Below are 72,089 nucleotides of genomic sequence, written 5' to 3' on the forward strand. Positions count from 1 at the left end.
ATTCTAATTGTTTCAAATCAGTGAGATCATACAATGGATATTTTTTCATGTCTGGCCTATTTCACTCAAAATGATGTCTTCAAGTTTCATCCATGTTGTCACATGTATCAGGGCTTTGTTTCTTTTCAGAGCTGAATAATATTCCATTGTACATTGGTACATATGAACATGGTATATATGAATATTGTACATATGAACATTGGGCTGCAAATATCTGTTTGCATCCCTGCTTTCAATACTTTTGGGTATATACCTAGTGGTGGAATTGCCAGGTACTCTGGTAATTCTATATTTAGCTTTCTGAGGAACTGCCAAACTGTCTTCTACAAGAGTTGCACTATTTTACATTGCCACCAAAAATGAATGAGTGCCTCCTATTTCTCCACATCCTCTCTAACACTTGTTATTTTCAATTTTTTTTAATAGCAGCCATTCAAAATGGGTGTGAAATTGCATCTCATTGTGGTTATTTTTTGGTTAAGTTTTTATTTCATAATCATAAACTTAACTCTGCAGTCTGGCTAGACTTGGAAGGGGTGGCTAGTGTACAACCTAAAGAACTGCAGTGAGAGCACAATAATTGAATGCTGAGCCAGACTAGGATACAAGAAAATTTATTAAATTTTTCCACAGTTGGCAATGGTTATCTTCTGGTTGCCTTTGCCATTCCTGGATGCAAAGTGTTCCATGGTGGGCGGTGGCATCTGCCTCATTGTGGTTTTGACTTGCATTTCCCTGATGGATATCAATGTTGATCATCTTGTGCTTTCTGGCCATTTGGAGAGATGTCGATTCACATCTTTTGCCTATATTTAAATTGGGTTGTCTATCCTTTTGTGGTTGTTGAAGGATTTCTTTATATATTCTTAACATTGTGGAAGAACTTGGTTGCAAGATATTTTGATATTATTGGCAAGAAAACGGTTGAAATGGAGTATCTTGATATCTAGGCTAAAAGGAAAAAGAACAGAAAACATAAAGATGCTATTTGGAATTAATGAACTGGAGATATCAATGACTAAGAGTTCATGTTATGATGGTAAGTGAACTGGAACTATGAAAGAATGAGAAATAGTGGGTATTACGTTGATTCATCCAAACGAACTTTTGATTTTGGTGATACAGATTAGAAGACTGAACAAGCTGTTGAAGTCATCCTCTATATGGTCAGTTCACATCCTACTTCATTGTTAGGAAGAACATTGGACCTGCCATTAGGTCATTCAGTTTAGCTACTAGCTACTGGCATCTCCATGAATGGTACTTCAATTCTATAAGTGTCACACTCCTTACTTTAAAGTGAAAAAGTTGATAAATCCAATTTCTGATATCATCATGTTCTAATTGTTTACATTATTTACACTTAACATCTCTTCCAGTATTCTCTGAACTTTAATCTCAGTCACTTTCTTACTGCTTTTTAATCCCCCATTATTTCTATCATGAGCTTTAATAGATTCTTTGGTTTGATTATTTTTCTTATATTCTTAATAGATTTTCCTTATAAGCATTTAATAGCTTTGTAATGGGTAATTTTCTCAGGAGAGCTGTACTAAAGGTAGAAAGAGGGATTGAAACATTTGATTGTTTACTTATTAAGCACTTTACATATACTATCTCATTTAAACCTTAAATGAAACCTATGGACCATTATTGTCACCTTTATTTATTTATTTTCTTTTTAAAATTTTATTTTACTTTTTCTTTTTTCTGCTTATATTTTTATTGAGAAATCGTCACACACACACAGTCCATATACAGTGCACAATCAATGGCTGACACCATCATCACATAGCTGTGCATCCAGCACATGATCATCTCTAAAATACCTGCACTGCTCCAGAAAAAGAAACAAAAAGAAAAAAGAAAAAAACATACACCTCATGCCCCATGACCGACCACCAGTACCCAATTTTTTACCACTCATCCACCCCTTCATTATCAATCCTTTCCCTGTCCCTACTTTTCCATCATCCGTCCAACTCTGAACAAAAGAAGCACCGGACACAAGGTTCCCACAATCACACAGCCACACTGCAAAAGCTATACAATCATCTTTAAGAATCAAGGCCACCAGAACACAGCTCAACAGTTCCAGGTACTTCTATCCAACCACTCCAATACACCACAAACTAAAAAGGGCTATCTATATAAAGCATAAGAATAAACTCCAGGATAATCTCAACTCTGTTCAAAATCTATCAGTCACCGAAATTTTATTTTGTTTCATTTCTCTCTTCCCCCTTTTAGTCAAAAAGGCCTCCTCAATCCCATTATGCCAGATCCCAGCTCATCCCAGGAGTCCTGTCATACATTGCCAGGGAGAATTACACCCCTGAGAGTCATGCACCTGCCAAGTTGGCTTCGAGAAAGAGAGGCCGCATCTGAGCAACAAATGAAGTTCCCTTCAGGTGACTCTTAGGCATAATTATAAGTAAACTTAGCCTATCCTTTGTGGAATAAGTTTCATAGGGGTGAACCCCAAGATCAAAGGCTCACCCTATTGATTTGTTTGTCCCCAGTGCTTGTGAGAATACCATGAGTTCCCCAGATAGTAAGGTTGAATAGTTCTTCCCTTCTCCCCAGGACTGCAAGGGGATGCAAATACTTTTTTATTCTCTGCCCAAATTACTTTGGGATACATCAGGGCATCACACTAACATGTACATACTAACAAGATCTCATACCCTATTCAATATTCCATATACCTATGGTGTTCAAATAAACTGACCATACAAGATAAATTAGATAATGTGCAAAATATAAATATTGTACCAAGTAAACATCTTTCCTTTAGGTCTCACACAGCACAAAAGTTGAAGTTTTAAAATATGGACCATATCATGCTTTACCCTGTATTCTTATTTACCTTAGTCCTATTCAGATCAGCTTCATTCATATCTCTAATCAATGTCTAACCACTTTTTCAACTTTTTAAAGTTGCTATATGGGATAATGCGGAGTCATTGCTTCAGAGCTCTAATTCTGAATCTCAGGCTTCATATGAATACAAAGTTTCTAGGAATGACCAGGTTATAAACAAACAGCTCAGTATCTCAGAATTTAGAAATCACAGTTACAACTCTGACTGCTATAAGAGCTTACAGTCTAGTACCCTTTACAATATGCCCCAACCTGATAACCATGCTCTCAACTTCAATTCACTGAGTTTGTACATTATAGTAGTCCATATGAGTGAGGCATGATAATATATATTGTTTTGTTTCTGACATTTCATTCAACATGCTGGAATCAAGATTCATTAACTTAGTTGCATGCCTCACAACTTCATTGCTTCTTGCAGCCACTCAGTAATCCGTTATATATATATATATACACCACAGTTCCCCCTTTCATTTCTCAGTGGTTGTATCCTCAGGCCACCTCCATCCATTGTAAACTGCAAACACTGCTGCCAAAAATACCAGTGTGCAAACGTTTACTCACGTCGCCACTCTCAGTTCCACCTAGCAATGGAGTTCCAGGATTGTATGGTAACCTCACCCCTAGCCACCTATGGAACCACCACATTGCTTTCCAGAGGGGCACACCTCTCAGCTTCCCTACCAACAGTGAATAGGTACATCTCTTTCTCCATATTTTCACCAGCACTAGTTTCTCTCTGTTCATTTTTATTTGCACAACATAGAATCCAACCTAAGTAAATAGACATGCCTGCACCACCATAATTTATATGAAGAATTTCCTTTTCTTCTGCAGAAAACCCATATCCCTCCCCACCTCACCTATGGACATTTAGCTTTGGCATAATGCCTTTGCTACTTTCAGTGGAAGCATACATTACAATTTTACTGTTGACCATTACTTCTTAGCTTGTATTGATTGTACTTTTTACTGTGTATCATCCATTTTCAACACCTTGAAATAATGACATTCATTTATCCTCCCTCATGCAAAAATATTTTTATATTGTGTGTTTAATCACCATCATTGTCTACTCTAGGAATTCCTAAGTTATACCATCTCAGTCTTTATCCTCTTTCTTTTTGATTTTATACTTGCCCCCAGCCCTTCTCCCTCAACCACACTCACATTCAACTTCATTCAGTGTACTTATATTATTGAACTACAATCAGGTACTATTGTGCTATCCATTTCTGAATTTTTACAGTCAGTCTTGTTACATAATTGATATTCCTTCAACACCAAATGCCCAATCTCTTCGTTATTTCTATCTCCTGATAACTGGTGTCCTTAACATTAACTCTCAAAGTTCACTCATTAATGTTAGTTCATATTAGTGAGACCATACATTATTTGTCATTTTGTTTCTGGCTAATTTTACTCAGCATAATGTCTTCAGGGTTTATCCACATTGTTACATGCTTCATGATATTATTCTGTCTTAAAGCTGTGTAATATTCCATTGTATGTATATACTACAGCTCGTTTAGTCACTCATCCATTGCTGTGCATTTAGGCCATTCCCATTTCTTGGTAATCATAAATAATGCTGCTACAAACATTGGTGTGCAAATGTCCATTTCTGTCCTTGTCTTCAATTCCTCTGAATATAAGCCTAGTAATGAGATTTCTGGATCATAATGCAATTCTATATTTAGCTTCCTGAAGAACCACCACACTGCCTTCCAGGGCAGTGGTCCCATTTTACATTCCCCCCAACTGTGGATATGTATGCCTCATTCTCCATATCCTCTCCAGCACTTGTTGTTTTCTGTTTTGTTTTGATAATGGCCATTCTAGTGGGTGTGAGATGATGCCTCATTGTGGTTTTGATTTGAATTTTCCTAATACCCATGTCACCTTTATTTTACAGATAAGTATATTGAGGTCTAGCAGTTAAATAGAATTTGATGGAGTCCCTATTGAAAGACTGATTTGTTTGCATCCAAAGCCAATTTTTAATCACTTCACAATCCTGGCTCAAAACACGGGCAAAGATACCTTCATAGGTCACCAAAGTATACTATCTTGGCCTGTCTCCCACAAATATTCCATATAAGGCTATGATTTGCATCTAAATTTCTTAAGTCTCTGATAAAATGAAATAACTATTCATTTTTATCCTGATGAATGTTACATTCAAAAGACTTTAAGAGAAACTTATTTTTTTAATAAACAATATTGAACACTTATTATGTGGCACAAACTGAGCATTATGTGCTCACAAAATAATGATAGGCTATGGCACCTACTCTCAAGGAATTACCATTTTATTTATTTTAGTCAGGTAAGTAAGTTTTAGAAGATATTACAGATTGTAATTTTGGGATATCTGTCCTGCTTAAAGTGTTGCCCATTTTTTTTCCTGAGAATTTTTCTTTACATGCAAGTCTTGAGCCCTGACACTCACGTGACTCTGCCCTCTTAGTGAAAATTTTGGTTCTGGAGTGGACCTGATTCTAGCTGGTTTAAACATTCTCCTTCCACATGGAATGGAGATCTGAATGCTAATGGGTCTCTGCATGTGGCTAGACTGTACAGGTAAAATATGAGAGCTGTGTGGCAACCATATTCTAGTATATGGAGAGAGAAAGAAATCAGGCTGGTTTTAAAAAAAATAGCAAAAAATAAAGTAGAAAAGAAAAGAAGACAAGATGAGAGACTGAGAAAAAGACACTCCCCTCTCTTTTTTTTCAGTTTCGGTTCTTTGCTGAGGCTTGGCTGCATTTGTGCCTTCTTTCTTATTGTAGCTACCCTTTAAATTGTTCAGTAGAGTCTCAGTAATACATATTATGATAAGCTCCTCTCTAGATATAGAGGATGGCAAAAGGGATATTATTGTCAATTTTTAACATGGTAGAGGGCTAAGGGACTGGCAATATTTCATTGATGAGGTAAAACCTCAGCTGAGTTTTGAAAGGTGAGTGATGTTTTTCAGTCAGACAGTCTGGGGAGCTGGGAAGAGCATTCTAAAGACATTTATTTGGATAGAAAAGCAAAGATCCAGAGCTTGATGTAATGATTTGGGAACTCTATACTCTTCCATCTGCTGATCCTTAGTATCCTTAACCAGAATTATATTCTTGCATTTGTAAAGAAGCATTAAAATACTGTTTTCAAAAGAAAAATGCTCCAGCCATTAATTATATGGGAGGTCTGGCTCTGAACCTAAATAATGGGGGGCTGGTGAGGCACAATATAGAATAAAGAGAGCAAACAATTTTGGTGAATGTAAAGCTGAGTGCCTCTTATACCTACAGAAATGAAAACCCCCCATAGAGGTGCTATCCATTCTTGCCCTCTGTAGACCTAATATTCAAGCTTTGAAATATCTTGTTTCCTTTCAGGCCCTGTAAGAAAACACACATTTAAAAACAAAATAACATTTCATTTTTACCCCACTACTGTCTTAACTGTTGGAGCCTGAAGTTATTCTACTGGGGTCATTTGCCACAAAGAATGAGCACTGTGACTTTCTTGAACATGATCCTCTGCTGTATCCTTGGCTGACTTTCTATCTATTACATCTACTGTGCTATTGCTCCCAGATGGAAAGGCATTGTAGCAAAGCAACAATCAGCAGTAATGTAGCTTCTAGAATGACCAAGCCTTTGACCTTCCAGGGATGCCAGTGGAATTCCAGAATTTTATTTTGTCTCTACTTGGTCAATATCAGACTCAGTTGAATATGATCGATTAACCTGCCCAGGGTCCACATGATGACTATAAATATAGAGAATATATTTAAATGTAAGACTATATATAAAGAGCTGAAATATATTAAACCAGCCAGAGAACAATAGGATTAATAGGTCTCTAATATATTTTATTGTATTCCACAGAGTATGATATGACAAGACAGAGTTTACTCTCACTTCTCCTACTTTTCTACCCCATATTCATTCCTTATGCAAGGAGCATCCTTGGAAAAAATACAAAGAATCTTTAGAAGAATAATGCAACTGAATTATGTTCTGAAAGGCAGTCAACAGGGAAAAAAATTATGTCTTACAAATGCTTCTCTCAAGATTCTGAAGACCCCAAAATCCCATCCAATGATTCACTGAGTGGTTTCAGGAGCGGAGCCCAGAATGTAAAGGACTTGAAGTAAATCCCTCAAGATTGAGCCTGGAGTCGCACAATCAAGGAAGGGTGGTAGGAGAGACTCAAGGAGTCTTAAGTAAGGAGAGAAGAGAGAAAAAGATTGGTGAGAAATAGTCAAAACAGTATGGTGTTTGTACGTACTGAAGATGACATCTGCATTTTTTTATAACCTTGTATGTTTCATGATTATCTAATAGCAAAGGTGCTTGCCCTTTTGGTTAAGTTTGACACTGAAGGTCTTTCTAGACTCTTTGGGATTGAAAAGAGACTATACCTCTCTTCTTCCATTACATAAGCTCATTCCTATCTGTTTCCAATTTGTGTTTTATTCCTTTCCTCTAGGAATGTTCATGCTCTGTTTAGGCTGATTTACTGATTTTTCTTAGATAGATCAGCTTTGAAGTTAAATAATTCCTTATGTAAAAAAATCCACTTTAGAAATTCACAATGTGTACTTATGTATGACAAGTAAGAGTTCAACATTTTGATAAGATACTGGCAAATTTCCCTTCAAATAAGTAGTAACAATTGAAATTAAATTAAATTTAAATTGAATTTAGCACTGAGTATCCATGAGTATTGCCATTTTTAAGTTATGCAATACCAAACTTCTAATTGTGTGTCTATCAAATAGTAAATAACTTTAATTTGCATTTCTTTAATGTCATGAGGTTGAAAATCTTTTCAAGTGTTTATATGCCATTGTGTTTTTCTCTGTTTCCCTTTTGTGGTTAAATTTCATATTCTTTATAAAAATTCCTATTACAATTGTTAAAATCATTTGTAAGAGCTTTTTATGTGTGAAGAAACTAATCTCTTCTTCTGTCTTATTTGTTACCCAAATATTTTTCCTTTTAGGTTGCTTTGTCTTTTTATTTATTATGGATGTATACCCTAGTAAAATCTACTAAGATTAGTGTGAGATGATGGTAAGTTAATTGAATAAAAAAAGAACATTAAAAATTCATTTGGTTTTATCTATATTGGGAACAATTTGCTTGAATTGAAAATGAAAAAATAAAATAGTAATGAAATTTACAGAATATTTTGGAATAAATATAACCAGAAAGTCCTGTATCTCAAAACAGAAATCTATATATTGTATTATGGGATATAATGTAAGATATGAACAAATATCAATTAGTACCATATTCAGAATGTGACAAATTAACCTCTTTTATTCCAAGTTAAAACATACTTTTAATAAAATGGCACTGCACTTTTAAAAAAAAAGCAGGACACTAAATTTAAAAATCAAACCAACAAATAAATGCTAAAGAACAACTCCTAAAACTGTGAAACAAGCAAACAGTTATAGAGTTCTTGGCTTATCAAATATTAAAGTTGATTAAAAGTTATTATACTATAAAGTTTGATAATAGCAAAATAATAGACAAATGATCAGTAAAAAAGAACAATACAGGTAATATATATGATCTCACTGATGTCTATATATTTGTCTTTGCATGGGCAGGCACCAGGAATCGAACCCAGGTCTCCAGCATGGCAGAACTTTCCTGTCACCATGGCCCACCCAATACAAATAATATCTAGAAATGCACCTAGTATATATTGCAATATAATATGTGGCATTACATCACAGTGAAATTTCAGTTCAGTTAGGAAGTGAGCCATATCTCCCATCAAGAACTGTTCAGATCTTAATCCACATGCCTGTGGGTGTGAACCCATTCATAAACAGACCTTGTGAATATGCCATTATTTGTGAGTAGGATCTTTGGGGTAGCTTATTTAGATGAGGCCAAACTGAATCAGGGTGGGCCTTAATCCGTGACTGGGATGCTTATAAGGCAGAGGAAATTTGGATGCAGTTAGTCAGAAGAAGCCAGAAGTCAGAGAAGGACAGAGGGGAAGACCAAAGAAACAGATTGTCCTGTTTTCAAGGTAGAGATGCAGGCTGTACTGTTTGAAAGGATGTATGTACCCTAGAAAAGCCACAGTTTAATCAAAATCCCATTTCATAAAGGTAGAATAATCCCTATTCAATACCGTATGTTTGAATCTGTAATCAGATCATCTTCCTGGAGATGTGATTTAATCAAGAGTGGTTGTTAAGCTGGATTAGGTAACGACACGTCTCCACCCATTTAGGTGGGTCTTGATAAGTTTCTAGAGTCCTATAAAAGGGGAAGCATTTTGGAGAATGAAAGAGATTCAGAGAGAGCAGAGCAGAACGACATAGCCATGAGAAGCAGAGTCCACCAGCCAGTGACCTTTGGAGATGAAGAAGGATAATGTCTCCTGGGGAGCTTCATGAAACCGGAAGCCAAGAGAAGAAACTAGCAGATGACACATTGTTTGCCATGTGCCCGTCCAGATGAGAGAGGAACCCTGAGCGTATTCACCATGTGCCTTTCCAGATGAAAGAGAAACTCTGACTGCGTTCGCCACATGCCCTTCCACTTGAGAGAGAAACCCTGAACTTCATCAGTCTTCTTGAATCAAGGTATCTTTCCCTGGATGCCTTTCTCTAGATACTTTTCTCTAGACTTGTTTAATTGGGACATTTTCTCGGACTTAGAACTGTAAACTAGCAACATTAAATTACTCTTTTTAAAAGCCATTCTGTTTCTGGTATATTGCATCCTGACAGCTGGTAAACTAGAACACAGGCCAAGGAACCCCAAGCCTTGTGGTAAAACAGCATGAAAAAGCTAAAGCCTCCAGGTAAAACCATGATTTTGGACTTCTAGCTTCCAAAACTATGAGACAATAAATTCCTGTTGTTAAAACCAGCCCATTATGTGGGATTTGTCATAGCAGCTGGGCAAACTAGGGCACATGTCTATCGTAAAATGAGTTTGATATATAGTTACTAACCTGAAGAGATGCCCATACATGTTTTTGGATAACAGAAGCAAGTAAAAGAGAATGAGTATCATGTGATCTTATCATGGTTAAAACAAAAAATAAAAATAAAACTACATGTGGTTGGAGATGGGGCATTGGAGGGTAGAGATAGGAAAAATAATTTAGCCAGATGGAAAAAAAGGTACAATATTAAGTGAAAATTTTATCTATGGTGTTATTCCCTGTGTGCATATGGACAAAGACGAGAAGTTATAAACTGAGCAAATAGAGAAAGTAAATCAGTATGTGTAAAGCTCTGGGCTTTTTCGTACATTTAGAATTCCAAATTAACTTGATTTAAACACAACAGTTCTCAAAATTATTTGATCATAGCACTTTAAAATTTTTTAAAACAATTTTTATTGTGAAAAATAAAATACACAAAAAGCAATACATTTCAAAGCACAATGCAACAATTAGTTATAGAACAGATTTCAGAATTTGTATAGGTTACAATTCCACATTTTAGATTTTTACTTCTAACTGTTCCAAGACACTGGAGACTAAAAGAAATATCAATGCAATCATTTAGCAGCCATACTTATTTGTTAAATCCTGTCTTCTCTGTTATAACTTCAACTTCTCTTTTGATCTTTCTCCCAATCTTTAGAGGTATTTGGACTATGCCCATTCTAAATTTTGCATGTCGGAAAGGGCTGTTAGTAATATGGGATGGGGGTGGAACTAGTTGATGTTTTGGAGAGAGTTGTCCTCTGGGTTTCAGGACTTACCTGGCCTAGAAACTCCTCTGGGGGTTGTAGGTATCAGAAAAGTAACAACAGTGCATGGAACCTTTGTAGAATCTCAGTTAGAGCCGTAGGTGTTCTTTAGCATTGGCAGGAATGGTTTTGGTTAAGGTTTGGCAAACAGCAGTACTTAGCTAAAGCTTGCTTAAGAGTAGCTGCCAGAATAGCCTCTCGGCTCTATATGAACTCTCTCAGCCGCTATACCTTATTTTGTTATAAGTCTTTTCACCTTTTCGGTCAGGAAAGCATTGCCAATCCCATGGTGCCAGGACCAGGCTCATCCCTGGTAGTCATATCCTGCATTGCCAGGAAGACGTTCACCCTTGGATGTCATGTCCCACATAGGGGGTAGCGGGAGATAATGATATTACTTTCAGATTTAGGCTTAGAGAGAGTGAGGCCACATCTGAGCAATAAAAGAGGTCCTCTGGAAGTAACTCTTAGGCATAACTATAGATAGGCTTAGCTTCTACACTACATACATAAGCTTCACAAGAGCAAGCATCCAGATCAAGGGCTTGGCCTATCAATTTGGGTGTCCTTAATGTTTGAGACAGTATCAAGGGTTTTCCTGGTGGTAAGGTTTAATAGTTCCATATTTTTTCCCTATCCTTCAAGGGACTTTGCCAATGTCTTTTATGTTGTTTTGTTTTTAAATATTTTTATTGAAATCTCTTCACACACATACAATCCATTGAAAGTATACAATCAATGGCTCACAGTATCATTAAATAGTTGTGTATTCATCACCATGATCATTTTTAGAACATTTGCATCACTCCAGAAAAAGAAATAAAAAGAAAAACTCATACATCTCATACCCCATAACCCCCCCATTGACTATAGTATTTCATTCTACCCATTTTTTTTACCCCTCACCCCCCATGTTATTTATTTATTTTTCAAACTTATTTTTTTATTCATCTGTCTATACCCTGGATAAAAGAAGCATCAGACAAGGTTTTCACAATCACATAATCACATTGTAAAAGCTATATAGTTATACAATCATCTTCAAAAATCAAGGCTACTAGGATACAGTTCAATAATCTCAGGTACATCCCTCTAGTCACTCCAATATGCCACAAACTAAAAAAGGATATCTAGATGAAGCATATGAATAAAACTCCAGCATAACCTCCTGACTCTATTTGGAATCTCTCAGCCACAGAAACTTTGTCTCATTCTCTCTTTGCCCTTTTGGTCAAGAAGGCTTTCTCAATCCCATGATGCTGGGTTTGGCTCATCCCTGGAGTCCTGTCCCACATTGCCAGGGAGATTTACACTCCTTTGAAATCATGTATGGGGAAGGGCAGTGAGTTCACCTGCTGAGTTGCTGAGAGAGAGTCTGCTGATACTTTTAGATCTTCTGCTTAACATACTCTGGGATGTATCTGGGCATTACATTAAGCTATATAGAATCACAAGCCCTCTTTCTCATTCTGGGCTGCATGTGCTTGGGTTTTTAAAATATTCTATCCAGATGGGTTTAGTTAAATTATGTTTTGGATACAATTAACCTCTCTTCCTTTGGTTTTATAGGACTTTCATAGGTGAAGTTCTAAAATACAATGTCCTCCTTATCCCTGTATTCTCATTTATCTTAGTCCTGACCTGATCGGCTTCGATCTTATCTCTAATTTAAGCTTGATGTCTTTTTCAGTTTCTTTATTCCAAATGCGACCATACAATATTTGCACTTTTGTTTCTGGATTATTTTGTATCTCATAATGTCACCTAAGTTCATTCACATCTTTGCGTGCCTCACAATTTTGCTCCTTTCTGTAGCAGCACACTATTTGAACCTACGTATATACCCCAGTTCGCCATTTTACTTCTCAGTCAGTGTATACTTTAGCCACCTCCATCCATTGGGCATCATGCATAATGTCCAAAGTCAACAATCCATGTCTCACATTATCATCCCTTAGTAGGATAATCATCAACACTCTCAATTTTAGACAATTTTCATTGATCCAAAGAGAAAAGTAACTGATAAACACACCTTCACCAAAAAGAAAATCCAAACTTCCCCTCAATTCTTATCTTCCCTCTGCAATTGTTTACCCATGGTAGTGCTGTGGTGCTATTGATGTCTTCCTGTTAAACACAGCCCACAGCAAGCAAAAGTAGTTTCCCCCATACCCTGATTTTATTTACTCTTTGTACAAGATTCATACCTTTGAAACAGTGCATGCAAGAACTTATTTATATTTGTAGTGTTAATTGGTGAGATATTTGGCTGTATATACCCCTTTCCATCATGTTCACCTTCAATATGGCAAAAACATTTGTGTTCATTTGCAAGCTGCCAGAATGCAGTATACCAGAAATGGAGTGGCTTTTATAAAGTGGAATTTAATAGAGCACAAGTTTACTGTTCTAAGGAAATGAAAGTGTTCAAATTAAGACCTCAAGAAGAGGTTATCTTCATTCAAGAAAGGCTGATGGGTCAGGAAAACCTCCATCAGCTGGGTAGTCACATGGCTGGCATCTGTTGATCCCTTGCTCCTAGGTTCCATTGCTTTCAGCCTCTGTTTCTGAACTTTACATCTCCAGGGCTGGCCTTCATCTGTTGGCTTCCCTTGGCTCTCTTCAAGTTCTGGTTTGCTTAACATCTCATGGCAATGTCTGCTGGGCTCCAAGCATCTCCAAACATCCATGTCTCTTCTCTACATGTCCATGTTTGTGTCAGCTCTGTTGTGAAATTTTTGTCAGCTCTGAGGCTTCTATCATTTCTGACTCTCTCCAAATTATTTCCTCCTTTAAAGGATTCCAGTAATCTAATCAAAACCCACCTGGAATGGGTGGAGTCACATCTCCATCTAATCAAAAGATCACACCCACAATTGGGCTTGCCTCATCTTCATGGAGATAATTTAATAAAAGTTCCTACCATATAATATTGAATTGGGATTAAAATAAATGGCTGCTACCACAAGACTGACTCAAGATTAAAACAAGCCTTTTCTGGAGGTACACAATAGATTCAAAATTCAAAATGGCATGATACTTATAAACTCACTAATGAACTGCCTTCACTTCAATCCATTTCCTGACATTTAAGTTCAATCTTCTTAGCTAACTGTTCACACATTCCTAGCTTCTGGGTATCTCTAGATCCCCTACATTTTGTATTATAAGCCTCTGAGTTTACCTTTACCAAGGTCATAAACACGAGATTATACAATATCTATCCTTTCATGCCTGGCTTATTTCACTCAGTATTATATCCTCAGGGTTCATCCATTTTGTCATATGCTTCAGGACCTCATTTCATCTTACTGCAGGAAAATACCCCATCATATGTATATACCACATTGTGTTTATCCACTCATATGTTGATGGGTGCTTAAATTGTTTCCATCTGTTGGCAATTGTGAACAATGCTGCTATGAACATTGGTGTGCAAATGTCTGTTTGTGTCACTGCTTTCAACTCTTCTGGGTATATACTGAGTAGCGGTATTGCCGGGCCATAGGGCAACTCAATATTTAGTTTTCAAAGGAACCACCAAACTTTCATCCATACCAGCTGTACCTTTATACATCCCACCAGTAGTCCATAAGTGTCTCAATTTCTCCAGATTCTTTCCAACATTTGTAGTTTCCTGTTCGTAGGTGTGAGATGATATCTCATTGTAGTCTTGGTCTGCATTCCCTTATAACTAATGAAAATGAGCCTCTCTTCATGTGTTTTTTAGCCATTTGTATTTCCTCTTCAGAAAAATATCTATTCATATCTTTTGCCCATTTTATAATTAGGTTGTTTGTTCTTTTGTGGTTGAGTTTTATGATTTCTTTATGTACACAGGATATCAAACCTTTATCAAATAAATAATTTCCAAATATTTTCTCCCATTGAGTTGGCTGCCTCTTCATCTTTTCGACAAAGTCTTTTCAGACTTTGATTTTGAGGAATTCCCATTAATTTTATCTTTCATTGCTTGTGTTTTGGGTGTAAAGTTTAGTAAGCTACCTCCTATTACTAGGTCTTGAAGATGTTTCCCTATATTTTCTTCCAGGAGTTTTATGGTACTGGCTTTTATATTTAGGTCTTTGATCCACTTTGAGTTAATTTTTGTATTAGGGTTAATATAGCATTTTAAAAAAATCAGGTAATAATAATTACTATCCATATCCAGTTGAAAAGTGTGCTATTTGAAACACTGCTCTGAAAATTGGTGACTGTGTGATGTTTCCCCATTTGCTTAAACCTAGGAGAAAACCTCAAACTACCACATATTCATTAATGTTCCACAACTAATAAACTTATATATGCCTTTTAACCTCAGAGTGGCTCCCAATCCTAAAACAGGTCACAAAACACTCATTAGCAGCAAAGGTCATGCAGCATTGTGTTTAAAAAGAGTGGCTTTAGTTAGTCATCCTATCTAAACTTAGTTTCTTTATCTATAAAATGGATAATGCTTTGACTTTATTATAAGGATGCAACAAAGTAATATATATAATTCACCTGATACATAGCAAATGGTCAGAATAATATCAATTATTACTGAGACATGGTTCTTTTATCCCCTCCTTATATTTTCTATAATTTCTTGGAGGAAGATTCAGGGAAAGCCATCATCAGTGGTCCTTCAGCTCCCTTCTCTACGATACCAGTTTTAATTGTTAGGGTACTAAGTGAAAGAGGAAGAATAAGCTGAATAGCTGGCTGAGAAACCCAATGAGGTGAAATCACTGACTTTTTTTTTTTTTGCATAGACAGGTACCAGGAATCGAACCTGGGTCACTAGCATGGTGACTGTACTTTTTTGATGATTTCTTGAGGAAGAGACTGCTATTTGCTTCCCAATATCCATTATTCCCTGCTCCTTAGTAAAATAATTCTAATTTTATTCTGAGTGGCATTGTGCCCAACTAAATGGCCACACCATTCATCTTCTCTTGCAGCATAGTAACCTTGAACCTATTGATAAATGCTGTAACTTCCTTGAAGGCTACCTTTATAAAGGGTAGTTGACTCATTAGCTGACTCATCTGGCTTTCTCTTTCTAAGTAATAAAAATACTTATGCAACTGCTGGAACTCTAACAACCATTTTGTACTATGGGATGATTTTACAAATAAAAGCCACCTGTCAGGGTGGTATAACAGAAAACTGAAGGACCCAACACTCATTACTATAAAGCAGCCTACCAGCTCTGAGACGTTTATCTCTAAATGTCTTTATATGAACAAGAAATAATCTTCTGTATTAGTTAGGCCACACTTATCTTGAGGTACACTTTCTATGCAACCATATCTAATTAATATATCACTACTCCCAGGATGCTGGAGAAATCATGGACATACTTAGTGGCCATCTCCCAACCCTCACCTACACCCTGTTTTCCCCCTCTTGATTGTTTGTGTGCAGGTGTTTATGTTTCCACTCTTGTTTGTTTGTGTACAAGAGTTTGCCATGTTTCTACTCTTGCTTGTTTGTGTGTGTTTTGGTCTGCCAAAGCTGCTGGAATACAATACATCAGAAAAGGATTGGCTTTTATAAAGTGGATTTATTAAGTATAAATTACAATTCTAAGGCTGTAAAAACATTTAAATTAAGGCACCAACAAGAGGATACCTTCTTGCAAGAAAGGCTGATCAGTTCTAGGTTTTCTCTGACACATGGGATGGCGCATGGCAACATTTACTGGCCCTTTGCTCCTGGGTTTCATTGCTTTCAGCTTTTGGTTCCAGTGGCCTCCCCTCTGAGCTTTGGGGGCCCTCACTTATGTTCTCTGGGGCAAACTCTGGATTTCGTCTTTTAGTTTAGCATCTCTAAACATCTGTGTCTTGGTTTCATTTCTCTGCTCTTCATTTCAGTTCTCTCAACTCCTGTGAGTCCTTCCTAATACCTCCCAGGGAATTTCTGTCTTCTCCAATCATCTGTGTCTGTCTGCTCTCTGTGGCAGCTCTGAGTTCTTTCTCTCCCTGTAAGCTCTTTTAAGGACTTCAGTAAATGAATTAAATGGATTAGTACCTTGAATGGACGAGGTCATAACTCCATGGAAATAATCTAATTAAAAGGTCGCACCCACAATTGGGTGGGTCACATCTGCATGGAAACAACTTAATCAAAAGATCCTACCCTACAATAGGTCTGCACCTACAAGACTGGATTAGGATTAAAAGAGCATGGCTTTTCTGGGGTACGTAACAGTTTCAAAACAGCACAGTATGAAAGTATTTGCTATGCATCCATTTGTGCTTATTTGCATCCAGGTTTGGTATGATTGCATTTTGCAAGAGACTGCATACAGCTAGAGCAGATATTGAATTTTAACCAGCCCCAGCTGCTTGCCGGGGCAAAAGGTTGCTCACTGGCAGAGCCCCCTGCCCTGGAGGGTAGAAAAGCACAGCACTCAGACAATGCAGATATCCTTCATCTCCAATGTGATGAGAGGCATGCAAAACTCCTGAGCGGTTGGTCTTCCCAGGACGATCAGCTGCAATTGATTCCTCATCTCAACCCCAGGGGTTTGACCAAGGTAGGATCCCTTCCTCTGCTCTTTTGAACCCTCTGTGCTGGGTAAGTAATGAAGTGATTATTTTCTGGAAGGATCTGTTTGCCTGAGCCTGTGTTCCCATGTTGCAACATGTTGTACAGCAACTTGCTCCTTAAAAGGCTTGTCAGAAATTAGGAAGGGGTTTAAAGAAATTGTATTTAAGTTTTCTAGATATTATATGAGAAGTATAAAACAAGTTTTAAAAATTGATATCAATCTCAATAACTCATGGAACAGCTTTGATAAAACTGATGGCTGTACTAAGGTTGTCAGTGGGTTAGGGACTGGATCACTTTTATTAGGAAATTCCCCAGAAATTTCTAATTTCAGGTCAAGACCATGAAGCCAACTACAAAGGTAAAGCAGCACAGATTATGGAAGAGACATATGCCTAGACCTTAAGGGCTGATATCTATGATGTTAACTAAAGTTCACAGGACCTTTGGGGTGTGAAAGGAAAGTGAAAAGGACGTAAGAAAGAATGTGAAAGTTTGTGGAGGGTGAGTTAGCCTAATTAAATAATTACTGATTTCCTCCTAGCAGAGTCTGAGAACAGTTACAACTCATAAATGGAAACTTGGAGCTTAGAAGTCAATTGAATTAAACTAAATTTCATTTACATAAGTGGTTAATACTGCACATCAGATACTCGGGGTAAGAGTTCAGGACTACAGATTCTTGTGGTCCAAGCCAGGTCTATTAACTAGAATCTCTAATCATATTTATGAATCTCAATTTTAAAATTTTCTAGAAAATTCTGATGCATAGTGTGCTGGTTTGAATTTGTGGACCCCAGAAAAGCCATGTCCTTTAATTCAGTATTGCTGTCTGGGAGCTTTTTGATTGTTCCCATGGAGATGTGACCCACCCAATTGTGGGTAGTAACTTTTGATTATATGGCTTCTGGGGAGCTGTGACTCCACCCATTCCACATGGGTCTTGATCAGTTTACTGGAGTCCTTTAAAAGAGGAAATATTTTGGAGAGAATCGCTTTTAGAGCTGCGAGAACCACAGAGTCCACCAGCCAGCGACTTTTGGAGATGGAGAAGGAATATATCCCTGAGAGAGCTTCAAGAAACAAGAAGCCTGGAGAGAAAGGAGCAGACATTGCCAGGTTCACCATGTGCCATTCCAGTTGAGATAGAAACCTGGAACTTCATTGGCCTTTCTTGAATGAAGATAACCACTTATTGGTGCACTAATTTGGACATTTTTAAAGACTTGCTTTAATTGGGACATATTCTCAGCCTTAGAACTATAAACTAGCAACTTATTAAATTCCCCTTTTTAAAAAGCCATTCCATTTCTGGTATATTGCATTCCAGCAGCTAGTGACCAGAACATATAGTCAGATAGGGAAGTACTTATTTAATGCATAATTTGTGCCTGACACTTTAATTTTCTTTTTTAAACCTTACAAATACTGCATGAGTCTGGCTTATTTTCTACATCTTGGAGTTAAGGAAATTAAGCCTCAAATAAATTAAGTAACAGCTCTAAAATTCCAGAAAGATAGATTTGATTGGATTTTTATAATAGAGCAGCCTGCTTAAGGAACTTTTTTTAAGAACAAAAGAGCCAACTGGTATACCAACATGATCTACCTGGGATATATCAACAAATTAGGTTCCTGGAGGAGAGGGAATGCTGGATTTATTGTGGACACTCAGGTGTAAAAATGTCACTTCTACCTACTTTACCTTTTTTTCGAGGATTTTTATTTCTTGTATCCCCTTACATTAGGTTTCCATACTCTGATAAACGTTATGATAAAAAAAGATCAGAAACCAACATAATTTCAGAAGACTGTTTTGTTGTTGTACCATATTTGTTATTGGGAATTATGAACCTGAGAAAATTCAATTTAGTAGAAAAGTTATACTTGTCTTACAGCTTGCAGTCTAGTAAAGAAGGCGGAAACACACACACACGCATACACAGACAAACATGTGCACATAAAAATAAGGCAAGTATCAGTAAACATCCAAATAGGTCTAACAAGAGGATAGCTACAATTACAAACATAACAGATACTTGCTACTAAGAATGGACAGTAATGAAGTAGAGTTAAACTGGGTGTGTCTGTACTCATAAGCCCTAATGAGGGGCCAACCAAGAATTTTATATCCAGTGAGACTTTCTTTCAAAAATGAGGAAGTCATTAAGACATTCTCAGACACACAAATGCTGAGGGAGTTCATTACTACTAGCCCTGCCTTATAAGCAATGCTAAAGGGACTTAAGCATTCAGACTTAAAGGAAAAGAACATTAGATAATGTATCAAAGTGGCATAAAGAAATAAAGTACTCTGGTAAAGGTAACCCTTTGGGTAATTACAAATGCTAGTACTATTGTATTGTATTGTATTGCATTTGTTGGTATGTAACACCAGTCCTTACTTCTTATAGGTGCTAAAATGAAAATACATAAAAGGTAAAGATAAAGCTATGCCTCTGGAGTTAAAATGTACAAAGATGTAATTTGTAATAAATATAAAAAAAGGTGGAAGAACAGTGGGTGTGATGGCTTGAAACCATTATGTACCCCAGAAAAGATCATGTTCTTTAAGTCCAGTCCTGTGAGTGTAAACTTACTGTGTGTGGAACTTTTTGATGAGGTTATTTCAGTTGAGATGTGACCCACCTTGGTCTTACTCCTTGTACTGGAGTCCTTTATAAGAAGATAAAGGATGCAGACAAGCACACAGAGAGAAAGACCCAGAAAAGCTGAGAGAGGAAGCCCCTGAAGCCAGAAACTGAAGCTATGGAACTCTGAAAGAGAAGGACCTGCAGATGCCAGCAATGGGCATGGCCATGTCTCAGAGGAGTCCAGATATCATCTGATGATGCCTTGATTTGCACATTTTTTTACAGGCTAAGAGCTTGTAAGTTAATAAATCCCCATTGTAAAAGCCAACCCATTTCTGTTATATTGCATTTCATCAGCTTTAGCAAACTGAAACAAGATAATAGGAACAGTGTAAGTGTATGCTATTGAAGTTAAACTGGTACAAAAATGATCGCTCTACATTTAGGATGTTACAGTTTAAACCATAGTATGAACAAAGAAAATATATGACAAAAATATATCTAGATGAAATGAGAAGGGACTCAACATGGTACAATACAAAAAAATCAAATAAATATGAAAGTAGGCATTAATGGAAGAATGGAGGGTCAAAATTGTATATGACCTGCAAAGATTTAATAGGAAAATGGCAGAAAAAAGTCCTGCATTATCATAATTTTTAAAAATGTAACTAGATTAAACTCTCCAGTCAAAAGCCAGTGATTGACAGAATGGATAAAAAAGTACAATCCAACAATATGCTTGTTTTAGTTTCCTGGGCTGCTGTGCCAGCTTGAAAGTTTTATGTACCCCCCCAAAAAGCCATTTTCAATCCTGAGTCAGTCCTGTGGAGGCAGTTATTTCCTTTAATCTTGATTCAATACTGTAGGTTGGAAACTTTTGGTTATATTATCTCCACAGAGATGTGACACACCCAATTGTGGATGTGACCTTTGATTAAATGGAGATGTGATTCCACTCATTCCAGGTGGGTCTTGATTAGATTACTGGAATCCTTTGAAAGAGGAAACATTTTGGTGAGAGTAATAAATGATAGAAGACTCAGAGCTGACAGAAAATTCACAGCAGAGCTGGTAGAGATGCAGATACATGGAGAACGGAGACACGGATATTTGGAGATGCTTGGAGCCCAGCAGACATTGCCATGAGATGATAAGCAAGCCAGAACCTGGACAGAGCCAGGAGATGAAAGCTAGACCTGGAGAAGCAAAGTGGGGAACCTTCAGACAGACACAGACTAAAAGCAACACAGTTCAGGAGGAAAGGACCAGCAGATGGCAGCCACGTGACTTCCCAGCTAACAGAGGTGTTCCAGATCAATGGGCCTTTCTTGAGTGAAAGTAACCTCTTGTTGGTGCCTTAATTTGAATATTTTTACTTCTTTAGAACTATAAACTTGTAACTTATTAAATTCCCCTTTTTAAAAGCCATTCCATTTTTGGTACATTGCATTCCAGCAGCTTGCAAATTAGCACAGCTACTCAAGCAAATACAATGAAATGGGGAGGCTCAAACAAAGGAAATTCATTTGCTCATGGTTCTGAGACTAAAAGAAAGTCCTAATTAAAGCATCATCACGGCAATGCTTTCTTCCTGAAGACTGGTGTTCTGGGGCAGGCTGCTGGCAATCCTTGGTATTTAGCTTGTCACACAGCAAGAAACACGGTGGCATTTCCAGGTGTCTTCCTTGTGTTCTGGGTTCTGTTGATATTCAGCTTGCTTCCTTTGGCTCTCTCTCTCTGTATGCCTGAATCTCATTTTGCTTATAAAGGACTCCAGCAATATATTAAGAACCATCCTGATTGAGGTGGGCCTTACCTTAACTGAAGTAACCTCATCAAAAGATTCTACTTATAATGGGTTCACACCCAGTGGAATGTATTCAGTGGAATGTATTAGGTTTAAGGTGATAGTTTTCTGGGGCATATATGGCTTCAAACCACCATATTCCATCTTCTGGACCACCAAAAGACATGATCTTTTTACATGAAAATATATTCATTCCATCCCCAAAGCCTTAAGTCCTTTCAGAAGGTTTCAAATAAAAAAGATCCCAGAACCAGATGGTTTCACTAGGGAATCTGACCAAACCAAGAAGAATTAGCACAAATCCTGCTCAAGTTCTTCAAAAATGGAGAAGAGTACAGTTCCTCACTCATCCTATGAGTCCAATGCCTCCATCATATCAAAGTCAGATGAAAATATCACAAGAGAAGAAACTTACAGATTTTTATATCTTCTAAGTAGATGCAAAAATCCTCAACAAAATATGAGCAAATAAAATCCAACAGCACATTATAAGAATGATACATAATGTTTAAGTGGGATTTAACCTAGTTATGTGATAAAATTACAGAATGAAGGGGAAAAAGCACATGATCACATCAGCTGATGCAGAAAGGCATTGGAGAAATCTTGCACCCTTTTCTGACTGAAATACTTAGAAAACTAGGGATAGAAAGAAATTTCCTAAACATGTTAAAGGGCATATATTAAAAAACCCATAGCTTACATCACATTTAACAGTGTGAGCCTGAAAGTTTTCCCTCTAAGATCAGAAGCAAGAAAAGGATGTCCACTCTCACCACTGTAATTTGACATTGTACTAGAAGTTCTAGACAGAGCAATTAGGTAAATACATGAATGAATGAATGAATGAATGAATAAGTAAATAAATAGAAAGATAAAAGGCATCCATATTGGAAAGGAAGCAAAATATTTCCTCTTTGCACATGACACAATCCTATATACAGAAAATTCTGAAAAATCCACAACAAATCTTCCAGAGCTAATATGTGAATTTAGGGAAGTGGAAAGATACAAGGTCAATATGAAAGAATCAGTAGCATTTCTATACTCTAGTAAAGCAGAATCTACAGAAGAAACCAAGAAAAAGCTCAGTTATAATAGCTATTAAAAGAATCAAATATTTAAGAATAAATCTAAACAAGGATGTTAAGAACTTGTACACACAAAACTACAAAACACTGCTAAAAGAAATAAAATAAAACCTAAATAATTGAAAGAATATTTTGTGTTCATGGATTGGAACACTAAATATTATTAAGATGTCAATTGTACCCAAAGCAATTTACAGATTCAATGCAATCCCAATCAAAATTCTCAACAGCCTTCTTAGCAGGAATGAAAAAGCCAGTCATTAAATTTAAATGGAAGGAACTTCTGGGAAGAAGTTCACTACTGTTCTGTGGAACAACTAGAGAAGTGACAGAAAAACAATGATGACAATGGTTCCAGGGTACGAGTGACCAGAGAGGGACTTCTACATTATATAGGGAGGACCTGGATGAAAAAGCAGAGAAATTACAATTGAGAGGATGGGGTGAGTTTAACCACCCATGGGGTGGGCTGTAATACGCAGGCCGAAGCAGGAGCCAAATGGGTACTGCACTCCTGCACTCCCACTGCTGTGTCAGCTTGAAAGACCTTCCTTCAGCTCTGCAGTTGGGAGCTCCTGCCAGGAACCTGGAAGCCAGCAGAGCTGGTTTACTTATGCACAGAGATCTCGTTGCTCCATCACAGTGCCTACCCCCACCCCTGAGGCATGCTGCTATGGGGTCTTGTTTTGACTGAGATTGGGGCACCCTTCCCTTGGGAGGAGGGGGAACACAGAGTAAGCAGATCTGACACTTGGCCAGTGAAAAGATACTCCCTTGGTCCCACTGCTTCTATCCTATTGTCAAGGAGGCCCAGGGTACTCATGGCAGGTATGGGCAGAGAAGCAGGGACATGAGAGTGAGACGTCCTACACTGCCAGGCACTCCCAGGCTGGCTGTGGGCAGGGGTAGTTGCCCACACTCCAAGGTCATTCCACACGGGAACCTGGGGACCACCAGATCCATTGTGCCCACGCGTATATTCTCCACTAAGAGGCACACTGCCCAACCCCCAGCCCCAGGATTGGCAGTTTTCAGCGCATACAGAGACCTGCAGCCTTGACTGGGTTTGCACCTTTTTGGGTCCAGGTTCAGCTGGCTGACATAAGCAGGGAAAGTGCGACTTGAGAAGAATAGGTGGCCCAAGTGTGCAATCTGCTGAGAAGCTGTGAAAAGTGCTGTCTGGCAAACTGCTTTTCTGCCTAGCTTTCAATAGATCTCCAATTAGAGTTCTACGTCCTGCCTGAGGTTCTAGCCTTGGTTTGGTGGGGATTACTGACAAACAAGTGAAAAAGGGATGGCCAATGCAAACCCAAGTATGCTGGCTTGAAATGATGTGTGGACCCTAGAAAAGCCGTGCATTAATCCTAATCCCATTTTGTACGGGCAGCTGTTTCTTCTAATTCCTATTCAGTATTGAACATCTGAAGCATGAATGCAATTAGATCATCTCCCTGTACATGTGATTTAATCAAGAGTGGTTGTTAAACTGGATTAGCTGGAGGCATGTCTCCACCCATTTGGGTGGGTCTCAGTTAGTTTCTGGAGTCCTATAAAAGAGGAAACATTTTGGAGAATGAGAGATTCAGAGAGAGCAGAGCAGAATGACAAAGACACAAGAAGCAGAGTCCACCAGCCAGCAACCTTTGGAGATGAAGAAGGAAAATGCCTCCTAGGAAACATCATGAAACAGGAAGCCAGGAGAAGAAGCTAGCAGATGACACTGTGTTCAGCATGTGTCTTTCCAGATGAAAGAGAAATCCTGAGTGTGTATGCCATGTGCCCTTCTACTTGAAAGAGAAACCCTGAACTTCTTCAGCCTTCTTGAACCAAGGTATCTTTCCTTGGATGCCTTTGATTGACATTTCTATAGACTTATTTTAATTGGGACATTTTCTCAGTCTTATAACTTTAAACTAGCAACTCATTAAATTCCCCTTTTTAAAAGCCATTCCATTTCTTGTATATTGCATTCTGACAGCTAGCAAACTAGAACAGATTTTGGTACCAGAAGTGGGGTGCTGCTGCGGTTTACAAATACCAAAGATGTTGGAACAGCTCTTTAAATGGATAAGGGGAAGGATCTGGAGGAGTTGTGAGAAGCCTGATAGAGAAGGCCTAGAATGCTTTGAAGAGACTGTTGGTAGAAACATGGACTGTAAAGATACTTCTGACCAGGCTCTAGACAGAAATGAGGCATGTGCTATTGCAGACTGGAAGGATGGCAATCCCTGTTTTAAAATAGCAGATAATCTGACAAAATTGACTACTGGATTTGCCTGGAAGGCAGATTTTAAAGGTCATGAACTTGGATATTTAGCAGAAGAGCTCTCCAAATTAAATGTTGAAAGTGCAGCCTGGTTTCTCCTCACAGCTTATAGTAAAATATGACAGAAAGAGATAAGCTGAGAACTGAACTCTTGGGTACAAAGAAACCAGAAGTTGATGTTCTGGAGAATTCTGGACTATCTGGAAGGGAGACCCCAGAGAACAGTGCTCCACATGAGGATTTGACCAAATGTGGAACCAGTAAGCCATTTCAGAGAAAGCCAGGATCAGGCATGGAGTTATTGAGGAAGGATTTGCAGAAACTCCTTATGTCTGATAGGCATGATCCAAGTCTACTGCATAGAAAGCCAATGAGAGTGCTATGGGACCTGTATAAAGAGAGCCGCTGCCAGTCTGGACTGGAAGGTTCAGAGAAGGGACACATTGGAGTAAAACTAACTTCAGAGGCAAAAGCCTGCAGGCTGAGGCCTGAAGTTAGGAAGCTGTGACCCAGGAGAGTGGACCCACCCAAGCCTGTGGAGAGGGTGAGTTTGCCCTGAAGGCAGAGGATGGGCCTTCCACCTCGTTGCAGTGGAAGAGTCATGCCACCTCAGGCCTTGGAGAGGGTGAAGCACATTCCTTGGGGTTTGGGGAGAGCCTGACTGCCACCTTATGGAAGGCATGTGCCCCAGAAGTGGCAGAGAGCCCGTGTGTGGCACCAATGCTTGGGGAGGGTGGAGCTGAGAAAATGGTGGTCTCCCCAATGTCCCCAAAGGTTGCTTTTGGAGAGAGGCAGGCCTCTGTATAAGCCCTTGGAAAGGGTGAGACTGCTACTTTCAGAAGCCCCAAAGATAAATGACTCTCAGGCTTTGAAATCTAATGGACTTTGCCCTGCAGGTTTTCAAAACTGTATGGGTCCAGTGACCCCTGTGTTCTTTCCTCCCTATGGAAATGTGTATATGTATCCCATGACTGTTCCTCCTTTGTATGTTGGCAGCAAATAACTTGTTATGAGTTTTCAAAGGTCCAGAGAAAATGGAGAAAATTTTGCCTTAGGACTTTCCATGCCTTTAACTAAGTTTAATGAGACTTTGTACTTATTTTAATCTTGTATTAATCTTGCATTTGAAATGTTACTGGAATGTTTAAAGTTCTCTGATATTGTCATGGAATGAATGCATTTGTATATGGGGAAAACATGTCTTTTTTAAAGTCCAGAGGGTGGAATGTGCTGGTTTGAAATGATGCATGGACCCTAGAAAAGCCATGTTTTAATCCTAATCCCATTTTGTAAAGGCAGCCATTTCTTCTAATTCCTATTCAGTATTGAATGTTTGAAACTGTAGTTAGATCATCTCCCTGGAGATGTGATTTAATCAAGAGTAGTTGTTAAGCTGGATTAGCTGGAGGCGTGTCTCCACCCATTTAGGTTCGCCTTGATTAGTTTCTGGAGTCCTATAAAAAAGGAAACATTTTGGAAAATGAGAGCAATTTAGAGAGAGCAGAACAGAACGACATAGACACGAGAAGCAGAGTCCACCAGCCAGCGACCTTTGGAGATGAAGAAAATGCCTCCCAGGAACTTCATGAAACAGGAAGCCAGGAGAAGAAGCTAGCAGATGACACCGTGTTCACCAAGTGTCCTTCCAGATGAGAGAGGAATCCTGACCGTGCTCATCATGTGCCTTTCCAGATGAAAATTTGAATTGGATCTCAGGAAAATGATAGATAACACAAAGCACAAAAATATAAGAATCGGGTGGGCCATGGTAGCTCAGTAGGCAAGAGAATGCTTGCCTGCCATGCCAGAGGACCCAGGTTCATTTCCCGGTGCCTGCCCATGTAAAAAAAAAAAAAAAAAAATATATATATATATATATATATATATATATATATATATATATATATATATATATATATATAAGAATCATTGGGCTTCCAGAAGAAGAGAAGAGTAAAGGGCTAGGAAATTTATTTGAGAACATAATTGATAAAAACTTCCTAACTCTTATATTTGAGGACATAATTCATGAAAATTTCTACACTTTGGACATTTCAAATGCAAGATATAAATACGCAAATTAAAGAAGCCCAGTGAACTCCAAATAGAGCAAATACAAACAGACCCTCTTCAAGACACATACTAATCAGGCCGTCAAATGCTGAAGAGAAGCATAAAGTCCTGAAAGCAGCAAGGGAAAAGCGATAACACGACATACTAGGGAAGCCTTATAAAATTAAATTGACTATTCAACAACACCATGGAGGCAAGAAGGCAGTGGTATGTTATATTTAAGATTCTGAAAGAAAAAAGTTTCAAGCCAAGAATTCTATATTCAGCAAAAGTGTCCATCAAAAAACAAGGGGAAGATTAAAATATTTTCAGACAACCAGTCACTGAGATAATCTGTGACTAAGAGGAGAGAGCTACCTATGTAGAATCTCCATTCTACAAAGTAAACATCACCCTAATACCAGAGCCAGACAAAGATACTACTGGAAAAGAGAATTACAGACCAATTTCTTTAATGAATATAGATGCAAAAATCCTCACCAAAATACTTGCAAGTCAAATCAAGCAGCACATTAAAAGAATTATACACCATGACCAAATGGGATTTATTTCAGATATGTAAGATTGATTCAACACAAGAAAATCAATTAATGTAATACACCATATCAATACATCAAAGTGGAAGAACCACATGGTTATCTAGATTGATGCAGAAAAGGCATTTGACAAAATTTAAGATACTTTCTTGATGAAAACACTTCAAAGGCTAGGAATAGAAAGGAACTTCCTCAACATGATAAAGAGAATATATGAAAATTGATGACTAACATCATTTTCAATGGAGAAAGACTGAAAGCTTTCCCCATAAGATCAGGAACAAGACAAGAATGCCCACTGTCACCACTGTTATTCAACATTGTGCTGGAAGTTCTAGCCAGAACAATTAGACAAGAAAAAAAAATAACAGCATCCAAATTGGACAAGAAGAAATAAAACTCTCACTGTTTGCAGATGACATGATACTATATGTCTAAAATTCTGAAAATTCTACAGCAAAGCTACTAGAACTAATAAGTGCAGCAAAGTGCAGGATACAAGATCAAAACCGAAAAATTAGTAGTGTTTTTATACACTAGTGATGAACGATCTAAGATGGAAATCAAGAAAAATTCCATTTACAATAGCAACCAAAAGAATAAAATATTTAGGAATAAATTTAACTAAGGATACAAAGAACTTATACACAGAACACTACAATAGATTGCTAAAAGAAATCATGGAAGACTTAAATAAATGGAATGGCATACTGTATTAATGGATTGGAAGACTAAATATAGTTAAGATTTAATTCTAACCGAATTGATTTATAAATTCAGTGTAATACCAATTAAAATCCTGACAACTTACTTTGCAGAAAGAGAAGATCCAATAACCAAATTTATTTGAGAGGCAGAGTGTCCCTATTAGCTAACAATATCTTAAGAAAGAAAAATGAAGTGGGAGGTCTCACACTACCTAACTTGAAAGCATATTATCAAGCTACAGTGGTCAAAACAGCATGGTACTGTTATAGAGATAGATACACTGACCAAAAGAATTGAATTGAGTGTTCAGAAATAGACCTTCTCATCTCTGGAAAACTGAACTTTGATAAGGCAGTCAAGCCAATCCACGTGAGACAGAGCACCTTCTTCAATAAATGGTTTGTGGAGGACTGGATATCCACATGCAAAGAAAGAAAGAGGATCCATGTCTCACACCTTGTATAAAAATTAACTCAAAATGGATCAAAGACAAAACATTAGAGCTAAGATCATAAACTTTTAGAATAAAATGTAGGGAAATATTTTATAAATCATGTGATAAGAGGTGGTTTTCTGGACCTTACACCTAAAGCACATGCATTGAAGAAAGAAATAGATAAATGGTAACTCCTCAAAATTAAACACTTTTGTGTATCAAAAAACTTTGTCAGGAAAGTAAAAAGGCAGCCTATATGGTGGGAGACAGTATTTGGAAACAACATATCAGATAACAATTTAATATCCAGAATATATAAGGAAATTCTATAACTCAACAACAAATGAACAAACAGCCCATTTAAAAAATGGGCAGAAGACACGAACAGACACTTTTCAGAAGAGGAAATACAAATGGCTAAAAGGCACATGAAAACATGCTCAACTTCACTGGCTATTAGGGAAATGGAAATCAAAACCACAATGAAATATCATCTCACACCGACTAGAATGGCCATTATTAAAAAAAACAAAAACAAAAACAACAAATGCTGGGGGGGATGTGGAAAAACAGGCTGTTGGTGGGAATGTAAATGGTACAGCTGCTCTGAAAGGCAGTTTGGCAGTCCCTCAGGAAGCTAAGTATAGAATTGTCATATGACCCAGCCATACCATTACTAGGTACATATTCAAAGGAACTGAAGACAAGGACACAAACAGACATCCACACACCAATGTTTATAGCAACATTATTTACGATTGCCAAGAGATGGAAACAGCCATCAACAGACAAATGTCCATCAACAGATGAGTGGCTAAACAAGCTGTGGTATATACACATGATGGAATTTACACAGCTGTAAGACAACATAAAGTCCCGAAGCATGTAACAATGTGAAGAACCTTGAGGACATTTTGTTGAGTGAAATTAGCCAGAAACAAAAGGATAAATACTGTATGGTTTCACTAATATGAGTTAACACTAATCAACTTTGAGAGTTAAAATTAAGAACACTAGTTGTCAGGAGACAGAAACAGGGTAGAGATTGGGCATTTGGTGCTAAAGGAACACAGATTGTGCAACAGGACTGATTGTAAAAATTCAGAAATGGATAGCACAATACTACCTGATTATAGGACAATCATATAAGTACATCGAATGAAGCTGAATGTAAATATGGTTGAGGGAGAAGGGCTGGGGGCATTTATGAAACCAGAAGGAAAGATAAAGGGTAAAGACTGAGATGGTATAACTTAGGTATGCCTAGAGTAGAGAATGATGGTGATTAAAAGTACAAATAAAAAAACATTTTTGCATGAGGGAGAACAAATGAATGTCAATATTGCAAGGCATTGAAAACAAACAATTCAAGCTGGGTCTACAGTCAACAATAACAATGTAATATCCTTCCATGAAATGTAACAAAGGCACCATGCCAAAACAAAATGTCAACAAGCAGAGGATGTGGGAGGAGGTACCAATTCATTGCAGAAGAAAAGGAAATGTCTTTTTATAGATTATGGTGACAAAGGTATGGCTATTTACTTAGGTTGGACTGTATGATGTGTGAATAAAACTGTTTAAAAATGAACAGAGAAACAAATACTAAAGAAAATGAGAAAGAGATATACCTATTCATTGTACATGTCTTTCTCCAGAGAACAGTGTGATGCCCTGAGGAGGCTAAGTGTGGGGTTGCCATATGATATTTCTGGAAGAACTGAGAGTGGGGACATGACTGGATATATTTGCACACTGGTGTTTATGGTGGCAGTGTTTGCAATTCTCAATGGATGAAGGTGGCCTAAGGGTACAATGACTGAGGAATAAGGGGGGGGGTTGTAACTGTAGTGTATACATACAATGGATTACTGAGTGGCTGCAAGAAGAATGAAGTTGTGACACATGCAACCAGGTGAATGAACCTTGGGTCCAGTATGTTGAATTAAATATCAGAAACAAAAAGACCAATATTATCATGCCTCAATCATATGGACTAACTATATTATACAACTTGGAGAACTGAAGTTGAGAGCACAGGTTATTGGATTGAGGACTACTGTATAGGGTCCTAGACTGTAAGCTCTTAGAGCAGTCACATATATTCAGGGGTTGCAATGGTTAATATTAAATTGTAAGATACTGAGCTATTTGTATATAACCTGGTTGTTTCCTGAAACTGTGGTTATTTATTGACAGCTGAGACCCAGAGTTAGAACTCTGAAGCTAAGAAAGACAACATTACCCCATACGGTAACTGTTAAAAAGTTGAAAAAGAGATCAGACTTCGACTAGAGATATGAATGAAGCTGATCTGGATAGGACTAATGTAAATCAGATATAGGGTAAAGGATGATATGGTCTATATTTTAAAACTTCAAATTCTGTGTGAAACCTAAGGGTGAGATGTTTTTTTGGTACAAAATTTATATTTTGGATAGCTCATTAACTACTTTAACTTGTAAGGTCAGTTTATTCAAATGCCATAATTACATGGAATCTTGAATAAGGCATGAGGTCTTGTTAGTTTGTACAGGTTAGTGTGATACCCTGATACATCCTAGAATAATTTGGTCAGAGAATAAAAAAATATTTGCAAAGTCCCTGGATGGCTGGGGAGAAAGAAGGGAATATGTAGCTTCCCCATCTGAGGAATTCCTGATATTCTTACAAGTGGGGAAAACCAGTTCAATCGACTGAGCCCTCAGTCTCGGGGTTTGCCCTTATGAAACTTAGTCCTGCAAAAGAGAAGCTAAGTCTACTTATAATTATGCCCTAGTCATTCCCAGAGGACCTCTTTTGTGGCTCAGATGTGGCCTCTCTCTTTAAGCCAACTTGGCAGTTGAACTCACTGTTTTCCCCTCTATGTGGGACATGTTTCCCAGGGGTGTAAATCTCCCCGGCAATGTGCGATGTGACTCCCAGGGATGAGCCAGTACCGGGCAGTGTGGGATTGAGAAAGCCTTTTTGATCAAAAGGTATAAGACAGAAATGATACAAAATAAAGTTTCAGAGTTGAGACGGTATCCTGGAGATTATTTTTATGCATTGTATAGATATCCTTTGTTAGTTTATAGTGTATTGGAGTGGCTAGAGGGAAGTACCTGAAACTCTTGAACTGTATTCCAGTAGCCTTGATTCTTGAAGACGATTGTATAACTACATAAATTTCACAATGTGACTATGCAATTGTGAAAACTTTGTGTCTGATGCTCCTTTCATTCAGGGTATAAATAGATGAGTAAAAAAATAAGGATAAAGAAATGATGGGGAGGTGTGAAGGGGTAAGAAAAATGGGGTAGATTGAAATACAAGTAGTCAATGTGAGGGAGTAGTAAAATGTATGGGATATAGTAGTAAGATGTATGAGATTTTCTTTTTCCTTTTTTTATTTTTCTGGAGTGATGAAAATTTTCCAAAACCGATCGTGGTGATGAATACACAGCTCTGTGATGATATTGTGAGCCATTGATTGTATACTTTGGATGCAATGTATATGTGTGAATGTATCTAAATTTAAAAAAAATGGAAACAAAAGAAATGAGAGGGAAGGCATTACTCCTGAGCTCACAGAAATAAAAAGGATCATAAGTGGATACTATGATCAACTGTATGCCAAACTAGATAACCTAGATGAAACAGATAATTTTCTAGAAACACATGAACAACCTACATTGACTCTAGAAGAAATAGAAGAGCTTAACACATGAATTACTAGTTATTAGGGAAATGCAATTCAAAGCACCATGAAACATTATTTCACACCTGCTAGAATGGCCATTATTGAACAAACAGAAAACTACAAGTGTCGGAGAAAATATGGAGAAATAGGAACACTGATTCACTGCTGGTGGGAATGTAAAATGTGTAGTTGCTGTGGAAGACAGTTTGGTAGTTCCTCAGGAAGCTAAGTATAGAACTGCCATATGACCTGGCAATCCTGTCTCTAGATATAAACCCAGAAGAACTGAAAGCAGGGACACAAACAGATGTTTTCACACAGACATTCACAGAGGCATTATTCATAATTGCCAGAAGATAGAAGCAACCCAACTGCCCACCAGCTGATAATGGATAAACAAAATGGGTTAGGTGCACATGGTGGATTATTATTCAGCTGTAGGAAAGAATGAAGTCCTGATGCATGTGACAACACAGGTGAACCTTGAGGAAACTAGGTTGAGTGAAATAAACCAGACACAAAGGGACAAATATTGTGGGATCTTACTGATTTGAACTAATTATAATCAGAGAGTTCCAGAATATAGGTTATAGGTGATAGGAAGTGGATAGAGAATGGGGAGCTGTGCTTAATTTGTGCATAATTTCTGTTTAGACTGATCGTAAATGTTTGGATATGGATATTGGTGGTAGCACATTATTGATAGTGTAATTAACAGTGCTGAATGATATAAGTGAATGTGATTGAAAGAGGAATTCTGGGTTGTGTATATTACCAGAAAGAAAGTTAGAAGACAAAGCATGGGACTGTGTAACACAGTGAATCCTGTTGTGGCTGATGGACTGTGGTTGATAGTATAAAAATAATGTTCTTTCATGAACTATAACAAGTGTACCAAAGGTTTTAATAATAGGGTGGTATATGGAGAAAAATACACCTAGTGTAAACTATGGACTATAGTTAACAGTAATGTTTTAATATTTTCATCAATTGTAGCAAAAGTGCCACACTAATGCAAACTTTCAACAATGGGAGGCATACAAGAACACTGTATTTTACCCGTGACTTCTGTAAACCTACAACTTCTCTAATTAAAAAAATAATTACAAAAATGGAAAAAAAAAGAATTCTTTAACTAGAAAAGTTGTCCTTCAAAAGTGAGGGAGAGGGTACACAGGTAGCTCGGTGGTTAGAATGCTCGCCTCCCATGTGGGAGACCCGGGTTCGATTTCTGGACTGTGTACCTGAAAAAAAGAAGAACAAAAAAAGTGAGGGAGAGATTAAAATTTTCACAGGCAAACATATGCTGTGAGAATTGTTGACAATAGAGTGGTCCTGCAAGAAATTCTAAAGGGAGTTCTGTAGACTGAACAAAATGACAGGAGAGAGAGGTCTAGAGGACAGTACAGAACTGAAGAGTATCAGTAAGATTAACATAAATGATAAAGAGAGAGAGAGGGAAAACTATATAGATACTACAAATAAAAACCAAAGAATGAGATGGTAGATTCAAGAAATGCTTTCATAGTAATAACTTTGAATGTTAAGGGACTAAACTCACCAATTAAAAGATTCATATTGACAGAATGGATTTAGAAATATGACCCATCTTTATGCTGTCTACAAGAGATTCATCTTAGACATAAGGATACAAATAGATTGAAAGTGAAAGGATGTAAAAAGATATTCTACACAAGCTGTATCCAAAAGAAAGCAGGAGTAGCTATACTAATATCAGGCAAAATAGGCTTTAAATGTAAAGGTATCATACGACAATACATATAAATTCAACAAGAAGAAATAACAATCATAAATGTTTATGCTCCCAATCAAAGAGCTCCAAAGTACATGAGTCAAACACTGGCAAAACAGAAGAAAGAAATAGATGTTTCAATAATAGTGGGAGACTTCAATACACCACTCTCTTCTATAGCTAGAACAACCAAATGGAGGATCAATAAGGAAAGAGATAACTTAAAGAACGTGATAAATGAACTAGGCCTAACAGACATATTTAGATCGTTGTACCCCCAAACACCAGGATAAACTTTCTTCTCTAGTGTTCATGGAATATTCTCCAGGACAGATCATATGCTAGGGCACAAAATAGGTCTTAACAAATTTGAAAATACTAAAATGATTCAAATCACTTTCTCTGACCATAATGGAATAAAGCTGGAAGTGAGTAACCACCAAAGAATCAGAAATTTCACAATTATATGGAGATTAAATAACATCCTCTTAAACAGTCACTGGATCAAAGGAGAAATTGTAAGAGGAATTGGTAAATATCTGGAGGTGAATGAGAATACAACACATCAGAACTTATGGGATGTGGCAAAGACAGTGCTGAAAGGGAAACTCATTGTCCTAAATGCCTATATTAAAAAAGACAAAAGAGCAAAAATCAAGGACTTAACTGCTCACCTGGAGGAATTAGAGAAAGAATAGCAAACTAACCCCAAAGCAAATAGAAGAAGAGAAATAACAAAGATTAAAGCAGAAATAAATGAAATGGAGAACAACAACAACAAAACAATAGAAAGAATAAATAAAACCAATAGTTGGTTCTTTGATAAAATCAGTAAAATTGATGGACGCTTAGCTAGGCTGACAATGAACAAAATGAGAGAGGATACAAATAAATAAATCAGAAGTGAGAGGGGGATTATTACCATGGACCCTAAAGAAATAAAAAAATCATAAGTGTATACCATAAACAACTATTTGCCAACAAACTAGAGAACTTAGATGAAATGGACAAATTCATAGAATAACCTACACTGACTCGAGAAGAAATAGAAAACTGCAACAAACCTATTACAAGTAAAGAGATTCAATCACTCATCAAAAATCTTCCTACAAAGAAAAGCCCAGGGCCAGATGGATTCCCATGGGAATTTTACCAAATATTCCAAAAAACCAAAAACCAAAAACCTAACAATATTCCTGTTCAAACTCTTCCAAAAAACTGAGAAAAAAGGAAAACTACCTAACTCATTTTATGAAGCTAATATCACTCTAATACCAAAACTGGATAAAGGTACTACAAGAAAGGAAAACTACAGGCTAATCTCCCTAGTGAATATTGATGCAAAAACTCTCAACAAAATACTTGCAAATCAAATCCACAGCACATTAAAAAAATTAAACTTCACGACCAAGTGGAGTTTATTTCAGGCATATCAGGGTGGTTCAACACAAAATCAATCAATGCAATACAACATGTTAGCAAATTGAAAGGGAAAACTCATGATTATCTTGACTGTCACTGAAAAACATTCAACAGTATTTGGCATCCTTTTCTGATAAAAACACTTCAAAAGGCAGGAATCAAAAGAAACTGCTTCAATATGATAAAAGGCATATATTAAAAACCCATAGCTAGCATCATACTCAAGAAACTGAAAGCATCCCCCCTATAAGTGGGAATGAGACATGGATGCCCACTGTCACCACTGTTATTCAACATTGTGCTAGAAGTTCTAGCTAGAGCAATAAGGCAGGAGAAAGAAACAAAAGGCATCCAAATCAGAAAGGAAGTAGTAAAACTTTCATTATTTGCAAATGACATGATCCTATACTTGGAAAATCATGAGAAATCTATGAGAAAGCTACTTGAATGAACAAACAAATTCAGCAAAGTGGTGGGATACAAGATTAGTCTACCAAAATCAGTAATGTTTCTATGTACAAGTAATGACCTAACTGAGGAGCAAATAATTCTGTTCACAATAGTAACTAAAAGAATAAAGTATCTAGGAAGAAACTTAACCAGGGATGTAAAGGACCTCTACATAGAAAACTACAAAACATTGCTAAAAGAAATAAAAAAAAGATCTAAACTGGTGAGACATTCCGTGTTCATAGATAGGAAGGCTATATATTGTTAAGATGTCAATTCTACCCAAATTGATGCACAGATTCAATGCAATACAAGTCAAAATTCCAACAGCCTACTATGAAGACTTGGAAAAGCTAGTTATCAAATTCATTTGGAAGGGAAAGGGGCCCCGAATAGCCAAAAATGTACTAAAAAAGAATGAAATAGGACTTACACTTCTGATTTTAAAGCTTATTATAAAGCCACAGTGGTCAAAACAGCATGTTATTGGCACAAAAATAGACATATTGATCAATGGAACTGAATTGAGAGTTTAGAAACAGACCCCCACCCTCCCCAGCTTTATGGTCAATTGATCTTCGACAAAGCCCCCAAAACCACTGAACTGGAACAGAATAGTGTTTTCAATAAATGGGACTAGGAGAACTGTATATCCATAGCCAAAAGAATGAAAGAGGACCCCTATATCACACCCTATACACAAATTAACTCAAAATGAATCAAAGACCTAAATACAAGAGCCAGTACTATAAAACATCTAGAAGAAAATATAAGGAAACATCTTCAAGACCTAGTAATAGGAGGTAGCTTATTAGACCTTACACATTTTACAAGCAATGAAAAAAAAATAGATAAATGGGAACTCCTCAAAATCAAATACTTCTGTGCCTTTTTTTGTCAAAAAGGTGAAGAGGCAGCCAACTCAAATATTTGAAACCATATAACTGATATGGATTTGATATCCAATATATATAAAGAAATCATACAACTCAACCACAAAAGAACAAAGAACTCAATTATAAAATGGGCAGAATATATGAATAGACACTTTTCCACAGAGGAAATACAGATGGCTAAAAATCACATGAAAAGATGTTCATCTTCATTAGCTATAAGGGAAATGCAAATCAAACCCACAATGAAATAGTGTTTCACATTTATAAGAATGGCTGCCATTAAACAAACAGGAAACTACAAAAGTTGTAGAGGGTGTGGAGAAATAGAAACATTTATGCACTGCTGGTGTTAATGTGTAATGCTACAGTCATTATGGAAGACAATTTGGTAGTTCCTCAGAAAACTAAATGTTGTGGTGCCCTATGACCTGACAATACCACTATTTGGTATATACATATAAGACCTGAAAGAAGTAATGAATTAACATTTGCACACTTATGTTCATAGCAGCATTGTTCACAAAGGCCAGAAGATGGAAACAACCCAAGTGTCCATCAACAGACAAGTCATAAAGCAAAATGTAGTAAATATATATGATAGACTATTATGCAGCAGGAAGAAGAAACGGGTTTCTAAAGTACATGACAACATGTATGAACCTTGACATAATGCCAAGTGAAATCAGCCAGACACAAAGGATAGATACATGAACTCACTAATATGAATTCCCTCAAAAATGTGAACTCAGAGTCTTAAAATGTAGTATATAGGGAACTAGAGATAGACAGAAGCTAGAGAAGGGGAAACGGTTATGCAATATGTACAGACTAGTTAACAAGAATGAACTTAAAAGTATGGGAATGGATAGAGTTGATGTTCGTTCATTAGTGGGTTTATTGATGGTAGTTCAATATGTGCCATATTGAAGGTGAATATGAGTGAAAGGTGTTGTTTAGAGTGATGTACCTCACTGATTAGCACTATGAATATAAATATATTCTTGCTCGAACTACTTCAAAAGTATGATACTTGTACAAAGAGTTAATAATAGAAGGGTATATGGGAAAAACTATTTATTGCATCCTTTGGTCTATATTTAACAAGAATACATCACTAGTAGCACAACAATATCAGGGGTAAATATTTGGGTCAAGGGGAGTTTTGGATTTTCTCTTTGGTGTGGCTATGTCTATCTGGTATTTTTCTCTTTGGAGCAATGAAAATTGTCTACACTTGAGAGTGTGGATGATTGCACAACTAAGTGAGGATACTATGAGACACTTTATTTTTGGATAGAATATATGCTATATGAATTTATCTCAACAAAATCTACAGATTCAAAATAATTAAATAAACAAAGATTCAAGTGCTGGAGAAAATGTGGAGAGAGAGGTACACCTATTCAATGTTGATAGGTAGAAGAATGGGTCAGCCCCTCCAGACGATAATGTAGTAGATGCACAGGATCCACTTGCCGTATGATTAGGCAATCCTATTACTGGGAACATACTTGCAAGAACTGAAAGCAGGGACTCAAACAGACATTGGCATACAGATGTTTATGGTGACATTATTCATGATACCCAATGGATGGAAGTGGCTAAACAGTACATTGACTAATAAGCAGAAGGACAAACTGTGGTGCAAACGTTTGATGGAATATTGTGCAACTATGGAAAGCAATGATGTTATGAGGCATGTAAAGAGATGAATAGTCATAAGGACATTATGTTATGAAAAATAAGCAAGAAACAAAAGGAAAAATATTGTAGGGTCTTGAAACTGAGTTTTAAGAAGTATTTGTAAATTTTGAGAGGCTGTGCTACATGTGTATAACTGATATTTTCCTGGAACTTTGGGCACCTCTGTGACACCTAAGGCACAGAGCTGGAGTTCTGCAGCTCTGAAAGCCAGCATTCCTACATACAGCAACTGTTAAAGAAGCCAAAAAAGAGATCAGACTTCAATTAGAGATAAGAATGAAGCTGATCTGGTTAGGACTCAGGCAAATTAGAATACAGGGTAAAGGATGATATTGTTTGTATTTTAGAACTTCACCTACTTTATGAGACCAAAGGAAGATAGGTTTATTTTGTCAAAAATCTAAATTTTCTGTAGCACACAATCTAACTTAACCTGCCTGGTCAGTTTCATCAAATAACCTAAACACATGGAGCCTAGAATTGGGAATGAGGTTATGACATTCTGCATAGTTTAATGTAATACCTGGATATATTCTGGAGTATGTTGGGTATGTAATTAAAAAGTATTGAAAAAGCTCTTTGAGGGAGAAAAAATATGGAACTATTAAACTTTTCCACCTGGGAAATCCCTGATGCTCTCAAACATTAGGCACTCCCAAGTTATTAGGCCAAGCCTTTGATTTTGAGTCTTGCTCTTATGAAACTTATACCTATACCAGAGAAACTAAGCCTATCTATAATAATGCCTAAGAGTTACTTCCAGAGAACCTCTTTTGTTCCTCAGATGTGGCCTCTCTCTTTATCTAAGCCCCAACTCTGCAAGTAAAATCGTTACCCTTCCCCCTATGTGAGACATGACATCTAGGGATGTAAGTCTTTCTGGGAATGTGGGACATGACTCCAGGATGAGCCTGGCCCTGACACCATCGGACCAACAATGCCTACCTAACCAAAAGAGGAAAAGAAATATAACAGAGTTATCAGTGGCTAAGAGATTTCAAATAGAGTTGAGAGGCTATTCTGAAGGTTACTCTTATGCAAGCTTCAGCTAGATATTGATAACTGCCATAGTATGGCAAACCCAAACCAATAGTATTTCTGTAAATCCTGAAGAATACTCAGGGCTCTATCTGAGACTCTATAAAAGATTCACTCATTAAGCTTATTTTTCAGAAACCTATTACCTCCAGATGGTTCCTAAGCATGATAGGCCCTGAAACCCAGATACCAGTCTCTCCAACAGCATCAACCTGTTGCATTCCCCATCCCATAATGTCAACACCCTTTTTCAATATGAAGAAGTTAGAATGGCCATTGCCCAAATATCGCTGAAGAGTGATAAGGATCAAAGGAGAAGGAGGAATTGTATCAGAGAAGATAGGATTTAACAAATATGACTACTGAATCATTGTGTCATATATTTCTTTTTTAGTCTCCAGTATCTTAGAATAGCTAGAAGGAAACACCTGAAATGTTGGAAATGTAACCCATACCATACTTTGAAATGTATTCTAAAGCTACCTGTTAAAATATACTTTGAAATTTATAACTTTTTTGTATATATGTTATATTTCACAATAAAAATATTTAAAAACATAAAATAAAATTAAAAATAAAAACCTTTGCACAAAAATTTTTAAATGGAAGAGTAAAGGCACCTGACTAGCAAATTCATCTTGAAAAAGAAGAGCAAAGTTGGAGGATGGACACTTCCTAATCTTAAAACTTATTATAAAGCCACAGTAATCAAAACACCATTGATACTGGCACAAGACCAGACATATAGACCAATGGAATTGATTGAAAATTCAGAAATCATCTCTCACATTTATGGCCAAGCGATTTTTGACAAAGTGTATTTTGCAAAGTCCACTCAACTGGGAAAGAATAGTCTGTTTAACAATTTTTTTCTGGGAATATTAGATATCCATATGCAAAACCATAAAGGTGGAGTTCTATTCTCAGATCGTACACATAGATGGAACTCAAAATGGATCAAAGACTGAAAAATAAGAACCAGAGCCTGCAAAATCCTGGGAGAAAATATAGGGAAGTATGTTCAGGATCTTGTGTTCGGCAAAGGTTTCTTAGATATTAGTTATATCCATAGCACAAGCAATAAAAGGAAAAATAGTTAAAGAGACCTCATCAAAATTAAAAACTTTTGGGTACCAAAGAATTTTATGATGAAGGTAAACTGACAACCTACAGTGGGAGAAAATGTTTTGAAAACCACATGTCTGATAAGGGTTTAATATCTAGAATATATAAAGAAATCCTAAAACGCAACAGCAAAAATACAAACAACCCAATTAAAACTGGACATAAAACTTGAATAGACACTTTTCCAAAGAAGATACATAGCCAAGAAGTACCGCAAAGATGGTCAATATTTAGACATCAGTAAATGCAAATTAAAACCACAATGAAAAACCTCTTTGTACCCACCAGAAAGGCTACTATTAAAAAATAGAAATTTTTTGGAAAGGATGTGGAGGAATGCAATTGTTCATAGTGGCATTATTCACAACTGCCATAAGATGAAAGCAACCCAAGTGTCTATCAACTGATGGATGGGCAAATAAAATCTAGAATCCACATACAATGGAATATTATTCAGTCATAGAAAGGAATGTAATTCTGATACATGTGATAACATGCATGAACTGTGAAGACATCTTGCTGAGTGAAATAAATTCAGCACAAAAGAACAAATTTGTATATCACTGATATGAAATAATTAGAATAGGCAAACTCATAGAGTTATAAGCTAGAAGAGAGTTTACCAGAGTCTGGCATGGGTTTAGAGAATGGGGAGTTAATGTTTAATTTGCTCAGTTTCTAATCTAATGATTGAAAAAATTTTGGTAATGGATGGTGGTGAGGGTAACTGAACATTTTGAACATTAATTACAGCATTGAAATATGTATTTGAATACGGTTAAATGGTGACTTTTTAAATTGCATATATATTACTACAATAAAGATTTTTAAAAATATGCATAGGACTATACAGCACAAACAATGACTCCTAGAGTAAACAATGAACTATAATGAATAGTACGATTGTAAAAATGTTCATTCCTTATTCCAGAAAATGTACAAAACTAATATGAGATGTTAATAATAGGGCAATATATGGGAACTCTGTATTTTATACATTTTTTTTTCTGTAAACCTTCAACTTCTCTAACAAAAAATAAAAAAACTCACAGCATCCAACATTAGCTGCATTTTCATGAATCTAAGTAATTCTTGAATTGGTTTTTGGTCATTTTCTCCAAGTGTACAGATAAGTTGTTCTAAATCTCAACACTCTTCAAACTCTGTATACAAATCTGTGAAGTGAATGCTCTTGTCTCCTTCTTCAGACAGAAATGATGTCGGAGAGTCTCCCCAATTTTTCTAGGTGTTTATACCTTATGCAATGCCTCCCCCATTCCCTTTATGGTTTTATCCTCATATAGGACAATTAAGACCTTCTTTTCATATTTCTTTGACCTCTTAATTTATCTTTTCTCTCCTCTTTTGGCCCCTAACCTATCACCTGGACCCTTTGGTTTTCATTCTTACTATGGAATGGAAACTTTCCTTACAGAATTTTCTTACTATGGAATGGAAACATTCTTTATATAATATCCTGTATTATTTACTCTATGGTTAATTTTCTAATCTTTGATTCTTGGTATGTAAAAACCGAGCTGTGTGAATTCCAGCAAAACCTTTTCTTTACCTAAAGTCTGCCTTTTTAGACTATTATCTCTCTCTGAACTTAAAAGATTTCAGCCAAAAAAATTGAACTGTGATTAAATTCATCTAGTGATTTCTATCTTCCCTTTTCCTCATATCAACCTCATATCCTACTCTTATAATAGAATAACCACATGGGGAAGGAAAAAAATCCAATTATAAAGAAGCGAAACACATCAGGCAGTAATTCAAAACATTAGTCTATTATCAAAAATTGTATTATCTATAACTATTTGTTATAGTTATATTTGGATTGGTGAACTATATACAAACACATAAGTCATATGATGTATTTCTAAAACAGGGTATCATGGACAATTTTCCAAGTTAATAAAATAAATATCAATTACATTTATGGCCTAGAACCCCACTTTATGGCTATATGATTATTTTTAGTCATCTCATATTGACAGCTCTTTAGGTTTTTTTAAATTTCCATTTTAATTTTTATATTATAAATAATGATAGAATTTCATTTTTATATGTCCATTTTTGTATCTTTAAAAAGTTGTACCATACTTGTTTCATATTAGGACTTCAACTTATATTTGTTTAATTAACAAATGATGAATTATTTACCCTCACATGTTTCTTAACTCTATTGAGAATATTTAACTGAATGCTGAGAGAGAGAGAGATTTTATGAGCGATTTTATATGAGAGACAGAAGGAGAAAAACCAATTGAGGTTTCTCTATTAAAAAAAACCCTATCCATCAGGCAAAAGTCAAATAATAATAATAGCCCAAGTCCGAAAGCTGAGTACAATAAGAGATGGATGTAGTGCCCAGGTTAACTCCAAGCAACTTTTCTTTTATTGGGGTTTCTCACATCTAGCCTTGTTGGGTTTTGCAAGCTTCTAGAACAGGAGTATTAACTTAAGATGACAAAAGTGACCAAAGGAATATGCGATTCATTTCAAATGAGGACTTTTTACTTCAATGGATTACAAGGTAAATTTATTTTATCTGCCTGGGTTTTGAGTTCAGGTAGATGATCTACAATTGTACAGAGTCTCATTGGGTTGGATACCAAGGAATTGAATTTTTTTTTTTCTCAGATTGATAGTTATATTCATCAGAGCATTCTTTCTCAAAAAACAGGAGACAGATTTGACAAGGTGTAAATAAATTGGAAGATTCAGATTTCTAACACAGAGAAGGAGGAGTTCATTGTTACTCAATTGGAGTGAATGAACTGGGCCTCAGATTAAATTCTGAAGCAAATTTATTCAATGAGACAATGAGAAAAAGATTGAGAGGTAAGAAAGGAGAGATAGGATGAGAACGAAAAAAAAAGAGAGTAAGAGAGATCCTGAGAGAGAGACAGAAATTTAATGAGAGAAGGAAAGAAACTATACTCTGTGTATTATTATATTGATGTGAATATGAAGTGAATATTAATCACAAAAATCTGGCCATAGCACCACTAAATATGAAAAGATTTTTTTTGCTACATATGCGCATAAAACCGCATAAAGAAAGGAAGATGAGGTGTTCTTGAGCAATTTAATGAATATATATATGCTGGCTACCTGTATACATCTATATTAAAATTGGAAATAAGTAGGCGCATACTAGTTAATCTCAAGGACAGAATGATTTACGATAGCTGACAAATGCAAAATCAAGAATGGTTTTCATATTGAGGAAGTTGATGTTCATTTATATGATATAATTTTAAGTCCTTTCTATTACCTGCCTTGTAGAAATATCATTGACATATGCCTATCACTGATGCCTGGCATTTCACCATTGTCAGTTAATCACTTTAGGTTATTTAAATAATTATTCTTTTTTTGAAATGCATATACGCTCAAGAAATTTTAATATCTGTAAGATTTTAAATGAGAGACACAAGAATTAATAGCTATGGAGAATAAAGGAAGAGAATAAAGGACTTTTGTTTTGAGAATGAAAAATCGACATTAGTACTGAATGCTACAAGAAGAGATCATAGTACAATTTCAGTAACTCCAAGAAGAGATTACAGTACAAGAAGTTTTCGATAGCTCCAAGAAGAGATCATGGTACAACAAGTTACTTCACTAAATATGGTCCTTAATTCTTGCTAAAGTACTAACTGTTCACACATTTTTTAAAAACCATATGGCCTCTGTTGTATATTAATCTTATTTATTTATTTTGCAATCTCTTAAAAATGTAAAAACTATTCTTAGCCACAGACTGTACACTGTAGTTTTTTGTTTTTAAATTTTTTATACTGTAGTTTGATGGCCCCCAAATTAGATAGAGAGGCCCCCTTTCTGCCTCTCTATCAAGTTTTTACTCTCTCTTAAAAATATGTTGACATTCTGTCTTGGTGACTGACACCAGATATGACCTTTGATTCTGTCCCAGAGTCCAATGTAGTGTCACTCACTGAGCTCACTTGATTCTTATGGTGGTTACCCAAAGAGCTCAGACTCCCCTGACATATTCCTCTTTTATTCCATCATTGCTGCTAGAACTGGAGAGAAGTAGGAAGCAGTATTTTCACTTCAGGAAGAGACAACTCTAAACATACGTGAAGCTTTTTAACGGTCTTATTTCTCTTAGAGAAGCTGTGGCTGTGTTACTCTTACAAAAGTAGTGATGAGCTTTTCACCACCGAAATCTCCTTATCCTTCCCCAAATGTGAATAGAAGGGACCTAATGCACCTGCACCTGAGTACCAGGGTTCCTGCATCTCAGAACCTCCACGCCTGCACACACAAGGGTTCTCAAAATCTAAACCCAACCTCACTCAGTTCAGCAGCAGATAGGCTCAACAATGCTTCATACATATACGTTTTAAGTGTTTGGATTGTAGTAAAAAGAAGAGCAGTGCATGCTGATGATTTAAATATCCAAAGCTCCAGCTGCAGCCTTTCTCTTAAACTCTGCACCTGCATTTCCACAAGTTTTCTGGATACCTCTACTGGGATGTTGTATAGATACGTCAAACTCAAATTTCCTTCTACAAACACATCATTTACCTCACCACTTTTCCTTCTGTTTTTGAGGGTTTTTTTTTTCCCACTTAATGAACAGTAGTGAATTATTCAAGATGCACTGGCAAGCTAAGCCCAAGATAGAGCATCCCTCATTATGTCCTAGTAGTGATTTATTCCAAATCCTTTGCATGAATGACTTTTTGGAGAGAAAATCAAATGAGGTTTCTCAAGGACAATTACTCAGATGAGAGAAATTCTGTGGTTGAGTGGATCAGGGTACGGAACCATTTCTCCTGTGGGGTGAGCACTGGGGGAGAGTATCACCTCCTGAACCTGCATTTGGGGAGAGGATCATATTGTTTATCTGAGTCAGGACAGATCTCCTGCAGGAGAAAAAAGGTATCATTTTGTGAAGCCCACAAACAAACCCAAAACAACTTATGTGTGTGAGTGTGTGAAAGAGAGAGAAAGAGAAAGAGAGTGTTTTTAAGGTGAGGTGAGAGGTTCTTTAAGGTTCTTTAATATCAGTCATGCAAATAAATTTGCCTCCATCCTAGAGACTGATTAAGCCACCATTCAGTGCTCTTCCGAATAGATCATTTCCTTTCTTAAGAAATTATTTACTGCTATTATTTAATGCTACATGGACCCGATTAATCATGGGTTGTCAAATCCAGAGAAGACTTTAGAGATCATATAACTCACTATACTAATTTCATTTGAAAAAAAAAACCCTGAGCCTGAGAAGGGAAGTGAATTTCACCTAGTGGTAGAGGTAGGGAAGAACTCAGTTTTTTTAAAATTCCAAATCACTTATAAATTCAAGTCTTAATTCTACAGAGAAATTTGGATCAGACATGATCTAATTATTGTATCATATTCTTCCTTCATACCCCCAAAGCATTAATCAGGCTCATAGCTAAGTTAATCTCAGGTTAAATTGTATTAATCCCTTTGCTGGCTTTGGATTCAATTTATGACATGAGATTTTATTTTTTACTGTACTTATTTGTCTCCTTTTTCAGGAAAAGCACACAACTGAAATTATTTAAAATGCCCCTCATTTAACATGATATGATATTTGAATGGCACGTAGTCAACAGTCTCCCTAACAAAAATGCTCAATTTAAATGCTACTGATTTCATTTCAATGTTCACAAGTCCTTGTCACTTTGTAAATATCTTGTGCAGAGGGAATCTCTTTTTAAAAAGGTCAGAAATCTTTAGGGTTTAGTGAATCAATACCATCTATTCAGGGATGAACTAACACTCGCCTATTCATGACAGAGGATGGGCACATTTATAAAAGCAATAGAAGATGTCTCTAGGAGAATGGCGACATTTAGATTGCATGTAGCACTGGATACAAACTTGCTGCATCTGAACACAGGAAGAGATAAAATGTCAGCCTAAGAATTTGGAGAACTGGAAGCCTGAGGCCGACAGCCATAGTGCAATAAAGGAAGTGTATTAAAAACTTACTTTTGAATCTGTGACCACATCTTCTCTTTCCACAATTTGAAGAAAATATTGGTGCCATACATTTTAAACACAAGGTAGGTCATCAATGAACTCTGAAAAATACATTCAGGAAGCAGACAATAAGGTTAAAATATAAATGATTTACTAGATCTTGTTCAACTCTCTTAACTAACATAAAAAGGTTTAACTTCTAGCAATTTGTCTTAAGAGAATGAGTTTAAATTATTTTTCATTAAAAAATGAGTATTAAACAAAACTTAGATAGTATGATAGAAGTGAAAGTTTTGTTTTTACTTTTGCAACCTATTGTACACATAGATATTTAATTGAGTTTAAAATTCAATAAACTTTGATTTTCATTCTCAAATGACTATAAATAATAGTATTTTTATCAGAGCTTGCTTTATCCTCCATACCCCAGCCTAAGTGCTCATCCCATTAGACAGGTAGGAAAGGGAATAAATACTATTAGAGGTCCATGCCATAAATTAAGGGTAGTCATTCCTTTATGGTTTAAAATTTCTGCTGCATTTCTGGATATCTATTCTGCACATTAACTATATTGTGACTGATAAACTTCTGTTGATTCTTGTCAGAGAGAGAGTGAAACTGGCTTATGTTACATAAATAAAAAAACTGGGATTGCAGATAAAAGTAGCACTCAATTAAGTTGGCTTAGATTATTTTAATGTTGAAATTACCCCAAATTTTAGAATCATAGAACACACGGGATGACAAGACCTCTGTGGTTTATGCCTTTCTGTAATTCTCCCGATTAGCAATTCTCAATTTCTGATTGGACACTTTTAGTGATGGGCAACTCAGGATTTTCTAAAACAGTCAATTCCTTCTTTAGACAAATTCTCATTTTAGAAAATTCTGTTTTCGTTTTAAATCATTTTGCCAATTAGTTGTCTAATTGAGATTTCATTTAATCTCTGAGCTATATCAGCAGTCCTTTTTCTTCTCCGGGACTGCAATGAGGCACCAAAAAATAACATTAAAATAAAATAAAATCTTGGACTTCCCTAAGATTAAAATACATGGTCAACATTGAACACTGAACAGTATCAATAAGACTAAATAAGTTCACAGAAATGACCAAACAGCCTCCAGCTTCACATTTATTCTTTCTCCAAAATATACAGCCTGGACATTAGGCCACAATTTACAAATAAATATATGCTTCAGTAAAAGTCAAAGATACCTTCAAAAGACCCATCAATGCTGTCCTGAGGGCTTTACATATTTTCTAAACTCAGTCTCCACCTTTTCACTGGCTGCTGGACAAGCTATTTGGATGTCTACTGGTCAGCCCAGTGGAACTCTCCTCCTCTCAGTCTTCTTTTCTTATGGTAAGAGACTTTCTATTATCTTGAGTAGAAAGTACGGAATAACAGGTGTTCACATTTGCCTGAGAATTATTCTACTTTTAGGATTAGCCTTCTTTTCTGGCTTATGGTCTCCATGTTGCCCATTTGAATGGTTCTCTTTTTCATCCCTGCACAGTAAAGCAGTTCCCTGGTTTGGCCCAAGCCTGCGCTTGTCTCAGTCTCTGGGTTAGCAGAAGGCAACCTCTGAAGTGCAAGTAGCAGGCAGTTAGCAATCGGTGAAGGAATTTGGGGTCCTCGCAGCTGGAGGCGAGCCAAGCCAGTTCTGCATAGCTAGCAAGGTGTGGTAGGAAACCACTAGACGGAGGAGGCCTGAAGAAGGAATTCGGAGCCCAAATGAGGTGTGAAGTGTGAGGTTTCTGGGGCCTTCATGCAAGCAAGACATCTTCAGGGAAGGCAGAGTTCAGTGTTCCACCGAGAGAGCTATGGAAAGATTATGCTGGGCTGAAGATGCAAGGCAACCTACAGGACGACTCTGGGTCCACGGTTCAGGAAGAGGACCACCTGATGTCTCCTTCCCACCCTGTGCTGCCGCTAAAACCAAGAAGCCTGAAACCAGAAACCTTTCCTCTTGCCATGTTCCTCCAGCCCATTTTAAAGGAGAAATGCTTAAAGGGAGTCTATCATTTACTACAGGTGTATATTTAAGGGTGCGTTCTGAGCTGAGAGCCAATAATTTGACAGCTGGTGTAGGAGGATAGGCTGAGACAGAGTCCAGCAGCCCGTCTGGTCCTGCAGTGCCACCTTGCGTGGAGCCAGGACTTCCTGGTGGAAGCTCCAATCATGCTTTGAAATTGCGAAGTTGGTGTCAGTGTGAGGCCAAAATTTGACCAAGCTTCAGAAGGATTGGAAGGAATCTGAGAGTAAGATAGTGAAATTAATCTGAGAGAATGAGGACATATTGTCTCGTTGTTTGAATATAATTTTCATCTTATTGAAAGAATTGTACATTTCTTGATTTTTGAAATAGCAAGAGCAAAACACCTTAATCATGGTTGCTAGATCTGGAATAGTACTGGAGGTAATGTATCTTTATGGAAAAGAAAGACAGGTGAAAGCTGGATAGGTAAAGAAAGATTAAACCTCAGAATCATTTATTTAAAGACCCAGAAAGGGCAAAGAAATATCAGTATTCCTTTTATCTACTTCTCAGGATTCCTTTTATTGACTCATTTCTTTCTAAATAAACCAGTATTTTTCTGAAACAGCAAAGGTGAGGTGAAACAAATACACATGTGAATTTTAAAATTGGTTTACTGATTATATCAGGGACATATTCTATATTGATGTAAATAAAATGTGTTCTTATTTGGTGTTTTAGTTTCCTAGGCTGCTTAAAGCAGATACCATGAAATGGATTGACTTAAACAAAGGGAATTTTTTTTTTTTTTTAAAGGAAAGACAGAGAGAAGGAAGGAAGGATAGAAGGAAGGAAAGAAGGAAGAAAGGGAAACATTTTCTTGTTTTATTGTATTCTGTTTCTCCGTTTTTTTTTTTTTGTTACATGGGCTGGGGCCGGGAATCGAACCGAGGTCCTCCGGCATAGCAGGCAAGCACTTTGCCCGCTGAGCCACCGCGGCCCGCCCAAACAAAGGGAATTTAAATTACAGCTTGAGGCCTAGAAAATGTGCAAATCAAGGCGTTGTCAGGGTGACGCTTTCTTCCTGTAGACCAGCTGCCAGCAATCCTTGGTTCCTCCGCCACAAGGCAAGGCGCATGGTGCATCTGCTAGTCTCTCCCTTCTCTTTCTGGTTTCATGGATTTCAACTTCTTGCTTTGTGGCATCTTCTCTCTGTCTGTATTCATTCAGGAGTTTACAAAGGACTCGAGTATTAGGATTAAGTCCCACCCTGTTTGAGGTGGGTCACACCGTAACTGAAAACCTCATCAAAAGTTTTACGTACAATGGGTTTTACACCCATAGGAATGGATTAGATTTAACAGCATGTTTTGCTGGTACATGCAGCTTAAACTACCACCGTGTTCAAATATTTTAAATACCTTTTAAAGACAAAGTGCCCATTAAATTATTGTTTTCTGGCATTTCTACCACTGCATGTAGTTAAACTATTTCTTGATTTAATTCTGATTTTATGGATTAATCTGTGAATCAAGTTTAGCTAATACTGTTACGAGAAATAAATTATAAGATTAAAGATCAATTCATAAAGAGAATATAGTCAGTTTTCAGTTGGAGAATGCCATTAGTTATCAATTAAATACACATTTTGATATAGTTCAAATTTAAATTAAAGTGTAGAGAATACAATAAAAATGCAATAAATATCAACTTTAATCATTAGAATTTGATCTGGGAGAGTATTATGCATGGTTTCCCAGTAGTGCATGTTCAAACTGTAATATAATTGCAATGATTGATAGGTGCATCATTAAATCTTTAGAATTACTTTTCTCCATGGAATACAGGTTTCAAACTTCTTCATAAAATGTTCTTGTTATTCTGAATGACTCCTGCCACCATTTTAACAATCTGTAGTCCAAAACAATAAGAGAAAGAAAACAATCTTTGAAGAAGTAATAAAACTATATGACAAGTAATAAAGGAAAGAAAGCAAAATTCTAAGATGCCATAATATTGGGTACAGATATTCCTGTTTGAAAGCATTAAAAAAGAGAGAAACATGATTTCAACAGGATAAAAAGAAACCAAAAAGAGACACAAAGTCAAATTAAATTCCAAATCTAATATAGAGATTAAAGCACATAGATTGTAAAACTGTATAAATGAATTGCACAGTGGTAAGGGGTACATGATGTAGTGAGATTAAAAACATATATTTATTCCTACCTGGAATCTCTGTTTTGGATTAGCTCTCTTCATTTCTAGACACAATGGAATGCAGTCTGTCCACAAATGTTGGTGGCCGAAGAATTTCCAATGTTTGAATTTCAGGTACTTAAGTTGTAATTCCTAACAGAAATTGATTTCTTTATTCTTTATTTAAATGTTTCTGCATTGAAATTATTACAGATTCACAGGAAATTGCACAGATAGAAATAGTGGTCCTGGGTACCCTTCAACCAGTTTCCCCCAATGATTCCTGCTTACAAAATTATAGTACAACATCAAAATCAGGCATTGGACATTAGTACAACATGTGTGTACAGGTCTGTGCCATTTTAACACATATGTAAATTCATGTAACTACCACTATAATCAAGATACAGAACAGGTATCACCACAGGTTCTATCACCACAAACTTTTCCTTCTTGCTGCCCCTGTATAGTCATACCTGCCTTCCTTTTGCTACTAGCTTTATGCTGGCAACCACTAATTGTTTTCAATTTTCATAATTTTATCATTTCAGAAATTTTATATAAATGTAATCATATACTATGTGACCTTTTGTGAGTGGCTTTTCTTTCATTCATCATAATATCTGTGAGATCCATAGTTCAAATTAAGTTGTGTTATCAATAGTTCATTACTTTTATTGCTAAATAGAAACTTATTTTACGGACTCATCTGGCTTTGGTTACTGCCATGGTCTCTCTTGTTCTAATGAGGATAGCAAAATTTATCTAAATATCGATTAGAACATCGGCAAGTACTGTAGTCAGCAGAAATTAAATACTAGGGAAAGTGGAATATGTTTCAAAAGCTTTCAGGCTTGTGTAGCCAAAAGGTGTTTGCTGAAAAATGAAAAGTGATATGTAAATATTTAAAACAAATCTTGACTTTAAATGTCAAATTCAAGAAATGTTAGAATGAGTATTCTAAATAATCTTAGTGAAGAAAACAGGGTTAGATTAAGCTCTTTCTGATACCTATCAGATTAATGAGGATATTATGTTTTCCTTAGAAATTACTTTTCAAAGAAAAACCACCAATTAATGTGAATTACATTCTTTACTTTGCCACATTTAGATGTTTATTTCCTTCAATAAATATTTTTATTTCATAAGTAAGATGAATAGAAACATTAATGGATAAATCTTGCATCTCATTCAAAATATACTATTTATATTTGAGACATATGAAATGATACAAAGATCTACCACTTGGTGGCAGTATATCCTAACTGCATACTCAGGTGGGTGGTGGGTGTCAAGAGTTGAGTGGAGAGGGTAGCAGCTTTGTGAGAGCTGAACCTGATAAATTTTGGAGATGGTAGACTTCACACCTGCTAGTTATGGCTGACTAGGTTGTGTTTATCTGTGACTAAACAAAAGATGCTGGAGACATTGTACTTTCATGAGGAAATTTTTTAAAAAATCTATTCTGGCCAAAATTGGTTTACCTAATTCTAAACTTTAGCACAGTGGCATACCTGAAAATTTTCTAAATGGAATAATCTATCAATCAATTAAAGAAGAACAAGCAATAACCTTTTAGCAGAGCTCTTTCATTCAGCATTTCCCAACAAATGTTTATGGCACCAAGACTCTAAAGAGTGAAAAGATTATGCAGCTAACCCTATTTCAGCAGAATACTAGAGGTTTATTTTCTTCCATGGGTAAAATGCAAGGTTTCTGGAAAAAGGACACCAGTCACAGTTAAAAATGAGATACTAGACTCAAAATAGGTTGATTAAGTGAACATAAGCATATAAGATTCTGATCATTTCTAGTCCTCTTCTCTTACTTGATTCTTAAAATTTGAATGCCAGACTTTTATTCTCAGGACAGGGAAACGGAAGAATCTTTGCTGGATAATCTGACCAACCCAAAGGAAAGCTCTAAAAGTACTCACATCACAGGTTCTCTCAAAGAAATGGGCCAGTCTACTCTCTCTACAAGGAAGCTAATGGTTAAGAGACTTCACCTATATAATCAATGACTCCAGTCAACTCTTTAATTTTCCACACTTAAAGTTAAGAACAGATAACCAAGACTTTCCAGAGAGCTGAGGAAACCCTTTTACATAAAAAAAGAGACTAAATGAATGAAGGGGGGAAAACAGAGACTTGGATGTGCCATCATGAATATCCTCAGAGAGCTAAAAGAAAATGTTGGAATCATGAAATATGAACAGAAGCAATTAAAGAGGATCATACAGAAAACCAATAAAAAGCTTCTCAAATTTGAACATATGATCGCAGAAATTAATAACTCAACAGAAAGAAGCGGGAAATAAGATTAAATAAATTTCCCAGGAAGCAGAATTAAGAAAAAGAAATGGAAATTAGGAGAAATAAATAAATAAAAGACCGGCACAGCAGGTACCTCATCAAAACAGTAGAAGTTTCAGGAAGAGAGAACACAGAAAATGTGGGTAGAGGGGGATTATCGAGATAAAATTTACAGAATTTTCCCAAAATTGATATACTTGAGTTTTCATGTATACAGACCCACTAAGCACCTAGCAAAATGGCCAAAATTTTGACCTCGCTGTATTGGTTTGAAAGTATTATGTAGACCCCCCCCCCCCCCAAAAAAAAAGTCATGTTTTAATCCTGATTCAATCTTGGGGGCAGCCATTTCTTTTAATCCTAATTCAATACTGTAGGACAGAAACTTTTGATTAGATTATCTCCAAGAAGATGTGACATACCCAACTGTAGGTATGATCTTTTGATTAGATGGAGATGTGACCCCACCCATTCCAGGTAGGTCTTGATTAGTTTGCTGGAGTCCTTTAAAAGAGGAAACATTTTGGAGAGAGCAGAGCTAACACAGATGCTGACACTTGGAGAACAGAGACACGGATATTTGGAGATGCTTGGAGCACAGCAAATGTTGCCACGTGCCTTCCCATAAGATGTTAAACACGCCAGAACCTGGAGAGAGCCAAGGGAAGCCAAGTGATGAAAGCCAGCCCTGGAGAAGCAAAGTGAGGAGCCCCACAGGAACAGATGCTGAAAGCAACACAGCCCACATATAAAATGTGAGTCACAAATGTTAGCCACATATGTAATTTAAAATTTTAGTAGCCCCATTTAAAACATTAAAAGGATACAGATGACATTAATTTTAATATTTTATTTCATCAAATATATTCAGAATATTATCATTTTAACAAATTAATCAATATAAAAAATAATGAGATATTTTACAATCTTTGTATTAATTCTTCAAAAATCTGCCACTTACGTCATGTCTCCATTTGGACTAGCCACATTTCAAGTGCTCAATTGTCCCATATGGTTAGTGGCTATTTTATTGGACAGTGCATTTCTAGAAAGATTTTAGATCTTTTCTATGCTGCCAATGTTTTGATATTTCTTAATAATTTACCTTGGCCAGTATATTAGTTTATTAGCTGCTGGAATACAATATAGCAGAAATGGAACATCTTTATAAAAAGGAATTTAATGAATTGCAAGTTTACAGTTCTGTGGCTGAGAGAATGTCCAAATTGAGGCACCAACAAGAGGTTCCCTTCATTCAAGAAAGACTGATGCCATCTGGAACACCTCTGTCAGCTGGGAAGCACATGGCTGGCATCTGAGGTCCTTGCCCCTGGTTCATTGCTTGTGCTTCTGATTCTAGTGGCTTCCTTTCCAGTCCTCTGTGGGACCTCAGTTTGTCTGTATCAGCCCTCTCCAGGTTCTGGCTTGCCTAGTATCTCATGGGAAGCATGTGGCAACCTCAGCTGGGTTCCAATTCCTGTCTACTTTCTGTCAGCTCTCTCAGCTCCTGGCAACTTTTGGGGCTTCTGCATGTCCAAACATCTATGTCTGAGCTTCCTCTGTCAGCACACCAAGCATCTCCAAATGTCTGCATCTATGTCAGCTGTCTAGCAACTGTTCTAGCATCTGAGCTCCCTCCAAAATGTTTCCCCTTTGAAAGGATTCCAGTAAGCTGATTAAGACTTACATTGAAAGGGCAGAGTCACATCTCCATTGAAATAAAAGGTCATACCCACAATTGAGTAGATTATATCTCTATGGACACAATCTAATCAAAGGGTCCCACCCCACAATACTGAATCAGGATTAGAAGATCAAGGCTTTTCCTGGGTACATACCATTTCAAACCAACACAAATACCTTATGCATCTATAGTTTCTGAGGGGAGATACAGGTTTGACTGAAGGTTTAGGGCTGAATTCCTGATAATTACATAGAAAATTAGACAATTGTACAATCATTAACTCTAGGAAGAACAAGAAGTTGTACAAGTAAATTAAGGCAATCAGTTTATTGCATAGCTCATCTGAAAATAGTGTTTATGTGGTCCTATGAATATAATTTTTGAACATTGATCCATTGAAATTAGGATATAACTATCGTGGGACAACTGAAAAATGCGGAGGAGGCATATGTAGAGCGAGCAAGCGAGGAAAGGAAGCTTCATCTTCCTCTGCAATGGCTAATCTTTTGACAAAACTAGAACTGAATAATCGAGACTTAGCAAGCATGCCATTTAATAATATTGAGGTAATTTCTTTAAAAATCAGCTTTAAAAGACTTGAATGTGGTTTTCTTTGGAGGGGAAGAAATGGACAAAGAAATGTGGTCAGAGGAATTGGTATTTTATGTAACAACATTATGGAAATATTTAACTTTAAACCAAAGGCATATGTAATTTTGATAAAAATAAAAACAAACTTTTTAAAAAGAAATAGAATTGTAGTCAATTGAGGAATAACCATGTCCCAAAGTCTGCCTGTAGTTCTAATGACCCATAGGTGTGAGAAGGCCCAGTATGCAAACTATCGTGGAGAAGATAGGCATGCATTTTAAACAGATTGTTCAATAAATTAATGAGTATATAATTTTGAGGAAAGAAGTAATGAGCTGCCTTTTAAAAGAATTTTTTTTTCATCTAGGTAATGTCATTGAGTGGCTAAAAAGAAATGACTAGCCAAGAATAAAAGCCCATAGTTCAGAGAAACCCTTGATCAGTTCTTGGGTTAGGGAATCTTCTCTAGCAGTTTTGTTTGTAAATTGTTTTTGAAATTTTAAGGAAAATTTTAAAAGAGCAGGAAGATTACAGGAATTCAGTTGGAAAATAATATATTATCTATAAAATTGAAAAAATGTACATTTGTCTCAGTTGAAGGGAGACCCAGGCATGTGTCATAAAATCTTTTCTCTCTCTGTAATGAAACAGTTCCTTGGTAACTAATAAATTGTAAATTCCTTTGCAGTTAATTGTTTAGGAAATATGATTCTCCTTAGTGACTTTGGTACTGGTATTTTATTTTTTTTTGGTACTGTTTTAAAGTAAAGTAGTTACTATGAGAGTAAGTAGCAGTTCTTTTAGATTATTAAGAAACATTTTAATAACTACAGCTTTTAGGGATTAAGAAAACAAAAAAAAATGGAAGTTATTAGGAACATTAGGCCAGAGATGTGGATTTAGTCCATGTATAGGTCATGTACTGGTTTGAAAGGATGCACGTCTCCTAGGAAAACCATTTTTTAATGTACATCCCATTTCATAAAGGCAGAATAACCCCTATTCAATACTGTATGCTTGCATCTGTAATTAGATCATCTCTGTGGAGATGTAACCCAATCAAGAGTGGTTGTTAAGCTGGATTGGGGGCAATGTGTCTCCACCCATTTGGGTGGGTCTTGATTAGTTTACTGGAGTCCTATAAAAGAGGAAACATTTTGGAGAATGAAGGAGATTCAGAGAGAGCAGAGAATGCTGCAGCACCATGAAGCAGAGAGTCCACTAGCCAGCACTTTGGAGATGAAGAAGGAAAACACCTGTCAGGGAGCTTCCTGAAACCAGAAGCCAGGAGAGAAAGCTAGCAGATGACACCGTGTTCGCCATTTGTCCTTCCAGTCAAGAGAGAAACCCTGACTGTGTTTGCTGTGTGCCTTCTCACTTGAGAGAGAAAAACCCTGAACTTCATCAGCCTTCTTGAACCAAAGTATCTTTCCCTGGATGCCTGTGATTAGACATTTCTATAGATTTGTTTGATTGGGATATTTTCTTGGCCTTAGAACTGAACACTAGCAACTTCTTAAATTCTCCTTTTTAGAAGCCATTGGTTTCTGGTATATTACATTCCGACAGCTAGCAAACTAAAACAGGTCACTTTGCATGTCTTACTAGCTAGGCCTAGCCAGTTACGTCAGGAGAAGCAAAGTGGAAGAACATGAATGGATATATCAATAACCTTCATGGATTTGGGATATTCTGCTAGTATGTAGGATCCTACGAAAATGAGACTAATTCTGAAGTCATTGTTCTGGTGTTTAGAATGACTGGTTCTGTTAATTCAGCAAAATTCTGTGCTTGTGTATAAAACTATATTCATAGGAACTGGACCACTGAAATTTCCACAAAGCTATTTTCTACATTATAATAAAGCTTTAAGTTGTTTAAATTTAGAGTCACTATTTTAGCACTTTGAGTGGAGGTATAATTTATTCATTAAATTATAAGCTATTTTAAAAGCAAAAGGATTCCTACTAATACTTGAGCCTGGTAGTCTTCCCACATGGGAAATTGGCAAGGAGGTTCTTCTTAAGAAGTAGCACAGCAGATTTTCCTCACCCCTGCTGTAAGCTTCGGATTTGTTTTAATGCTTCCTGAATGTCAGTGAAGTTTCTGCGAGGAAACTCTGCTCTTATGGATGTTTAGTGGAAATAATAGAGGAATTAGAATCTAGAGACTGGGTTGCTATGACTCTGACCAAAGCACAAAGCCCTCTGGGCTTTTAATAAAATGAAAAGAAAAGCCACTGATTAGAAAAATTATTTTAAAAACATATATTTGGTAAGTGACTCATATTAAGAATATATAAAAATTCAATAATAAGAAAAACAATCCAGTTAAGAAATGGGCAAAAATCTGAGCATGCTTCACCAAAGATATACTAATGTCCAACAAGTACATGAAAAGTATTCAATGCCGCTGCTCATTATGGAAATTTAAATGAACTCTACAATAAGATATGTCTACATACCCAGTCAGCTAAAATAAAAAAAAAAACCTAATAATTCCAAATATTGGAAAGACTTTGGAGCAATGGGATCCCTCATATATTGTTGGAAAGAAAGCAAACTGGTATAGCCACTTTGGTATATCTGTCATATGATCCAACAATCCCACTCTTGTGAATTTACTTAAGGAAAATTAAAAAATAAATCCACACAAAGACTTGTACAGGAATATTCATAGCAACATTACTCATAATAACTAAAAAAAGAGAAACAGCCTAAATGTCCATCAACCAGTAAAGGGATAAATTTAAATGTGGTCTATTCATATAAGAAAATACTACTCACGAATGTAAAGGAACAAACTGCTGATGCATACTGCAGTATGGATGAATCTCAAAGACATCTGGCTAAGTGAAAGAAAACTGACACAAAAAAAACAGTATATAGTGTGTGATTCCATTTATATACAGTTATAGAAAAGACAACACTATAGCAATAGAAAATAGATCACTGGTTGCCTGGGATTGGGGATGGAAGCAGGGATTGACTGCAAAGGAGCATAAAAGAACTTTTGGAAGAGGTGGGAATATTCAAAAACTTCTAGTGATGGTTGCACAACTGTATACATTTATCAAAACTCCTCAAGGTGTATGCTTAAAGTGGATGAATATTATTTTATAGAAATTATACTTCAATAAAGTTCTTAGAATATTATGATCCCCAGACCTCGTCTACTTAAAAACTACTTATCTGTGGAGTAGATCATGTTTGTTAAGACAGGAGAAGTGAGATTTTAGGAGGATCTAGTCCTTACTCATCAAAGTCATTCCCTGTATCGTTCATATCCCAGGTTTGCCCTTAATTCAAGACCTGATGTTCAAACTTGAGTCCAAACTTGGGTTTATTTTTATTTTTTATTTTTTATTTTTTTTTGCATGGGAATGCACCAGAATTGAGCCCGGGTCCCTAGTATGGCAAGAAAGAACTCTGCCTGCTGAACCACCATGGCCCGCCCCAACTTGGATATATTTTATAAGAGTTTTTGATGTTACTATATCAGTTTTTGATGTTCTTTCAATAAGCATTTATAATAAGAATTTTTAAAAGAGAAAAATTCAGAGCTGACATCAAACTTTTCTTTTTTGTGTTATTGTGCTAGCTTGAACAGATTTTTGGGTTCTTGGAAATGATGTGAATAGAAGTCTGAGGAAAGAAAGTATAATAATTTTTGCCACACAGTTACATATAGAAAATAGTTTTCATGATTAGTAACATTTTAAAATAGGAATTTAGAAGAGAAACTTCCTTCTGCAAATATCACAGATAGACTGTTAAAAGGCCATATATAGTTACATTTCACCAATATTTTTGGAAGTCTTTGCTTTTATTATTCATACCAACCATTACATTTCTAGTCTAATGATGAGGACAGACTGACCCCCATAGGGCATGAGGAAATGCTAGCATGTAGGAAAAATGATATCTTTCTTCTTGGTGCATAAGATTCATTTGAAGAATTGTGGTAAGCACAGAATTTGACCACATGTGATAGAATATAAGATCCTGATCCTGATCCAAGGGGTGATGTATGACTAAGGTATTCCCTAAATTTATCCTTCATTCCAGGATTTTTTGCCACAAAGTTAATTAATAAATGAGTTTAGTGAGCAATTTTAAATGTATAATGTATCTATCACTTTGAGTTCTAAACAGAGACGAAGCAAATAGTCTTTTCACAAATGGCAATATATGGGATTGTTCTCAGATACATTCCAGATGATAAATCTGTGTCACTAAGAGCACATTGTAAAAAGTTCACTACATCTAAAGAAACGTGACTGCTAACTTCACAACCTCAGAAATCATTATTCCAGGTTAAGTAGGTTGCCCCTTTAAAGAGTATTTTGGTTTGCTAAAGCTGATGGAATGCAATATACCAGAAATAGAATAGCTCTTATAAAGAGGATTTATTAAGTTACAAGTTTACAGTTCTAAGCCCATACAAATGTGCAAACTAAGGCATCCAGAGAAAGATACCTCAACTCAATAGAGGCCAATGGGTCCAGAATACCTTTTTCAGCTGTGAAGGCACGTGGCTAGCATCTACTGGTCTTTTGGCTTCTGCTCTTCAGAGAACTACCCTGGGGGTATTTTCCTTCTGCATCTCCAAATGTCTCTGTGTTGGCTCTGAAGCTTTTTCCAAAATATTTCCCTCTCAAAGGACTCTAGTAAGCGACTCACCTTGAATGGGTAGAGACATCTCCATGGAAACCACCTAATCAAAAGGCCCCACCCACAATTGGGTGGGTCAAGTCTCCATGGAAACAACTTAATAAAAAAGATCCTATCCAACAATATTGAATCAGGATTAAAGAATATTGCTTTTTGGGGAGTACACAACGTTTCAAACTGGCACAAAGAGTAATATTCAATTTTTTTTTATAGAATAGCTTATTATAAGACTGTTGGACCAGGTTAACTGTACTTGAGTAGGGCATACTGGTGATCCACCCAAATAAAAATGATTTTTGAAGAGTATCACAATGAGGAACAGGATTTATAGTACGTAAGCTTGGCTTGAGGGTTAATCCCTCAGTCAGAAGGGGTACAGGGACATATCACTTTCTAAAACTTGGAAGGAGGCAGAATTTTTCAAATGGTAGAAGTTACAATGTAACATGAAATCCCCTTTACTAGGGTTCAACAGGAATGAGATGAAGTATATAACCAAGGAATTATTTGATTATACTTTAGACCTTGAAGTTGTTTAAATTGTCTTTCAAAAATTGAACCTCCCCCAAATAGATCTAGTTATCCTTTAGGGAAAACACCGTCACCCAGTTGTGATCTCAGAATTTTCCAACAAGAGCAAAAGTGCATGACTTAAAGTAAAATATTTCTCTCTTTCTCAGTAGGTGATGATATATATCCAGCCTGGGATTGCCCAGTATAGCTCCTGAAAACATTAAAAGCATTCCCCACCTAAAAGAACTTGTATAATCTCATTCCAAGTTTTGCCTTAGGCAATCATAAAGAGAGAAATAAGTCAATGGACTCCAACACTGAGAGGATTCTTGGGTGAATCCTCTAAGAAGGGCATTGACTCAACCCAATATGCACATAAAATTGGAACTAGAATTCATTCTATGGTTCCTCTGTCAGTTTACTAACCATGAGTAACTATCAGAAGGTTCATCATCATCTGTTTGCTTCAGGTTTTCAGGTCACGGGCAATGAATTGAGGACTCTGCCTTAGCTCCAAATTACCAAACCCTCCAGGCTTATAGTGCACATGAATAATTTGTGAAAAAGTCTATAAATGTCAAAATGTGCCTCTTTCTACATAAGGCATGGATGGTGGGAGGTTTTTAAGAAGGAAAACTTATCTGGAAAGAAATATATCTTTAAAGCATCTGTCTATAGGTTAAAACAAGTGTCTCAATTTGTCTTTTAACATACATCATTATGAGGTGTGATATCTAGGAGATGTTTGGAAACGCCAGAGAAGTAATCATAAGGACAATTGTAGAAGTAAAGCCTTCACTCTCCTCTATATTTGATGATTTAGAGATACTATGTGATTTCTACACAGATGGACCAAGCTTCTTACCAAATATTATAAAAAGAAATAGAGTTGAATGGAACAGAAGGTGAACAGTTGGCGAAAATAAATACTAAAAATTTATAAGAAATTAAAATGTTAAGAGAAGAAAAGGTAAACAATGGAAGTATGTTATTTACTCTTCTATTACAATAAAGACAAAAGAACTGAGATCTAGTAAGAAAGTTGAACATTAAACCTAGAATTTAAACTTTAAGATAAAATAGGTAAAATTTTAAATAAGGGCTAAAGACAAATTCTAAAACCTTAGTATAGATACAACAAAAATTTATGAAAAATGATAAAGCCAATGAGATGGAACAAAGCTGTTGTTCTAGATGGAATTAAGGATAAAGAAGAATTAAGAGGTGATAATATAAAAGTAATAAAACAAAAACTTAAAAAGCATAAATGATTGTGTGGATATTTAAAATATAGTAGAAAAAAATCATGGGAATATCAACCCCAGGATTATTCTTCAAAATGGGGCAGCTCATAGAGATTTGTAAATTAGTCAACCTTTGAAAAATATCACAGTGTAGTAACTGAGGATGATTTGCTCATGGATGATATGAGTCATTGGGTAGTGAATGCCACATCAAAGACGTCATCACCCACTCAGCGCAAATACGTTAGGGTGATTCAGGTGGAGAATGCCAGAGACATCCTTAAGTCTTGCTGGAAAGGCACAGTTAGCAATTGTTTTTGGTTGATCATATATTTTGGTAGGTCATCATTTAGTGTCCTGATTTTAATACAAATATTAGGTTTAAACATAAAAATTACAAATGCAAATGCTTTAATTTGTCAGTTCATACCACAGAAAGAAAAACAAAAAGAACATATCTAGAATATGTTTGGACCCACTTATGTCTTTCCTTTTTTTCTTCTATCATTGTGCCCTAAACTCTAAAATTGTTCCCTAACTCTAGAGATATCTTCAAGACAGAAAAAGTCAATAGCAGGCATTGTGGGTTAACAATTTTCAGCTGAATATGCTAAGAATATGAAAATATTCTTGGAGACTTGGAGAGACACAGTGAAACAGAGACAGAGACAGAGACACAGGCTGACAGATAGTGATGTTAGACAGAGAGAAACAAAGAGAAACATAAAGAGTCAGAAGGGAAGACACAAAGAAAGGGGGAGAAACAAAATCTCTTGAAACAGACATGGACTCAAATTTCATAAACAAGTTCTTTGGGTGTATCTGACTTCTGCAGGCTGAGATGTCTGTAGCTGAAAAACTAGGGACCCAATAGCAATTTTATACCCTTGTTTTCTTTTTTGAGTTTTTTTTCTAGAAACATCTGGACTTCACCAGCAGTTATTTATACAGATGGGAACTGAACCTTTTTGAGATGGTGGGTGAGAGGGAGGGCAGTTACTCTGGTCTCTCATTGCAAATAAACACAAAAACGAACCAGGAGGGATGCATTTCCTCGAGGCAGTACAGAATTTGTTGGAGAGAAGTGACCAAAATCTAATATTTAGTTTTTATATGGAAATAAAAAAGTAACATGTCAATCACACTATTTTTTTTTTCTGAAAACAGCAAACGAGGGGAAAAGTATAGAACTTTGGAATTACGATAGTTCGGTATAATAAGCAATAGTAGAAGGCAAACATGCTTTAGAAAAATTAAATAAGGCTATATTGTAGAGGGATGTCTATTTCAGGGGATTTAGGTTTTCTAGATTAGCACCAGATAAAATGGTGAAATAGGCACAGTTGGTGTTCAGCATTTCTGTCCTTCCCTTTCTGTGTATTCCTCTTGCCCCTGATAAAATACCATCTCCTGCCATGCTCACTTATGGCATCCAGTGTGGTCAAAATCTCCCGTCTTTGTAGTTCTGCTCTTGACTCTCAAACGGGCAACATCATTCATGGCAGTCATTTATGCTTTTGTATAAAGGAGTTAAAAATCACTGTCTCAAACTTCTTTAGATTTTAAGACATAGGACTTTGCAAATGAAATATTTTGCTTCTGCTAAAGAGCTTTCACTCACCTATGAGCAATTAAGCAAAGACAACTTCAGGAGGCAGAGAGCACTTCCATTGTGCTAAACCTATATCATGAAGACAGCAGGTTTTGTCACTGATTGAAGCCTGGAATGGGACTTCTCTTTTCTGAAGATAAAACAAATGTCAGAGGATATAAAATATATTCAATAAGTATTATATATGCATGTGCATGTGTGTATATATGTGTATAATACATTCATATACATACATATATTATAGAGCTGGTTATTTTTCCCCTTCTTCTAGATGGTTTGTACAGAGATTTAAATTTGGTAAGTTGTTACATTTCTTTGGCTCATGGTAATCCAGTAGCGTGGCCTGCAGAGGCAAGAGGCTTAGATGAAGAACTCTCTGACTTTCACTTGACACCAAAATTTGAGTGGTATGTTCAACGCCAGCATACACTTCTCTTAATTAAACTGCTGAATGTATTCTCAAATTTGAAATATATCATATGTCACAATGGAAAAAAGGTGCTTTGAGGGAGGCACTCCTGAAACACTTCATACGTAGCAAACAGATGTCAGGTCCTTGCTGTACAACATGGAAACACTAGACGCTTTTGACTATTTCTTCTCCACAGCCATTCTAACAACTACAGAGCTCCCTGCCTTAGCCTGCTGTGCGTGACAGGTACTGCCAGCCTTATCCTGTCTGCACTGCTTCAGGACATCAGCTGGTTATAAAGCTCAAAGTGAGTCTCTGTTTAGAATGAGCAGACAGAGGAATAGAGTACTGTTTTTAGACCAGGACAAACCATATGGAGTACCTGCCTATAAAAGGGTATTTGAAAAAAGAATAGCATTCAACCTGCAAATAAAAAAAGAAAACATTGACAAAATGAAGTTAAGAGAATTTTATCATAAGTGAATATTTTAGGGGAATTTGCATGAAGTAGCTCTGCCTGTAGCATTTTTGCTCAATTATGCTCCCCTCCATCACTCCATGCACACATAAACTTGGCTTCTTATTATATCAACATATCAGTGAATCGAGTATTTATCTAAGGCTTCTTCCAGGGTCAGCACTTTGCTAGGGACTATGGAGACATTTTAGAAAGTCAAATGACACCCTTCCTTGCCAAGGAAATTACTGTCCTATTGGGGAAGAAAGAGTCATATTAGATCTTATTTTGCAGGCCAACTTTGGGACCATTGTGATACATCAGCTGTTTTCGAAAGTCTGTTTACACTGTTGTTCCTTGTTCTAAACGGGATGCGGAAAGATCTGGGAAAAGGTCTACATGCCTTTCCCAGGGCTTCTAATGATCTGAGTTTGAAGATCACTGTGAGGAATAGCTAAGGCTGGCTTCCTCTCAGAGGCACCATTTCCCTCTTTCTGTGAGGGGCTGTGGCTGTTTTCATCATGGGTGAAAAAGAATCCTGAGTATGTCCCACTCTTCTTTGCTCTCACATGTGGGGTAGGAGTTCCTGATGCATGTCATTATTTTGCATAGTACCCTGAATAAAGATCACATTTTGGATCTCATAAAGTCGTGTTACTACCTGATGCCTCACTCTTCAGGCTTTAAGGCTGTGGTTTGTAGAGCCCTGGGGTTCCCAGAGACCCTGTTTTAGGGGGTCTACAAAGTCCAAACTATTTTCATAACTCTGTTGATATTTGCTCCAATGATGCGAAAGGACTGGTAGGTGAAACTGTTGGTACTTTAGCATAAACCAAAGCAGAGAGCATCAACTTGCATTTGTAGTGATTGTCTTCTTTAGAGTCATACACTTAAAAAAACACCAAGTTTTGCTTAAGAATGTTCTGCTGAAACAACCAAAGTATTCATTTTCAACCGTTGTAAAACAATACCACTGTCTTCACTATTTTTTGAAAATGTATTTTTCTTAAATATGTCATCGATGTTTATGCTTAGTGAGTCTTTTCCATAATTGGTGTGATGAAATAGGAATAGGCATAAAGTACTTCTGCTGCCTACTGAAGAACAAAGACTGTCTCAAGGTAAAGTGCTTGTGAGATTGAGTTAATCAAGTCATTTTTTTTCACGGAATACTATTTTTACTTAAAAAGAACAACTGATAAGCATACTGGTATTCAGGCTTGGGTATTTGGCAGACATTTTGAAAATGAATGAAGTGAGCCTGTCACTTTTAGGAAAGCAAGTGACGGCATTTGTTGCCAATGATAAAATTTAAGCTTTTAAGCAACAATTAGAATTCTGGAGAAAGTTTAACTGCCACTGTCAGCTTGACAGCTTCTCAATACTTAAAGACCTTTGAGGAGATGGATGGTAGTAGTAATGAATGTGATTTTTTTGATATTGTATAATGAAATGTGTCAGTATTTGGAAGATGTAATAAAATCAAGCATGGAGAAAAAGAAAAAGACCCATTTGAAGGGCTAGATAGACATGGGTTTTTAAGTAACTAAATAATGAAAAGTTCATTGATTATGGTTTCAGATTCCTTTTTGCAACTAAAATTTAAAAAACTACAAATTTGTAAAAGTTTGGTGTAGTATCAAAGAACAAAAACCACAATAATCTAAAAAGGCTATTAAAATTCTTCTTCATTTTTCAATTCCATACATGTGTGAGAAAAGAGTTTTTTTTAACTAGTTCAACCAAAGCAACACATTGAAAAGATTGAGAACAGAAGCAGATATGAGAATCCAGCTATTATCTAAGCCAGACAGTAAAGACAGCTGAAAAAAACTGCAATACAATACCATTCTCCTCACTAAGTTTCTTTGGTAGAAAATATGGCTTTTTTGAATAAAATATTTATGTTCACAGGTAATTGGTTTATTATTGTATCAATTAAATATATAAAGAGTATCTAATAAATATACAAATATTTTTTAATGTTTCAGTTTTAATTTCTATGCTGTAAATGTAAATAGATACAACTCACAAAAACAGAAGCTTTGGGAACCCAAATATTTTTTAAGACTGTAGAAGGGTCAGGTAATAAAAGAATGGGGGGATTGCTGATTTAATGACTCCTTAATCAGATTTCTATTTAGAAAAATTGAGGTTAGATAAACTCTCCATGGCTCACATTCTGAATATCATTGGCCGTGGCTCAACTGAAAATCATTCTGGTCATATCTGTTTTTCATTGTCTTAAAACCTTTCTGTTGTCTGACTTAGTCATTCACCTTGTTCCTCTCACTGTAAATCAGGGCTCCTCCTCCCAGGTGGATAAAAACTACACTCAAACATTATAGATTTGTCTCTCTTCTCCAACAGGAAATGGGCCTGTGGAGCTGCCATCTATGGACCTTAACCCACAACAGCTGTTGGCCACCCTGGGAGACAGGTTGTGATGGGACTTCTCCCCCTGTTCTTTGAGACTCTTTGTTCTGAGTAAGTGACAAAGAGATTGTGGTGATTTGAAGCTTCAGCACACAGAAAAACATATTTTGAAATTTAATCCATTTCTGTGAGTGTGAACCCATTGTAAGTAGAAATTTTTGATGAAGTTACTTTGGCTAAGGTGTGACCCACCTCAATCAGGTTGGGTCTTAATTCTACTACTAAAGTCCTTTATAAATAGAGTGAAATTCAGACAGAGGAGGCAGCCAGAAGCTGAGCAAAAACGGGACCCAGAAGAGAAGGGAGAGAACAGGGATGCTGTCGCATGCCTTGCCATGTTACAGACTAAGGACCAAGAATAGCTGGCAACCATCACTAGACTGTCACGGTCTTTGGGAAAAAAAAGCTTTGCCTTGAATTGGATTTCTCTTAGCCTCAAAACCATGAACAAATAAATCCCCATTGTTTAATGCAACCCATTTCATGGTATTTACTTAAGCAGTCTAGCAAACTAAAACAAAAATCATTTGCCCTTTTTGGACTCTTTATTCTATACATATAATAAAGGGATCACTTGCCAAAAGTTTCCATTATGCCCTGTATCTGCATCCCCACTACACACCATTGTAACAATTCATTCCACACCCTGTGTCCAGGATTGTCCCATGGGATAGCTCCTTCACATTTCCAGATTGCATATGCACGGGCATCAGTCAGGGACTCACAGGTTTACCATATAGTTGTTGTTAGAGAACCTCAAGTGTTAAAAAAGATAATTATTCAGTAGAGCTGAGGCAAGTTGCTATCAGATTACACCTGCCTGAAGTGCTTTCCACAGTGTGATGACTGGAACAAGAAGTGAGTCATGAGAATGAGAAGGAACAAGAGATTTCTGATAAAGTTTATTGCTTCATATTTGTTTGCACCCTCCACTAAGTACAATCCATTACAGAGTTTATTATGTAACAAAAGACAATACAGAAAGTTAGTGGAACAAGCTGCACATGCTTTTTGCTGCACCTAGTTGATGTTGTAATTGATATTCATTATCTCCCTACCCAACCATTCATACTAGATTTCACCCTTGGTTACAACTTCATGGGGCTAGGGTGGCACAGACTTTAATCCCTGAGGTGTCTGGATGTTTTATGTCTTAACTTTGTTAAGTCACAGTTGCTGCAATTTCCCATTAGATCTGGAAGCACCCAAAGATGTTTCAGTGAGTTCCCTAGATCAGGTGCATTACTTCCTGCCTCAACTATGCAGCAGCAAACCTGGCTCCTCAAGATAATTAGAGGTAATGTTTGGGGCTGACTTTCCTAGGAGCCCCAAATGACCAAGCGGTGGATACCTTTTTGTTTCTCTAGGGAGAAGCATTTGCCTTCTCCCCTGCTCCCCTACCCTCAGGAACTAACATCCAATTCAATAATCTAGCTCAGCCTTGGGTTGTGGGGAATGGAAGCAAAAATTCTCTAAGTGGGTCTTTGGAAGTAATAATGAGAGGCATCAATCTTGCTTCCACCTTTTGTTTCAGGTGCAAACCACCTGGAAAATAGTGCCCTGACCCTCTAGGGAATTGTCCTCAAAGTACCTCTCCAGCACCTTTAATTGGCTATTTCATTATTGTGGGCCAACTGTTTGACCCATGCTCTCATTGCACTTCCTTTGCCAAAAAAATGAGTCCTTTGGTTGACACCTTGGTAATGTTGGTTGTTATTACATGTCAGTAAATCAAGTACCAGTAAGTCATCGATGCTGTGGTGTACAAAATTACGGGAAGCTGGGGAATAAACACCTATATGGCAAAATTTCAACTCTAGGAAAGACAGATAATTATCTATCCAGAATGAAAGGGTTCTGATGTGAACTGCCTGACACCAAAGAAAAGTCTGTTCTTCTCAATTTATGTTGATAGATTGAGGTCATGAAACAGTCTCTATTGCTGACTAGTTGTAATTCAACAGTGGTAGTTACTAGATGAGAGGGAGTTCCTACTGTTGGACCCATGCATAAAATCCACCATTGCCTTGATGGCCACTCTGCCATATGCAAATTGTATTGTTGTGGTTGAGGATGAGGCTAGCTGACATGTTCATGATGAATTTTCCTGTCTATCTGGTAATTGTGTGCCTTCTCTGCTGAATTTATATTGCACTTAAAGATCCTTAGGTTTTGGGTTCACTTCAAGAACTCCAACAATTTTCCTCTTCTCCAGACCCCTATTGTCTCCAATCTTCCAATCTTGCCCTTTCCAGGTTCCTGATCAATAAGGCACAGTGTGGTTCAGGAGTTCACAACTCAAGCTTTCTCCCCCTTAATACAGTGTGAATGATCAAGGGCACTGCTTGAAGTTCTATGCACTGGAAGAATCTTCCTTCAACACTATCATTCAGGAAAATCATTGTGCATGGCTGAAATGTAGCAGAAGGCCATTTTTTTTCCATGCTCTTTTTTTTTTTTTTTAACATGGGCAGACACCAGGAATCGAACCCGGGTCTCCAGCACAGCAGGCTAGAACTCTGCCTGCTAAGCCACCATGGCCTGCCCTAGAAGGCCATTATTATTTTAACTGATACTAAATATACCTAACTAATACATTTGTGAGCTAAGTCTAACTATTTTTTCCCCTTGGTTAATTGGTCATCTGCCATACCCCTCATCCAAAAGCTATAGATTCTAGGGTTAAGCTGATGGAAAGATATTGGTGAAACCATAGTTGACATGGAAGACTGAGTCATCTATTCATACTACTTATGTTTTCTAGACCTGTGTAGGTCCAATTCCAAACACAGTCCTGCATGATCTTATGGCTCAGAGGATCTAATTAAATCTAGGTCATCATGGCAGCTCTGGTTTTATAGTAGTAACCTGACATCCCATGGTTAGGCTCTTAATTTATACCAGGTCTAGTATCAAAATGTTAAGAGCTGATTTTCAAATATCAAGTGGTTCTTTGTTAAAGAGGGCATAGCCTTGCTGCATGGTCACATGGAAGAACTGGACTTTATGCAGTTATTTCTTATTCTGGGTTCCATGCAAAACTGGTAACTTTCTGAGTCACCTGATATATGTTAGGGCATTGTTTCCAAATATATTATATGCTGCTTCCAAATTCCAAAAAAATTTGGAATTTATACTTTCCAAAGAGGTATACAGCTCTGTGGCTCTTTCATAATAGAAGAGGACTGCAGGTGCACAACTTGTCCTTTACTTTAGAAGGGATGTCCTGGCATGCCTATACCATGGGACCTAAAGTCTTCACTGCTGTAGCATGCTGATGAATTTTATGTTTTTTTCCTCCCATCACCTAGCATGCATGTGTCTATTTAGATAACTAAAATACAGGTCCAATTAGCATGATGTGATGGTCTGCAGAATGTCTAGATGATTAAGTTCTCTGTGGACTATAATTGTAACAGAGAGGAGGAAGGTTACAAGATCCCTGGAGTAAAACAATGAATGGGTACTGCTGTTCTTTTCACATAAAAGTAAACTCTTTTAAATCACCTTTAATTCATAGGAATTAAAAAGATCACAGAGTCCTAGAATGCCAGAGTGGTGCAAACCAAGGTTGCATTGATCTTTTCTAGCAATAATACCATATTCAACACAGCAGTTGTAATAGGTATTATCACTTTATTAAATTTATAGCAACGTACCATTATTCACTATGATCACTATGATTCATCTTTTTTTTTTGGTATGGGCAGGCACTGGGAATTGAACCTGGGTCTCTGTCGCACCACCCGAAAAACCTCCTTGCCTCTCTTTTTTTGCTCCTGGCATGTGCAGACTCCTGGAATCGAACACATGTCTTCTGCATTACAGGTAAGAATTCTGTCTCTGAGCAATGCTTGCACAGTCTTGATTCATCTATTTTTTATAGGAGACTTACTGATAAATTGAATGTGAATATGAGATGGGCTCCACCATCCTTGAATCATTGTCTTTGATGTGTTGCTAATCTTCTGTATTTCTTTCAGGAAGCAGTATTTATTTTTATTTACTTTCTTGGTTGTGTGTGGTGATAACTCTCAGGAACTCCCAATTCTTTCTACTTCACTGGCTCTTACTGAGCAGGTCTCAATTTGGCCAGATCCTAAGTATATCCAGTCTAGTTATACATTGGGAGACTGGGGGAAGGAACATGGAATAGGTCTGTAGAACCACTGACCCACTGTGAAAACTACTTAAGCCAGAATTTCATGTATCCACTGACATCCATAAGTTCTCCACTTTAACTGAGGAACATGATGGTCCTTTGAATTCCCAGTAATCTATCAGTGTCAGGTTAGACATTGTATCCAACAGCCCTTGAAATATCTGGGTATTTCTTTTCTCCAGGTGCATAATTCCTCTGGGAGATGGCTAAATGTCTCTTTGGGTGAAAGGATTCGGGCAATATTGATTTTTGTATACTTGTGGCAACAGTACACGAGCTTAAGGGAACATGCTTTCCCCATCAATTAATGTGTTCTGAATCTGTGAATTTGATTAGTTTTGGAAACTGAATGAGAGTTATAATTTTCCAAGATGATGGCTGACATTAGCATTCTAAGCAATTCTAATCTTTTTTTTCTTGGGTACAGTGTACTTTATTTATGGTACCTGACAAAGTAGGTCTCTCTAAGCTCCTCTCATGTCTCATGATTATTTTTGCATGTGTGTGTGTGGTGGGGAAGGAGCCCCCATTATTTTCTCTTGGAGCCAGCATTCTATTTCCCAGTGCAGGTCATGTTGTGATCTCACCCCAATTATTGGTCTAGAAGGCAATGGAATCACCACATGGGTGACTCTAGGGAAGGACAAGCATCATGTAGTAAGACATCTGCCTCAGATGACATCTTTTCAGGGTTTTGAGGCAGGAGCACGTCTAGCAATTGGGAGGGAGTTGCTTCTGCTGACCTGAAGCATTCAGGAGTCTTGGGGAGGTCAAGGTTTTCAAGTTCATCTACCCAAAGCCCCATCTCAGGTCTCAGGGGTCCATTATTTTCCCATCAGTTGTTGAGTGTATATTTTCAGTCTCTCCTGTGTAGCTCTACTACCCTTACAATTATGTCCTGGGCATAATATTTAACATAGTCTGTCCTGTGAATCCAGAAGAAAAAGGCTTCTTTTAACATCGTCATGGAAGCTTTCTTAATTTCACAACATGTCTTGGTTGTTGGTGACTAACTTTTATCCTGTAAATTTCTTTCTCAAATCTTCTAAAGCAGTTAATAAAAGAAGCACACTTCAC

General features: G+C 36.7%; 1 long non-coding RNA gene across 2 annotated transcripts; it reads right to left on the bottom strand.

Annotated features, from left to right (window-relative positions):
- Positions 1–636: 636 nt before the first annotated feature.
- Positions 637–60,210, bottom strand: LOC143687678 (uncharacterized). Of its 2 annotated transcripts, none has more exons than XR_013177638.1 (3): positions 60,186–60,210; positions 46,744–46,835; positions 637–951 (listed from the first exon to the last, which is right to left on the bottom strand). It is a non-coding gene; the product is annotated as an uncharacterized LOC143687678 (long non-coding RNA). The 2 variants fall into 2 exon arrangements; XR_013177637.1 differs by lacking the exon at positions 60,186–60,210 and adding an exon at positions 50,944–51,062.
- Positions 60,211–72,089: the final 11,879 nt, after the last annotated feature.

The sequence above is a fragment of the Tamandua tetradactyla genome, chromosome 1 (genome assembly GCF_023851605.1).
Source record: "Tamandua tetradactyla isolate mTamTet1 chromosome 1, mTamTet1.pri, whole genome shotgun sequence".
Classification (NCBI taxonomy): domain Eukaryota; kingdom Metazoa; phylum Chordata; class Mammalia; order Pilosa; family Myrmecophagidae; genus Tamandua; species Tamandua tetradactyla.